The 70630-nt window shown below is 42.0% G+C and overlaps 6 protein-coding genes across 8 annotated transcripts in view; 3 read left to right on the top strand and 3 right to left on the bottom strand.

Annotated features, from left to right (window-relative positions):
- pax1b (paired box 1b) overlaps positions 1-3164 on the top strand; it is a 5552-nt gene extending 2388 nt beyond the window's left edge. Inside the window, exons 3-5 of the mRNA XM_068598706.1 lie at positions 1037-1164; positions 2072-2315; positions 3109-3164. Coding sequence (XP_068454807.1) covers positions 1037-1164; positions 2072-2315; positions 3109-3164 — 428 coding nt within the window. The remainder of the gene's footprint in view (positions 1-1036; positions 1165-2071; positions 2316-3108) is intronic.
- Positions 3165-28686: 25522 nt separating this feature from the next.
- LOC137801361 (hepatocyte nuclear factor 3-beta-like) lies at positions 28687-31430 on the bottom strand. The gene is made up of 2 exons (XM_068598755.1): positions 31220-31430; positions 28687-29936 (listed from the first exon to the last, which is right to left on the bottom strand). Exons 1-2 carry the CDS (start codon positions 31289-31291, stop codon positions 28767-28769), a joined length of 1242 nt encoding a protein of 413 aa, XP_068454856.1. The 5' UTR covers positions 31292-31430; the 3' UTR covers positions 28687-28766.
- A 2239-nt stretch (positions 31431-33669) lies between these two features.
- Positions 33670-36901, top strand: LOC137801362 (protein CEBPZOS-like). Of its 2 annotated transcripts, none has more exons than XM_068598757.1 (4): positions 33670-33801; positions 34772-34880; positions 34951-34995; positions 36511-36901. In XM_068598757.1, exons 2-4 carry the CDS (start codon positions 34772-34774, stop codon positions 36591-36593), a joined length of 237 nt encoding a protein of 78 aa, XP_068454858.1. In that variant the 5' UTR covers positions 33670-33801; the 3' UTR covers positions 36594-36901. The 2 variants fall into 2 exon arrangements, with proteins under 2 accessions (XP_068454858.1, XP_068454857.1); XM_068598756.1 differs by lacking the exon at positions 33670-33801 and adding an exon at positions 33972-34170.
- Positions 36358-43907, bottom strand: cebpz (CCAAT enhancer binding protein zeta). Its single transcript, XM_068598754.1, has 18 exons — positions 43682-43907; positions 42118-43272; positions 41069-41376; positions 40659-40887; positions 40226-40400; positions 40053-40141; positions 39636-39689; positions 39449-39551; positions 39025-39084; positions 38862-38928; positions 38595-38707; positions 38229-38286; positions 37906-38093; positions 37793-37822; positions 37455-37535; positions 37274-37335; positions 36993-37074; positions 36358-36754 (listed from the first exon to the last, which is right to left on the bottom strand). The coding sequence occupies exons 1-18, from the start codon at positions 43895-43897 to the stop codon at positions 36597-36599; spliced, it is 3228 nt and encodes a 1075-aa protein (XP_068454855.1). The 5' UTR covers positions 43898-43907; the 3' UTR covers positions 36358-36596.
- A 364-nt stretch (positions 43908-44271) lies between these two features.
- ndufaf7 (NADH:ubiquinone oxidoreductase complex assembly factor 7) lies at positions 44272-48679 on the top strand. The gene is made up of 10 exons (XM_068598790.1): positions 44272-44489; positions 45177-45334; positions 45602-45682; positions 45961-46071; positions 46250-46463; positions 47045-47103; positions 47398-47511; positions 47852-47995; positions 48084-48257; positions 48420-48679. Exons 1-10 carry the CDS (start codon positions 44456-44458, stop codon positions 48639-48641), a joined length of 1311 nt encoding a protein of 436 aa, XP_068454891.1. The 5' UTR covers positions 44272-44455; the 3' UTR covers positions 48642-48679.
- Positions 48680-49828: 1149 nt separating this feature from the next.
- On the bottom strand, positions 49829-68128 carry LOC137801351 (serine/threonine-protein kinase D3-like). 2 transcript variants are annotated; one of them, XM_068598744.1, is made up of 18 exons: positions 67745-68128; positions 64477-64615; positions 64253-64384; positions 63351-63508; positions 61471-61660; positions 61294-61371; positions 60982-61156; positions 59821-59944; positions 59652-59729; positions 57765-58053; positions 55487-55539; positions 54396-54468; positions 54158-54264; positions 53070-53231; positions 52822-52920; positions 51933-52206; positions 51654-51739; positions 49829-51147 (listed from the first exon to the last, which is right to left on the bottom strand). In XM_068598744.1, exons 1-18 carry the CDS (start codon positions 68054-68056, stop codon positions 50974-50976), a joined length of 2703 nt encoding a protein of 900 aa, XP_068454845.1. In that variant the 5' UTR covers positions 68057-68128; the 3' UTR covers positions 49829-50973. The 2 variants fall into 2 exon arrangements, with proteins under 2 accessions (XP_068454845.1, XP_068454846.1); XM_068598745.1 differs by having other exon boundaries at positions 51939-52206.
- Positions 68129-70630: the final 2502 nt, after the last annotated feature.

The following is a 70630-nucleotide window of genomic DNA, read 5'->3' as shown; positions in this document are numbered from 1 at the left end:
AAAGTTATATTTATTTTATGAGTGTTTGCTCAAAAGCTTTTTAATGTTATAATACAACTGAAATTATGTTTTAATAAAAAGAGACATTATTCTCTGAGTTTCGATTTTTTAAAATGTTTTATTTACACCGAAAATATTGTTTTTTAGTGAGTTAGAGAAATATGGATTAATTTATTGTTAATGTAATATTATTCAAACGTATTGAATTAGTCTTAAAAAACAAACCTGTTTCCATCTACAACTATTTATAGAATATTATTAAACCGACAAACAATTAATAAATATTTATCTAACTGACTAAAGGATTTTTTTTGCAATAAATCAAAGTTTTAATTTTTGTATTTGTGAAACTCAGAGAAATATCAAACTGTGAAATAATGACATGAAATATGAATAATGACATGAAATATAAATCAATTCTTTCTTCGATCTTTTGTTGGTGAAATATTATACAAACTTATTGAATTAGTTTTAAAAATATCTGTATTTGGTCATTTCTATCTATCTATCTAAAATATATTATACATAACACAATTTGTTAACTGTTTTTAATGTTTTATATGTTTAACTCTTTATTGCTACATTTGCATTTATTGTTACATTTGTTTTCATGTTCATGTCTGACATGTTTTTATTATTAAACTTATTGTCAAAATTATAAAGACGACAAAAAAAGAAATGGAGAAAGTTTTAATTAATTTACTTTTTTTTAAATTTAAACTAGTCTGAAAAACAACAAAAGAACAACAACAACAACAACAACAACAAGAAGAGTGTTGTGTCTGAGTGGTTGTTGTTTGTTGTGAAGGTCAAACATTCTGCATATTTATTATTGACTATTTATTCCATCAGTGTTTTCTTCAGTAAACAGAAACTTTAATAAATTAATGTGAAGAATGACCTGAATCTTTAGGACTCGTGTCGATGAGACATGAGACCAACATATAAACACACACACACACACACACACACACACACACACACACACACACACACACACATAAATACACGTTCAGTAACAATGTGTGTGTTGCAGCTCTGTGTGGCTCTGATGGACACGCAGCTAGAATGGAGGACTGGACCAGTTTGACCAGTTTGACCAGTTTGACCAGTTGGAGCAGCAGCGTGTTTCCCTCTGGAGGAGAGAAGAGCAGCGAGCAGCAGGTGAACGACATGAACTATGAATGAAACGTCATTATCACCTGTTGGACCGGAAGGAAACAGAACACTTAAAGAGAGATCCATGAATAAGTAGATGAATCATGTATTGTTACATTAAATATATGAATTATGTGGTAGAATGTAGTATTACATTAGTCAATAGTTATTAAAACAGTTTTATATTAAAGGGAAATCAAAGGTAAGATTATTTTTTCTGTTTTTATTTTGCGGCCTCTTTTACGTCCAGAGCGCTGATTGGTTTACTTCCTACTTCCTGTTTCCTACTTCGTGTTTCCTACTTCCTGTTTCCTACTTCCTGTTTCCCGCTGGTTGAGAATGAACTACAAACAGTTTTATTCATCACTCAGCGAATCAAAGCTTAACGTGTAATAACGACATAAAACCAGCCAATCAGAGGCCGTGTTGGTTCTCAGGACGGTTCGTGAGGACCAACATGAGGGCCGCGGACATTTGAGGACGTTTAAAAAAAACAACAACTTTTTGTGCAATTTTTTCAGGATATTTTTCGACAACGAAAATATTTTTCGGGCAATTTTGGAAATTCGGGGTTTGCCAATTTTTTTTTGGAACACAACATTTTTGGGGAGTCGACAATATTTTTAGAAACGAGGATTACTTTTTTTTTAATGTGGACTTCATGGATTTGAGAATGGAATTTTAGGGAAGTGAGTGATTATGGAAAGTGAAATTATCCTAATTTATGAAAAAATATATAGGTAGAAAATCAGGATATTTGTATCACTCGACATATTCAGTTTAGTAAAGTTCCGTAAAGTTTAGTAAAGTTAAGTGAAGTTTAGAAAAGTTTTGTAAAGTTGAATATTAAACATATTTTAATTCCTTCCTCATTCTCTCATGTCTCATAATTCTTTATCATTATTCCCATCAGGCCTCCGGTCTGCCTGGTTACTCGTGTGCGTATTCTCCTCCGCACCAGTACGGCGTCTACGGAGGACCAGCAGCCAACTACATGAACACTGGAGCCCACTGGCAGCCACAGCCTCCCAGTCTGCCTCCCAGTCTGCCTCCCAGTCTGCCTCCCAGTCTGCCTCCCAGTCTGCCTCCCAGTCTGCCTCCCAGTCTGCCTCCCAGTCAGAGTCCTGCAGAGTCATTTAAACCTCCACAAAGAGACGGTGAGGCGTCTCTGTTGATGTCCACCGTTGTATTTCAGTACTTTCATCCTGTATTTTAGGTTTTATTTGTTTAAGTTTATTTTCCTGCTCAACGCTGCGTTTCTCTGCTCGACCACGAACGTTTGTGTTTCTAAGGAGTTTAAAATGATCACAAATTACACAGAAGAGAAGCTGGTTTGGGAAAGAAAAGAAAAGTCTATTTTGGACGTCGCTCGAGCAGAAAATAAGATGTTATGATTCATATCTGCAGTGATTCAACTTTATTACCAATGATTTCCAGCAACAATAGAAAACAATACAAAGCAAATATACAACGATGAGCGTTAGTCCCTTTCATACTTCATGAGAACAAACACATGTTTCTTAACAATTCTACATTGTAGTCATTATTTTTTACTCAAAGTTAAAGTGAATGGATTAAATTTGGTAATTTTTTAACATTATCTTCCACCAAAATTATCTTTTTAATCTAAAAATTATGACTTTCTATGTAATAATTATGACTTCGATCTCATAAATATGACATTCTATCTCAGATTTATTACGTTCTATCTCATAATTATGACTTTCTATGTAATAATTATGACTTTCTATCTCATATTTATGACTTTCTATCTCATATTTATTACTTTCTATCTCATATTTTCTACTTTCTATCTCATAAGACTTACCGTGGGGATATTTTTACAGCTACATCTCCATCTTATGTATTCTTTTATCTTCTGTAATGGGCTTCCATATGTTCTTCACTCAGTCCGTCCGGTCTGATGCTGATGATGTGTTTTCTCTGCAGACGACCAGAAGCCTCAGAGTCTGTACAGACACGACCGCTTGTCTTCAACGTCCTGACGACTCGAACGCCAGAAGATGTTTCACGTGACGGCGAAAGACTCAAAGCCAGGTTTTGTTTCTGAGGAGAGTCAAAGGGATATTTATTTTTTTTGCTGCTGCAGAAGAACTGACTGTTAAAACTCGACTCTGCCTATTTGTTCAATAGGAAGCTAGCAGCCGCTTAGCTTAGCATCAAAAACCAAACTCCACATGGCTTGAACCTGTACCACCGGGTAATTGAGACGTGGAGGTGAGTTTCCTCTCGTCACGCCTCTCAAACAGCAACATGGTTGTTTTGTATACTTTGGTGTTGATTTCCCTTAATGGACCCTCCACTAAGCCCCGCCCCCATGGAGCCCACTGAGTCACTGCTATTTCTTCATGAAAACATAATGAATGAGTGAATAAAGACATAAATGACAAAAGCTTCTCAGTAACACAAACACGACGGGCTCGGCGTGCGGTGGGAGGCGGCTCCACAGATCTCACCTGGACGACCTCCTGACGGCCTTCACCCCCTGAGAGCATCTCTGACGGACGGCAGAGTGATGACAACAAAAAAAACGCTCTCAAAAAAAATTTGCTCCAAAAAAAATTTGCTCTAAAAAAAAAAAACGCTAAAAAAAACACTCAAAAAAAAAATTACAACATTTGCTCTCAAAAAACAAAATTGCTCCCAAAACTAAAATTTGCTAAAAAAAAAAAAAAAAGTCCACCAATAGGAACTCATTCAGCAGCGCAGGCCCCGCCCACTCCGCCCACAGCTCAACATGGAACTTTTTGGATTGAGAGCAAAGGTTTTTTAGACCTTTTTTAAAAGCGTTTCTTTTTTGAGAGCACAGGGTTGTATTTTTTTGAGAACAATTTTTTTGGGAGATTTTTTTTTAAGAGCAAATTTAATTTTTAGAATTTTTTTTTTTTAAAGCGTTTTTTTTAAAGAGTGTTTTCTTTTTGCAATTTCTTTTTTGAGAGCAATTTTTTTTTCGGAGATTTTTTTTTTGAGAGCAAATTTTAATTTGGAGAATTTTTTTTTTGAGACCGTTTTTTTTTCAGCAATTTCTTTTTTGAGAGCAAATTTCAGTTTTGAGAGATTTTTTTCAAGCTTTTTTTTTTGAGAGCGTTTTCTTTCAGAGCGTTTTTTTTTTGAGAGCAGATTTTAGTTTTGAGAGCGAAATATTTGGAGATAATTTACTTCCAAACAAGACATTTGCTGGGGTAAAAAAGACACAAATCTACCTTCATTATGTCCCCGATGCTATCTCGACTATTTGTCTTTCTTCCACGTTGACGCCCTGCTGACGCGACACATTCACAACAACACACCTTTGTGTTGTCGTGAATGTTTAGTTTGTTGGCGGGTGACTGTGAGTAGAGTTTGCTGCAGATCTGGTCGACATTAAGGGAGAAAGATGGATAATAACTCTGAAACACATCGGTGGTACCAGGAGAGCTGCATGGCATCGCTGCCAATTTATCTTAGTGGTCAACTGTGGAACTGCAGCAAAAAACAAAGGCGTTACTCCCTGGTGGTCAGGAGAGAGAATGCAGCTTTAACACATGAAGCATAGACTTCTATACAGCCAGAGGAGTCGCCCCCTGGTGGTCAGGAGAGAGAATGCAGCTTTAACACATGAAGCATGGACTTCTATACAACCAGAGGAGTCGCCCCCTCTCAGGCTTCAGGAGGTGATGGTACCTGAAGGCATCACAATGCTGCTCGTTAGAGACTTTCAGCACACGGTTCCTCACCCTGTTTACTGTCAGTGCGTCTGTTTTAAACTTTAATCCCAGACTTTCATTTCGTGCCATTAATGAAAACCTTTCTATTTTTAGGTCTCTGCTCGAAAATGTCATATCCAAACTAATAAAGTTATATCTCTGCAACCACTAGGGCTATTTGAATCATTTTGGTGTTTGAATAAAAGAGTAAAATGTGAGTGTTCAGGTGTGTAAATATCAGTCTACATGTTACTGGTTATGAGTGAATGAAGAAGTGAATCATACACTTTTCATAGCAATATCAGCCGTAGAGGTTTTAAACATAAAGACTTGAAACTTTCTCCTCCTGCGCAGAGTTTTCCTTCTTTTAAAGGAGCGCTGGAGCGTGCCCGGCCTCCGCCGCGCTTCGCTTCCCAGCCGGCATGCCGCGACGAGTCGGGACGAAGCGCAGAAGAAGAAGACAGGAAGCAACGAACGACACTCAGTCCTGTTGTTCACGGCCGCCGAGGAGCTTTGTGGCGGCTGTTTTTATTTAGAAGTATCAGTTAAAAGTCGTGAGTTTTAGTTTTACATCAGTGGTTATAACACAAGAGGAAGGTTAAAGTGTTACATTTAATGTTTGACATTCTCATTCATTTCATTGCTGCATCCAATAAAATGAATAAAGTTGCGTTCATCTTGTTTGGGGCTTTGGAATCAGGCGTAAGCTGATTGTCTGAACGCCACAATGAATCCACAGCTCATCTCGTCACTTCCTGTGTGCAGGTTCTGTTGTTGGAGTCGATGAAAACGTCACAAACTCAAAAGTTTCCTCTCAGACTTTGAAAGAACACGAACCGGTTTGTGTTCACACCAAAGTGAGAGTCGAGGTGACGGCTGCAGGAGACGACTCCTCTCCTCAGAGCTTCTGACGCTTTAAAAGCTCCCGGCGGAGGAAGACGGGGTCACTGAGCAGCTGATCGCTGTTTTCTGAAAGAGAAGAAGAAGAAAAAACTGAGGCGGACGTTTGTCAGGAGTGAAGAGGAGGAGTACAGATGAAGAGGAATAATAGCACAGGACATGGTGGATGCAGATGACTGACGCTCAGGTATTCACACTCAGTGGCTGAGCATTCAAGACTCCAGCAACCCGCCTGACATGAATGTGTTGAAGGCAGCAGAACTCAGGAGATCCTCTGGTTGTATAGAAGTATATGGGTTAAAGCTGTATTCTTTCTCCTGACCACCAGGGAGCGACTCATCTGGTTGTATAGAAGTCTATGCTTCATGTGTTAAAGCTGCATTCTCTCTCCTGACCACCAGGGGGCGACTCCTCTGGTTGTATAGAAGTCTATGCTTCATGTGTTAAAGCTGCATTCTTTCTCCTGACCACCAGGGGGCGACTCCTCTGGTTGTATAGAAGTCTATGCTTCATGTGTTAAAGCTGCATTCTCTCTCCTGACCACCAGTGGGCGACTCTTCATGTGTACAATGTTTACTGGGGGAATTAATCAAGAGAGAAATAGAATCATTTTCTGATAGACTTCTATACAACCAGAGGAGTCGACCCTGGTGGTCATTGTAGAGAATGCAGCTTTATTCCTGCCATATGCCTGTTTTTTCTTGACTTCTCCGTGTATGGAAGTTCTCTGTGACGTACTGAAGGCCTCTTGCTGGTCTCTCGGTGGTCTGTTTTGAGGTCTCCCCTCCGCGTGACCTCTGCTTGTGCCCCGTGACCTCTCCGTGACTTCCCAGGGGTCACCAGGGGAAGGAAACAGACGCCTTCCTCACGAGGCTCTTCATGTCTTTAGTCCCTCGGCTCCCGTTTAACTTCGGCTGCTTGTTTTCGGAAGCTTTTCTGTTACTTTGAGTGAAAACTGGCGTCTGATACAAGACGAACATTTCCTCCATTTTTATGAATATGAAGTAAAAATGTTTCTGATGATGTCGACACCTTTCACCCACAAGATATGTCATTTTTCTAATAGAAAGTATATATTTGTGTTAATTGTGAGCTAGATTATTGAAGCCTTCTGAGTTTTTATCTGTCGCCAACACATGAAGCATAGACTTCTATACAACCAGAGGAGTCGCCCCCTGGTGGTCAGGAGAGAGAATGCAGCTTTAACACATGAAGCATAGACTTCTATACAACCAGAGGAGTCGCCCCCTGGTGGTCAGGAGAGATAATGCAGCTTTAACACATGAAGCATAGACTTCTATACAACCAGAGGAGTCGCCCCCTGGTGGTCAGGAGAGAGAATGCAGCTTTAACACATGAAGCATAGACTTCTATACAACCAGAGGAGTCGCCCCCTGGTGGTCAGGAGAGAGAATGCAGCTTTAACACATGAAGCATAGACTTCTATACAACCAGAGGAGTCGCCCCCTGGTGGTCAGGAGAGAGAATGCAGCTTTAACACATGAAGCATAGACTTCTATACAACCACAGGAGTCGCCCCCTGGTGGTCAGGAGAGAGAATGCAGCTTTAACACATGAAGCATCGACTTCTATACAACCAGAGGATCACATTTACTATTCTTTTTGCACGTGTTTCCTGGTATTGTTCTGTACATGGGCCACATTTAAAAAAGTTTGGCCATCGTCGGCTCTAACATGAGCTGTGCTGGTTTATCTCTGGAGACAGAACCAGTAAAAGGACATTACCTTCAGTTATTAGAGTGAGAACATCAAGAGTCATCAGTGAATGTTAAACGCGTAAAAGCTGCCAATATGCAGACGACACCGCGTTGTGCGTTTAAGACAATTCATTTATTCTTCAACATTAAACTTTTACCCGAGACAGATCCGTGTGCAGATCCGTTTCTTCGGTTGTCAAAAACATTGTGGTCGTTGTGTAATGGAGGAATGAGGGACGGACCACCCACCCTGCCGGCGCTGAAACGGGATCCGCGGAGGGTAGTTAAACTGTTTCCACAGGTCACTCGTGACCCACTTGTTAAAGTTTTAAAGCAGGAGGACGACAGTGTGTGTGTTGAAACCGTGGCAGCTTGATGAAGACGTGTGCTGTCCAGGAGAGAGAAACTTCTTCTTCTTCCACTTCCAGCCCGTTTGGCCGGACTCTCAGATAGCATGAGGGTCATAAATCTGCTCCGAGATGAGTTACTGCAGCTCGGGGACGCCCAGGTGTTTTGGTTCGGGGTGGTATGTTGTAAAACAGCCAAGAAAATCACGACATTGCTCATGGAAAATATCCAACCGCGCAAAGAAATAATCCCACAGAGGATTTTCTGGCATTTCATCGCCACGAGACATGAGAGCGAAGAAAACAATGTTTGTGTTGCACCCAAATTCAGATTTGACGACATCCGAGTGATTCACATGTGATGTTTTCTGTGGATTTCTAAATAAACATGGATTTCAGTCAAAAACTAAACGTGGCTTGAATTTAAACAGTGAAAAGGAGATTTGTTGCAGCGTTAAAATAGTAACACTGTCACTAACGTCGGGTATATTTCACCCGATATAATGTACCTGATAAAATATACTTCTCATCAAAATATATTAAAATACAACAATACAAGGCAAGTTGAAGTACTCTTCCTTTATTTGACTGTGTAGAACTTCTCATAAAACAATACACAGGTTTCATTAGGGGACCCTGAAAAAAGACCAAAAATCAGATGAAAAATTAGGGAATTACAAGGAAGCCCATTTCCGCCACACACACACACACACACACAAACACACACACACACACACACGCACGCACGCACGCACGCACACACAAACACACACACACAAAATTAGGACCAAAAAATAAATAAAAAAATTCTGACCAAAAAAAAAATTCTGACCAAAAATATATAAATTTGGACCAAAAAAAAAAAGTCAATACATTTTTTTATCATCCTAATTTCCTTCTTTTTTTTTGGTCTTAATTTTTTTTTTTTTTTTGGTCCAAATTTTTTTTTTGGTAGTGTGGCGGAAATGGGCTTCCATAGGAATCATCAATAAAACATCAATAAAACTATAAATAAAGATGCTATGAACTGTTCTTCGGTCCACATGTTCCTGGGACATGTGAGTCTTTTCCTGTGAAGGAAAAGACTCCTTCAATGTTAAAACACATTCAAATGTTTTCACCCTCTACCACTGAAAAATCCCCTAAACATGTGAAGGTTGAAAAGAACAAGAGATATGAGCAGAGAGACACGCCCACTTTTAATAAGATGCGCCTACGTTCAATAAGACACGCATGTCTTTAAAAAGACACGGCGTGAGGCGTCACACGACCCGTTGTGAGTATATTTGATGGATTTACAACTGTTGTGTCTTTTCGGGGGGTAACATCCACACGCGTGCGTCAGCAGCTTCCACCAGATGGAGAAAGCTGTTAAAACAAGATGGCTGCCAAACTTATTGCATCGGTGGTTGTGGTGCTCTGGGTTCGCTGGGTCCAGGTCCAGAGGTGAGGGGGGTCAGAACCAGACGGTGACGTATCTGAAGGGTTGGAACTCGTCGGCCTCGTGTTTGGTCTGCGGTCGTCACGGCGGTCGAGCTTTGACGTCAGATTCAAGATCAAAGACGACCAATCGCTGAGCTGCTTCTCATAAACGCAACGTGCAGAAATTATAATAATAATAAAAATAATAACACATGTGGGTGGAGCTGACTTCATGACGTCATGGGGCTCTTCCTCTCTGATGTTTTGGCTTTAGAAAGAGTGACGTCTGAGTGTCTCAGAGGCAGAAAAACTCTAAACGTGTGAGAGACCTTCAGTCAAATCAGAGGTCAGATTTCTGTACGTATATAAAAATTTAAGGATAAAATTATAAAAAATTCACACTTTGTAATGTCAAAGTTATGTGTCGACACCTCAGAGACAATGTGAAGTCAATTAGATCGTTTTTGTTTGGATCTAAATTGTCTCCTGAATTAGACGCTTTCACAAAGCACTGTGAGGAAAAGAGAGGAAACAGAGTATTTATACACACAGTATTTAAAGTACTCAATGTGAAATGTATATTAAAGGCTGTGTAAACTCACAGGAGGATGAAACTGTAAATAGCACCATAGATTTCTGGTTTTCTTCTTTGTAGAGTCACACAGAAGATAATTACCTGCAGAGCGCTGACTCCTAGTGGCCGAACACGCAATTACACGTAAATAAGAGACATCTCTTATTGAAGAGCAACAAAGACTTAAAGTACTTTGTACCTCTACTCCACTACATCTCAGAGACAAGTATTGTCCTTTTTACTTCACTACATTTAATAGACGGACAAGTTTCTTCTCTTTTGGATATTGTTCATAATTGTAGTGTATTTTTATTTATAATGTTGAAGTTTGGACCAAACAAATATTGTGAAAGTGTCACTTTGGGCTTTGGCTGAATATGGAAAAAGACAAATGTAAGAATGTAAAAAAATATTGTCAGATTAATGACATTTTAGAGTCAAAGGATTTTACAGAGGGAGTTTCTTTCAACATTTTCTGTGTTGGTGTCTGTTTTTAAACCACCACTGGGGGGCGCCATTCTTTCACTCATTCATTTCTATGAATAGTGGCTTTAATCTAAAAGTGTTTCTGTCATTGAAAAAAACTCTTTAACTCCCAATTGTAGCCAGACATGATGTGTTTTCATAAGATGTTTATTTGATATATGGTTGCTATAATTATAGAAACGCTGCGGTTTTGAGTGGTATTTAAGAACACAGGTCCATTGGGTCCATTGGGTCCATTGGGTCCAACGGGTCCAACGGGTCCATTGGGTCCAACGGGTCCATTGGGTCCATTGGGTCCAACGGGTCCAACGGGTCCAACGGGTCCATTGGGTCCAATGGGAAATGATGGCTGACCCTCAGTGAGGATAAAGAAGGTGAAGAATCGATGATGAATACGAGCAGTAGAAACAATTCTGGGTTTGTACTCGACCAGAACCAGACCACCGCGCAGTCCAGTCAGCAACACAAACATCTTCCATTTCATTACAACACTAACATCTTCCCCTCAGACACATGGAGACGCCTCCACTCTGTGTTTTCATTGGCCGCATCACGTCCCTCTGGATCTATTTAATGTGTTGACTCAAAAAGCCTGCAAATGCAGCAACTGAGTGAAATGTTCCGAACATAAAACTGGACGACCGAACCGACTCGTTCGTCTTCTTGGTGGAGACTCTGAGGAGGGTTTTATGATTATTATCCCAGCCGGACGTGACATCAGCCTGTTCTGACACTCGGTTAGTGACGAGAAGGAAAACGAGCCAAGAAGAGATTTGGATGTGACAAGTGTGTCATAAATGGCTTTTTATGTGGGTTTTTTGTAATTTATTGGGGGGATTTTTGCATTTATATAAATATATATATATATATATATATATATATATATATATATATATATATATATGTATATATATATATATATACATATATATATATATATATATATATATATATATATATATATATATATATATATATATATATTAGAATTCCCACACGGCTTCATCTCTTGATTCTGTTTGTATGAGATTTCCGACCAACTAACTGCCAGAAAATATAAAAAAAAGAAAATGATATCCACCCCTCAGGGGAACGGAGACCTGGAGAGTCCAAAATGGAGAAAGCTATGAGCTAACTATCAGTGTTGCACCACCAACTTGTATCTAACCCTCTGTCAGAGTATGAACTGCTCTTCAAAAGAAACATTGGATTGCAGATTATATAAAGATTATTAATATTTAACGTGTGGCATGTCTAATTTTGCACCGACTTTGTTGCTGCACGCCATCGGATCTCCAGCAAAACATCCACCAAGTGTGATGTGGATCTGATAAAAGATTCACCAGATATACGAAGAACACGCAGACACACACAGAGAGTTGAAGCTGCGTCACAGCGCCATCTATTCGCCAAATGGCACCATATTTACCATGGTCATGCAAACATCATGTCTAAACATGTCCACCAAATGTGGGAGCAATAGCACCAAGCGTTTTAGATTAATACGCTGTCAACCACGTGTTATGAAACCATTTTAATCTGCACAGAAAACACGCGGTTCAGTTGCGCCAGAACGTTGTATTGAAGGCGAGGCGGCGGCTCAGTTGACGTCAACCTGAATTATATTTAGTTTTTTTTCTGGTTTTGCACATATGGTCACGGCGGCTTAGTGTGGCGAACTGAGCTTTGCAGAAGCTTTACTCTCTAAGATGACTCGCAGGCGTTCCAACATTAAGACTCCATTTTGGAAGTCTGACACAGCAGCTGGTCGCCGTAACGAGCCGCCTCACCCCGCGAGCACTTCTCAGGGTTTTCCGACTTAAAGGGATTTCTCTCCCAGATTCCCATTTGGAAGGAGGCAGACAGCAGCATCGTGCTGCTGAATGCAGAATGAGACCGAGGGAGTGATCTGTTTTCCTTCAAATGATTCCTTATCTCCTTTCCTTGGGGCTATTTGTGTTAACTTTAAGATGTCCTTGAGGAGGAAACCTGCAGGTATTCTATCAGCTGTTTACACCGAGTGTAGAGTTTGCAGGTCCTTTTAGGTAACATGTAATGTTTAGAAAGGTTCTGCGTTTAAATTGTTACGTAAGTGAAAGTACATGCCAGTATTATTAATATTAGTAGAAACATGTTTCCTGCTACTGTTAAGCTATTACTTATTATCTGTTTTTGATTAATATTACTCATGGATTAAATTGGATGTAAACAATAAAAATGTACATAAGAGATTTATTGAGGCTTCAAATTTAGAGGCAAAAAAACTACATTTTAATTAAACTCTAATCCTGTTTTTCTGTAGGACTTGCAGGCATCCTGTAAATACAAGTCATATTTTCTTCATTGAATTACTGACCCCAAATATACAGATACAATGAAATGAGAATTTGTGAAGCCTTGATTTTAAATAAAGTTTTCAAAAAGAAGAAACAGCATTTAAAAAACTCTTAATCTTCACTCATTCGGAGAAATATACATGAGAATAAATGATGTGGTCTCTTGTTATACTGGTGTGTAATTACAGGATTATTTGGGATTTTCTCGGTGCAGTGAAACTGTGTTATTGTGTGCCGGCCAGCAGGTGGCGCCACTCGTCTGCCTGTTGCTCCTTTAAGAACGAAGCTCTTCAATAACTGTTGAATATGTTATTAAAACTCTACTGTTTGATTTCATCTGAACGTGTATATTTTTATTATTATAAGAGCCCCTTACTCTCTCCGAAAAGATGTTTTGAACAATTTAAGAAAGACGGAAATAAACAAAAAAAAAGCCCCCAAAAAGTAAAGAGGCAAAAAAAAAAAAAAGTTTAAAGTACAAAATAGTAATTATTGAATGGTTAATGTAATACATTGCTTTATATTCATGAAGTGTGTGAATATGAACAGTATTTATAGCAGGAAGGAGGTCCAAAACAATAACAACCACAACAATAATAATAATAATAATAATAAAAACTTTATTATTCAGCACGACTATAAACAATGCTTTACATGGTTCACCGAGATGAAAAAGATTCAGCGGCCAACAAAGCAAATGAAACCTAAAATAACACATAAATAAAATGTAATAAATGATCTACCAATAACATCAAATAAAATGCTTCGAAATTTGCAACTCAGCAGTGTTAGCTAGCTTGCTGTTTGTTAGCTATCAGTCCCTGCTAGCATGCTGTTTATCTAGCGTGCTTTATTCGTTAGCATCCTGTTTTAACTGTATGTTGTAGCTATGATGCTATGCTCTATAGCTTGCTGTGTCCGTTAGCATGCTGTTTCGGTTAGCATTCTGTGTCAGAGTTAGTATGCTGTGATAGTTATCATGCTGACAGCTAGCTTTTTGTGTAAGTTAGCATGTTGTATTAGGTAACATGCTTTGTCAGCTAGATGCTGTGTCAGTGAGCATGCTGGGTCAGTTAGCATGCTGTGTCAGCTAGCCTGCTGTGTCAGTTAGCCTGCTGTGTCAGTTAGCATGCTGTGTCAGTTAGCATGCTGTGTCAGTTAGCATGCTGTGTCAGTTAGCATGCTGTGTGCACTGAAGCCTTCCTGCTGTTTGCTGCAGACACAAAATGTGAGAGATGAAGAAATGTGGATTTCCAGATGAGCGGCGGCTCACTGAGCCACAACAAACAGTCTGTTTATCTGCTGCTGATGCACACACACACACACACACACACACACACACACACACACACACACACACACACACACACACACACACACGCACATAGTCAAAATCTGAGCTTAGCTCATCCTGACATGTTCTGATTTTCGTGATGTGGACTTTCATTTTGTCCCAGAAGGACGACGAGTCCCCACAACGTGACCGCGTGAACACGTGTGTATGTCCCCACAACACTAGTAAAACACTACCAATAAACTTCAAAGTCCCAATTACCAAGTTTTTCTATTGAAATAATACATATTTTTGACTCCTAATAGAAAATAAAATACGAAAAAATATTTATCTAAGGATCATGTATTTATAAAATGTAAAAAAAAGAAAAAATCCAAGTACACATGAAACCTTATTGAAGTAAAAGTTTGTAAAATATACTTTAAAGGAGCACTTCATCCTTCAGTTCATCACTAACACGTACACGCTGCCGGCTGGAAAGATCTTCCTCTGAAGACGTGAAGATCTTGGAGGTTAAACAGGAGAAGATGCTCGTCCAGACTTTTCTGTGTGAGCTCCTTCGACCTGCCGTGAGCTGAACCACCGACTCCATCACGTTCCTCTCGCTTTGCATTTATTTATCATTGAAATGTAACTGAGTCAGTCAACCGGTATTTATTTAGACCTTAAAGAGCCCTAAGAAAGTGGAAATTGGGTGACTTTTTAAGATTTAAGTCGCTCCATGAGTTGGAATATTTTGTTCCAGATTTAAATCTTTTTAGAAATATTAAACAAACAGGTTTTGTTCAGACTTTACCGGCTGATATCTGGTTTATTTGTGATTTCGGCTGACTGAGTCTTGAATGAAGCTTTTCTAAGAGCCATGTTCTGCTCTTCCTTCATCTGAGTTGGTCTGCCGTTGTTTCTTTCCACCCTATTGGCTGTAAAACTGTGAGAATTAACTGGATTCTTTACATTTATTCAGCGGACAGTGGTTTTGTTTTTATTTGATTTATTCAGCTCCCTGTGAGACGACATGCTCTTGAATAATAACATCTCACTGCCAGACTGCAGCCACATTCTGCTCATTGTTCATGAACGTACAAGAGTTAAATCTACATTATGTCTTCAAACGTGTTGGCTGTCAAACTGAAGAAATGAGCTGATTTTAAAGATTAATTCTGTACACGTTTCAGCAATTAAACAATTAACCCATAATATATATATCTATATATACATATATAGATATATATATGTATATATATATATATATATATATATATATATATATATATATATATATATATATATATATATATATATATGTGTGTGTGTGTGTATATGTCTATATGAATGCATGCATGTATGTATGTGTATATGTATGTATATATATACATGTATATATACATACATACATGTATGTATATATATATATATATATATATATATATATATATATATATATATATATATATACAAACATGTATATATGTATTTGTGTTTCAATGTATGTATACATATATATGTGTGTATGTATGTATGTATGTATGTATATATATATATATATATACATACATACATACATGTGTATATATATACATACATACATGTGTGTATATATATATATATATATATATATATATATATATATATATATATATATATATATATATATATATACATGTTTATATGTATGTGTGTTTGTGTGTATTTATTTTATTACAGTCAGCATTTAGAGCGTTTACTTGGAGAACAGTTGTTTTGTGGTTTAGAACCAGAATGAAAAACTTCCACTAGACTCTATTGAAGAATTTATATTGTTTTTATTTCTGTCGTTGAAAAAGTGAATTCATAAATAATCTGTAATCTTCCTCTAAAGGAAAGCAACTCGCGGCTTCTTGTGAATTGCTGGCAGAAAGAGAAGTGTGTTCTCTTCTCTTCCAGAGACCGACTTCAATGCGTCTCTTTTAATATTTAACCCGGAGGACGCCGCTCCATCCGCCGCTCCCGCTCTTCTTTGTTGGGGGACTTGTGATAGCTCACTGTGTGTTTGCCGCCTCGTTAACAAAGAGCCGCTAATCTGCTGATAACACAGCGCACAGACGAGTTTATCAGCCGGCCGTGTGCTCTGCATCCAGCGACCTGCTCGCGGATGTGAAGTGGAGATCAGAAGGTTTCTTTCTAATGAGCCTCTTGTGTTGCCGTCCTCGTCCACCTGAGGGAGGACTGACTGCAGCTTCAGTGCTGGGCTGCGTTCACTGAAACATGTCTGACAGTCGCTGTTTCGCTTTGCATCATGGGAAGTGTAGGATCCACGCCGCTAACTGAACCTCGTGTGCTTCAAGTACAAGTCATATTCCTTTATTAACCTTTTGAAAAGGTACCTATTTTTAGGCCTCTGCTGGAAAATGTCATACCCAAACTGGAAAAAAGGTTTCTCTCTGCAACCACGAGGGCTATTTGAATCATTTTGGTATTTTAATAAAATAGTATAATGAGAGTTGCGTGTTCAGATGTGTAAATATCAGTCGATATGTTACTGGTTATGAGTAAATGAAGATGTGAAATATACAGTTTTTATTGCAGTATGTGCCATAGGAGCTCCACGGTTATCAAGGGGTTAACCTGCTTCTGCGCACCTGCAATAAGTCATCCTTTAACAGGTTGCTGTTGAAGCTGAAGCGCGTGTTATTCAGGGGTTTGGATGAAAATATATTTGATGCATGTGACTGAATGGAAACTAATGGCGGTCCTGCAGTTGAACGCTGTTACGTGAAGTAAATGCACGTTGATGTGTTCAGTGTATCGTGCACCGTGTCTCTCTCTGGAAGGAAGGACGCAACTCAAATAATCTTTCAGGCTTAAAAAAAAATCTGTCGACAAACAGAAAAAGCGACAAACATCCACGATTTCTCTCTCCGTGAAAATGATTCAGAATCAGTAAAATAAAAGGACCTCGGGACTCTTTTTTTTTTGCCGGCCGGCTGATATTTGTACACCTTGTGTAGCGGGAAAGCTTTAATAATCTCCATAAAACATTTCGGGCAGCGTTTTGGTGATGGGTGGCCCGCCCCTTTGGCTTAAAGCAATTAATTCAGCTTTTCTGACATCAAACTCTCGGCTCAGCTCGACAGCTTGGAGCTCAAATAAGAAAAATAAAAAAAAAGAAGGCAAGTTCTCCTGGGAACAGAGTAAAGATGGCAGGCTCCTTTTTTCTCCACACTGTTTGCTCAGTGGCTCTGAGAGCAATCTCCACCACCCCCCCACTCCTCCTCCACGGCTGAATGAAATGCGAGGGCACAAACAATGTGCCGGAGGAGAGAAAGGGCCGGCGGGGGAATGAACAGTTTGGAGTATTTGCTCAGTGGAGGAGCGGCCACAAAGGCAGAGCCGAGGCGTTCCCATGAATCAAGGCGCCGTCTGAGGCGTCCCTTTTTTGTGTGTGTGTGTGTGTTGTTGTTGCTGGCGGCGGGGTCTTTCGTCGCCAGCTATTAGACAACACACCGTATAACTGGTTTCATGTCATTCATGAGCTCCTTTTCTCTGCGAACTGTACCGTCAGGTGACCGGCTTCGGACTTTTTGTTTCATTTGGCCGGCCTCGACGTTGGAGGCGGTCGGGCCTTGAAGTTTAGCATCCCAGCGCGTGGCGCCGCGGCTACATGTTCAGCCCGATGGCCGTCGAAATTGAGGAAGGGGGGAAGAGGAAGAGGAGGAGGGGGAAGGTTCTCCAGCACTTCAAACGTGGGAGAGTGAAGATGACATTCGGGGGGCCAATAACGCTGACGTTTAGCAGTAGTTGACCGTTGCCCCGCCAAATTTTTATCCCCACTACAAAAAAAAAAAGCAGCCAGACCCCGGAGCTCTCTGGGTGGCCGGGCTGGAGGTCTGAAAGGCACAACCAGATTGACGCTTAAGCTCTTTTCACCTTAAGAAAGCGTCATTGTACATCTCCATGAATGGAAAACTGCTGTTTATCTAAGATGGACCCGATTTTTCTTCTTCTAGTTTAAAAAAGAAAAAAGTATCTGCAGTTTCAAAGACGCCCCACTGCCGCGAGACCACGAATCCAGACGTATGTTTACGCCCCGATCAAAGATGAAGATCTTTAACGTTGCACAAGTCCTCTGATTTAAGAGAGAAGAGGTTAGAAATGATCAAGATATCCTCGTTTGTTCAACTGTCAAGTGCTAGCATCAATACAAAGCTATCAAAGAAAGACTTAGCCGTTTATACTAATAATTTATTCTGTTTACAACATTGCAACTCAGCAGTGTTAGCTAACCTGCTGTTAGTTAGCTAGCTTGCTGTTAGTTAGCTATCAGTCTCTGCTAGCATGCTGTTTTTTTAGCGTGCTTTATTAGTTAGCATCCTGTTTGAACTAGCATGTTGTGTTTGTTAGCTATCATGCTATGTTCCATGTCTTGCTGTGTTACTTTAGCATGCTGGTTAGTTAGCATTGAATACATTTTTGAAGTCATCTTTGTCTTCTCAGCACCTTTTAGTTTCTCCATTTCGACAACCTTTGAAGCTGCACTAATCAATATGTTCATATCAATAATGGATCGAAGCAGAATGTCAGGAAACGTGGTCGCCAGACTCTTGTTCCCCGTCTGCTTTCAGCGTTTTAGCATCTCTCACCTCTTTGTTTTGGTTTCATATCTCCCAATTTTACCGTTTTGGTTCATCAACCTCTTTTCAAGCCACGACAGCGCGTGTTTTGTTTTGTTCACGACCTGAAAACAGACGGACGCCGTCAGAGACCAGCTGTGAACATCGTGCAGCTTTTAGCAGCTGAAGATATTTCACTCAGGAGGAGGAGACCAAACACGGAGCTACGAGAGAGAGAACGTTACGAACAGAAAGACTCCTGATGAATCCTCAAGCTGCTCAGCGTCTTCTTTCACTTCGACTCCCTCACGTCTCAGAGGGAAGCGTCGCACTTTATTTACTCTGCGACAATTAATGGAAAAGATTTAGTTAGTTTGAAACAAAGAAGACAAGTTGGAGATTTTGAAGTCTCAAAATAATGACTTAGTATCTCAAAAATAATGACTTAGTATCTCAAAATGTGCACTTTACATCTCAAAATACTGACTTAATATCTCAAAATAATGACTTCATATCTCAAAATACTGACTTAATATCTCAAAATAATGACTTCATATCTCAAAATAGTGACTTCATATCTCAAAATAATGACTTCATATCTCAAAATAATGACTTAATATCTAAATGATGACCTAGTCTTCTTAAAATAATGACTTAATATCTTAGAATATGACTATGTATCTCAAAATAATGACATAATATACTCAATTATAGCTTAATATTTAAAAACTCATGACATTCTGGATCTTTCCGTCACATTGCAGGAGCGGTGCTTCATAACTTGGAGTCAAATCCCACAATAATGGAAACCGCCGTCGTCATGAACGCTTCTGGTTCTCTGACTCGTGGCCTCGTGTCACTCGAGGAGCCGACACAAGACAATGCAGATCCTCGTCGTCCGCGTTGAGCCGCAGAACAAAGCAGAGCAGAGACGATGATTAACTGTATTCAAAAAAGGGAAAAACCCTGCTGCCTTTCTGCAGAGCGACGCAGCCTCGGTGTTATCTGGCTGCTGCCGCTCACTCTGCCCGGCCCGAGGGAAAGCTGCTGAGCAAACACAGGTGGCTGGAAGTCAGGGACAACACACACAGACACACACACACCCGCACACACACACACACACACACACGCACAAAACACACACTTCCCGGAGACTCGGGGACGATTGATGTTGGACTTTGAAGGGCAAGGCTGATATCAAACTTTAATTTGATGGGACTTGTAATTAACAGATAGACTGTCACTGTTATTACGGATTTAACACTTTTTATTTATTAATTTTCTGCCACATTTTGAAGATCTTCTTCCAAAAAAAATGATAGTTTTAATCCTCTTGTACAATAGTTGGAAATTTGCCATTTAGCATCACAGTCAATGTTTGGACAGCTCCTCAGTACCGAATATGACATTAAACCAGAGTGAAGCCGATGCTGTTATTCTCTCTTCTGACCACCAGGGGGCGACTCCTCTGGTTGTATAGAAGTCTATGCTTCATTTGTTAAAGCTGCATTCTCTCTCCTGACCACCAGGGGGCGACTCCTCTGGTTGTATAGAAGTCTATGCTTCACGTGTTAAAGCTGCATTCTCTCTCCTGACCACCAGGGGGCGACTCCTCTGGTTGTATAGAAGTCTATATAAGTGACTCTACTTCTCTCTTGATGTATTCCCTCAGTAAACATTGTAAACATGAGTTTATGTCTCAATCTCTAGTTTCACGTCTTCTTCTATACAGCCTGATGTTCATTTAGTACATTATGGTCTGTTAGAGTCAAACAGACCATAAAGCAGGGGACGCTTTAGGGGCGGGGCTACCAGGTGATTGACAGGTCGACACCAGAGACGTATACGGCGTCTCTACGTCGCTCCACCTCGGTCAATATATGGTCACTTCCTGTTTACTGGTTGCAAAAAAACAAGATGGCGACGGCCAAATCATCGAACTCAAGGCTTCAAAACATCAGACTACCAACCAACAGCTGACGCCACCATGACCTCGTCCACTTCCTGTACACTATCTGTGGGCTCCTGGTCATGCTAAGGGGAAATATAAGCTAATTATCAACTGCTTTTAAACAGCATAAACATCTTCTCTGTAGCGCAGTTTAAATCAATGATTTGTTGGTCTGAAGCCGCATTGTTTTTCATTGATCGAGTATCGGAAGATGGCCGTGTTCTTCACTCATTTCCTTTCTTCTGATTGCTCTCCAACCCACACCACCTCAGACTGACAAAATACTGAAATAAAACAAATGAAAACTGTCCCGACACGTCATGACTGATGGTGTTTTTGTATTTTTCTCCACCCAGTCAGTAGAGCAGGTTTCTATTTTTCCCTTTTTCTGCATGGATTGGAACGAGGGGGGAAACCAAATGGAGAGTCTGATAAAGCCGAGCGCAAATATGCGGAAGGCGGTCCGTCGGCATGTGGAGGTTTACTCAGCGTACACATGCTCTGACAGCAGCAGGAGAGGCTCTGCAGAGGAAGAGGAGGCGCGAGGAGGAAGAGGAGGCGCGAGGAGGAAGAGTCAAACAGAGACTCAGAGACACAACGCCGAGAGTTACAGCTCTTCAGGACGGCAAAACTTCATGTACCACAGCTCCCATATATATATATATATATATATATATATATATATATATATATATATATATATATATATATATATATATATATATATATATATGTATTATACGATGATACAAAGTGTTTATAAGGTGATTAAAAGAATATATATATACATATATATATAAATTATTTTTTAAATATATATACACATAAAATATGTTTTATATACGTATACAATTTTTCTTTAAAGTATAATAAAAGTGTGTGTATATATATGCTTTGTGTGTTTGTGTGTGTATGTATGTACGTTAGTATGTATATGTATACATGTATGTATGTATATATATATATATAAACATATATATATATATATATATATATATATATATATATATATATATATATATATATATGTATATTCTTTTAATCTTTTGAATTGTCTAATAGTTTTAATTGCCTGTTAATTTTCACACAACTTCTTTTCCTCTCAGTTGGACGACATGACACAACAAAACTTTGTATATGTTTGGCAAAACTTAGTATACTTAGTATACAAATACTTCACAACACGACGTTCCCGTGATTTTTTTAACGCGTTTTTTGACAAAACTTCAGCAACAAGCTTCAACTTCTCGCTCACTTCAGGATCACAGACTTCAGCTTCTCGATGAACTCGACCTGTAAGAATCATAAACGATTGTTTATGGAGCCGACGGAGGAATCTCATTGGCTGTTTGTGGAGGGAACCAGTGTGATGTCACAAATAGTCCTCTAATTAAAAAACACACTTTTTATAACATCTCTGAGGATTTTATTAACCTGCTTTAGAAACACGACGTCCAAAAGATCTACGAATGAAAATGTTCACAGAGCCTTTGTTCTTTTATGATGCGTTTAATAACCGGACTCCTTCCTCTCCACGGTGTGTTCAAAGACAGTAAAGTGGGTCGTGAATGAGAGATATGGGTTTACAGTTTGTTAGCTGCCTCCTCGGCGCTCTGGAGGTACAAACAGTGTCGTTACGCTTTAGCTTCTGTTGGGCGGCGCGTTTTGGATCTTTTCCCTAGCTTACTGAGAGCATGTTAGCTTATTGAGAGCATGTTAGCTTATTGAGAGCATGTTAGCTTACTGAGAGCATGTTAGCTTACTGAGAGCATGTTAGCTTACTGAGAGTGTGTTAGCTTATTGAGAGCATGTTAGCTTACTGAGAGTGTGTTAGCTTATTGAGAGCATGTTAGCTTACTGAGAGCATGTTAGCTTACTGAGAGCATGTTAGCTTACTGAGAGTGTGTTAGCTTACTGAGGGAATGTTAGCTTATTGAGAGCATGTTAGCTTGAGAGCATGTTAGCTTACTGAGAGCATGTTAGCTTACTGAGAGCATGTTAGCTTACTAAGAGCATGTTAGCTTATTATAGAGCATGTTAACTTATTGAGGGAATGTTAGCTTATTGAGAGCATGTTAGCTTATTGAGGGAATGTTAGCTTACTGAGAGCATGTTAGCTTACTGAGGGAATGTTAGCTTACTGAGAGCATGTTAGCTTACTGAGAGCATGTTAGCTTATTGAGAGCATGTTAGCTTATTGCAGAGCATGTTAGCTTATTGAGAGCATGTTAGCATTCATCTCAGAGTGCAGGACAGGATTTTGGCGTTATCCGAGTGACTGTTGGACGTCACCAAAGTCGACTGGATTCACCCAACGAGGACAATGAATGACTGTGCAACGTTTCAAAGGGACTTATTCAACATTTCCTGAGATATTTTCCACCTGAACCAAAGCTGGTGGGCAGACAAAATGGCCTCCTGGATCGTGTTTACCGAAAGAACAAAATAAAAGTGGGAACTACATTATTTAAAAGCATCTGTTACCTCTCTCTCTCTCTCTCTCTCTCTCTCTCTCTCTCTCTCTCTCTCTCTCTCTCTCTCTCTCTCTCTCTATATATATATATATATATATATATATATATATATATATATATATATATATATATAATATTCACATAACTGATGGAAAACACAAACCAATTTAAGGAAATTAGCTTAATATTTGACAATAGATGCAGATTTGAGCTATATTTGGGAAAAAGACCCCCAGATTTTTATCTCTTGGAGGGTTTTGAACTGCTGCAATAATCCTGCATGCAGAGCTGAAGTTGGGACATCCCTCATATGTATGCATGTGTGTGTGTATGTGTGGTAAACGCTGCTTGTCCAAACACGGCATCGCTGGCTAAGCTCTGACCTCGAGTCGCTCGGCATGCAGCCCTCCCTCAGAAAAACGCCATTATTATTCATAACGGGCTGATTGCTTTCGTGAGCAAACAGACTCGCTCAGCGAGGCGGCGAGTGAGCGAGGAGCCGCTCACACCTCCACGCCGAGCCCAGCCTTTTGTTCCTGGAAACCCGGCTTCATTTCATCTTTTTAACGTCGCCATGAGATACTTCTCTCTGAACGTTCCACATCTTTTCTTGTTGCCGCTGAAGCTACAAAGATGTCCACGTTGAGTGAAACATGTTTCCATCCAAACTATCCTCACATCTATCCATTTACTGTGAGGACCATTCACGGTCCTCAGAGGACGAACCCCTCAGACGTTACTGACTTTCCCTCTAGCGCCACCATGAGGTTGACATTCATAGTGTTGAGTGCAATGGTTTGGCAGCTATTGGTTGCGTTGCTGTGTTATTCAGTGCAAACATTCATGTTCCTCAGAAGATGAACCTCACAGACGTTGGTGATCCTCTAGTCATCTTTATTAAACATAACTATTATTTTATCATCTTTATTAAACATAACTAAGTATTTCCTCATCTTTATTAGACATAACTAAGTATTTCATCATCTTTATTTAACCTAATTTTCACATTTGTTTTCAGTAATGGTTTTGTACTTTTACTTAAACAAAAGATAACATGAATGCTTGAAATATTACAACTTCCTGCTAAACAAGTACTTATACTTTTGTACTTTGAGTATATTTTGTTGCTTTTGCTTTAATAACATGTTGACAGGAACAAAGTTTTCCTCCTCTGTGATATTTCTACTTCTACTGCAGTAAAACATCAGTTTCTCCTCCGGCGCGACTCTTCCTGCAAACATCCTGCAGCAGACATGTTTCATATTCAGCCTCAGCTGGTGACGGTGCGTTTGAAGCTGAGTGAAGTTAATGAACAACGCGCCGCGTCTGCAGACCTGGACCCTCTGGACCCTCTGGACCCTCTGGATCCTCTAGACCCTCTGGACCCTCTGGACCTTCTGGACCCTCTGGATCCTCTGGACCTTCTGGACCCTCTGGATTCTCTGGATCCTCTGGACCTTCTGGACCCTCTGGATCCTCTGGACCCTCTGGACCCTCTGGACGCTCCAGACGGCTTGTGAGGAACCGGCTCGCTGCCGTTTCTCCCTCTTCCAGAAGCACAGCTCGTTAAGAAGTGCCTCCAGCAGTGAAGTGCGTTGGAGGCGTGGCGTCTGAACACCAGCTGACCCGCAGCCTCAGGTCAGCTTCCTGTCGGGCTGTCAGCTGGTGATGACGTCACAACATCGCTCATATGATCATGTTTCCAACCTGTCACTCATCTCTCCACAACTCATGTTTACACGTGTCGCTCTCACGTCACACTTTCATTACATGCACTTTGTTTGAACTTTAAATTCTACTGTCGACTCACTTGTAAATATTCATGCTCCCAAATGTTGCACTCTCTCTGATTGTTAAATGTTAAATGTTATGGACATCACGCCAACATAACTTTCATGTATGTGAGAAGGTCAACGGCAGAGAAGAAGTTCTGGTTCTGTGAATGTAAGATGTCTCCTCTTCTCACGCTCTTTGTTGTGTTTAATTGTTTCTATTTTTACGTCTTTTCTTATTACGGGTTCTATTTATCTTCACTTATTTCTGTCCTCGTGCTGCGACAACAAACATGTCTTCCTCCTCAATAAAGGAATATTTTATCTCTCGTGCACAGGGACAGGAACGTGCTTCATGTCGTAATAAGAGAAGGTTTGAAGGTTTTACAGGATTTGAGGCCGAAAGCTGAACGTCACATTAATGGGTTAATTTAAATTTTGAAGTTGTATAACAGAAATTTAAATAAAATATATTGTAATATTATTTTAATTATTAACATAGACTCCCCAAACACCAGCAAGAGAAGTCGATTTTTATTCTGTAAAATGTTAAAGTCTTAATAATCAAATCATAAATATCTCCTTCTCTGTGTTATTGTTGAAGAGTTATTATAATATTAATCTAGAAAATCCAGTGCCAGTATCAAAATGGTATTAATTGGTTATTGGCACATAGAGGAGCACGGACAAAAAAAACATGCCAAAAAACTATTTTTATTGAATAATATTAAATATTATATTTTCCCACAGGACTGCAGGACAAAAACTAAAACAGCATAAATATTCCTAAATATGAAAATATGTTTTATTTCTTCTTACCTTGGCTGAATTATCAAACATATTTTCAAACTAAAAGTGCTTGTTCCACCAGCTCCCACTTTAATCATGCAACAAAGCCCGCTGCACTTGTTAAGGCTTTAGGATTCATCCTCTGGGGAACATGAACGTCTGTGCAAAAATGTTGTGCCAATCAATGAAGTAAATGTTGGGATATTTTCACATGACGAGGGGAAGGTTTGACTTGCTGGTGACGCGAGAAGGAAAGTCAGAGGATCACCAGAGTCAGTGGGGTTCATCCTCTGGGGAACAGGAACATCTGTGCGAAATGTTGTGCCAATTAATTATGTAAATTTGTAGATATTGTCCCATGATAGTAAAAGGTTTGACTCCTGGTGGCGCTGTAGGAGAGGTCAGGGATCACCAGAGTTAGTGAGGTTCATCCTCTGGGGAACATGAATGTACGCGCAGCATGCCATGTCGATCAATTAATTAAATGTTGAGATATTTTCAAATGAAGAAGGGAAGGTTTGACCAGCTGGTGGCGCTGTACGAGAGGTCAGGGATCACCAGAGTCAATGAGGTTCATCCTCTGGAGAACATGATTGATACCCAAAATGCTGTGCCGTAAATTTACGTAAATGTTGAGATATTTTCACATGATTAGTTAAAGGTTTAACCAGCTGGTTTGGTTTAACTACCAAAGTGAGTGTGGTTCATCCTCTGGGGAACATGAATGCATACGCAAAAATGATGTGCCGATTAATTACGTAAATATTGAGATATTTTCACATCATGACAGAAAGTTTTGACCAGATGGTGGCGCTGTAGGAGAAGTCAGGCCTCACCAGAGTTGGTGGGATTCATCTTCTGGGGAACATGAACATCTGTGCAAAAATGTTGAGCCGATCCATCAGAGACATGTTGAGACATCCTCACATGATGAGGGAAAGGTTTGGCCAGCTGGTGGCGCTGTAGAACTCTTGCGGTCACCAGAGTTGAAACGGTTCATCCTCTGGGGAACATGAACGTCTGAACACACTTTCATGGCAACATGTTGAGATATTTATAATTAAAATGCAGCTTTTTTAAATGTTTTCAGATAACAAAAACTTTCTTCATCAGAGTTTCAGGTTCGGTTTTGCTTGAAGGATTAAAGAAAAGTCCACAACTGTGAAATAATTATGTTTTGTTATCAATGAAAAAGATTCACTGCGACTTCAAAGAGAAACGCTGATTTATTTTATGAAACCCGGGGACACCGAGTTAAACCCTCACCATAAAAACCCTCAACACACAAATCTGAATCAGGAGAAACGTCTTGATGACTAATCTTCAGTGTTTGTGCTCATTGACGACTAATCTGCAGATTATTCTCCGGATTAATTGATTGATTGATTATTCAGCGTTTTGTTCACAAGAAGTCGAAGAGTTTTGAGGAATTCTCCTGATTCGATCAATCTGTTAATAACAATAATGGATCGACAGAAATCTGGAGTTATTTTAGTTTTCTAATCGATCAATCGCTTTAATCTCAAACATCCTCAAACGTGACCATTTTTCTATTTTGTTGATGTTATTATGAAATTATTAAATGTTTCTGATTGTTGGGAAACAAAAGGAATCAGTGGTGGGATGTGACTCAGTACATTTAACTACAACTAAGTACAATTAAGAGGTACTTAAGTGATTCTATTCTTACCTTACTTTCTTTCTTACTTTGTGTTTTACTTCACTGTAGTTTTAAAACATTTTAAGATGTGATGCAGTACGACACTTTTAAAGCCCAATAATATACAAATACTATAGAAATTGGCTTCACATGGATTATTCTGTTAAAATAAAACACTTTCTGAATCAGTACTTTGACTTTTTTAAGTATATTTTGTTGATAGTACTTGTTGGATGCAGTACTTCTTAATGGAGTATTTGACACTATTGTATTTCTACTTTTACAAAAGAGCACTTATTTCATCTCAAAGATTAAACGATAAGTCAAGATGATAACCTGCAGATTTGCATGCCGGACAGTTTTATTTATATTTGTGGGTTTAAATCTGAACTTTTTGACATGTTTTTTTATTTTAAAAATCTCTTTGATGATTCAACAACTGTGTAAATATTTGCTGTTTGTTTTCCGTCTCTTGATTAGTCAACAAAATGTATATTAAATATGAAAACAGACTATTGTAGTTTTTACTTGAATTAACTTGTATTTAACTATTTATGATTTATTGAGTTGCCATCAATGCATTTCATATTGGTAATAAATACTAAAACTACGAATATAATTATCCAGAAAATAGGTTCTGAGTGTTTTTTTTGTCATACTTTTGTACTTTTTGGATGCAGGACTTCTTAATGGAGTATTATTTTGACACTATTGTGATTACACTTATACATAAGATTGAGTACTTCTTGTATCTCAAAGACTAAACGATGAGTCAAGATGATAACCTGCAGAGTTTGTTTGTGTTGCCATCATTGCATTTTATCTTGGTAAGAAACACTAAAACTATATATATATATATATATATATATATATATATATATATATATATATATATATATATATATATATATGTATATATATATATATATATATATATATATATATATATATATATATATATATATATATATACACACACACACACGATAAGAAAGGCTCTGATGTGTTCTTTGTCACAGTGTGAAGATGCAGATGAAGTGAAGTGTGTTTTCCTGCAGAACATCAGGATCTGGTGTTGAAGTGGTTTCATGTGTCATGTCATGTGCATATACCTGACCTTACCTTATTTAAAATATATACTTTAAAGAAGAATAGATTAAGTTCAATAAAACTGTTTTCATATAAAGATTTTTTGTTGCTTTTTGACTGTTTTAATGTTTTCTTTACTGTTTTTAAATCTGCATTGTGTTTTAATGGTTTCATGTGAAGCACTTTAAATCTCCTTGTTGTTTAAATGTGCTCAACAAATAAACTTTAAAGACGTTTATGACGACTTTTAAGTTAAATAAAACGTTTTTTAAAAAAAAGACTGTTTTCTTATAAAGATTTTTTTAAAGTAGTTTTTATCTGTTGCACAAATACAAACACAGAAATCCTGCAGTTTGAAGGGCCTGTTCCCCTCATCACATTCACAAAATGTACAAATCCCCGGTGTGCGTGTGTGTGTGTGTGTGTGTGTGTGTGTGTGTGTGTGTGTGTGTGTGTGTGTGTGTGTGTGTGTGTGTGTGTGTGTGTGTGTGTGTGTGTCCTCATGAGTTCATGGCGGGCCTGCTGCTGTACACGCCGCGGTAGTAGCTGCTGTCGCTGTGCGCGGCGTCCAGGCCGCCTTTTGAGACCGCGGCCACCGGGCCACCGTAGCCCGCGTACTGGCCCGCGGGCTCGGACATGAGGTTGTTGATGGAGAACGGGTGGTTGAAGGAGTAGTGCGGGTGGTAGTGCTCCGGCTTCAGGTGCTGCGCGTGGGCGGCGGCGGCCTCGTGCAGCAGCAGCGGGTGGTGCGGGTGGTGCGGGTGGTGGTGCGGGTGTGAGAACAGGTGCTGGGTGTGATGCGCGAGCGGCGGAGAGGGCGCGCGCACGGGGCTCGGGGGCAACAACAGTTCACCCCGGTGTGCTTTGATATCGCCGCCGCCGCATTTCGCGTCTGAAGCCGGGGAGGAAGAGGAGGAGGAGGACCGCGGGGAGCTGGTGACCGAGCCGGACTTCTCCTTCTCCTCCTTCTTCTCGCCTCCTCCTCCTCCTCCGCCTCCTCCTCTCCCGGTCTTGAAGCGCTTCTGCCGCCGCAGGTAGCAGCCGTTCTCGAACATGTTCCCGGAGTCCGGGTGCAGCGCCCAGAAGGAGCCCTTCCCGGGCTTGTCCGGGAGGCGCGGCACCTTGATGAAGCAGTCGTTGAAGGAGAGGGAATGGCGGATGGAGTTCTGCCAGCGCTGCTGGTTCTGCCGGTAGAACGGGAACAGGTCGGTGATCCACTGGTACAGCTCGTTCAGCGTGAGCATCTTGCCGCCGGCCTGCTGGATGGCCATGGTGATGAGGGAGATGTACGAGTACGGCGGCTTGGCGTGCGTGTAGCTGCGCCGGTACGGCTTGGGCTCCCCCCGGGACCGGATGCCGCCGCCGCCGCCGCAGGCCTGCGCGTACACTGGGCTCATCCCGGCGGGCGCGCTCCCGTACGGCGGCGGCGGTGGCGGCAGCGCCGGCGGGCTCATGGAGCTCATGCCCGGCGTCAGCAGGCCCCCCATACCGACGACGCCGACACCCGGGCTCTGCGACACCCCGACGGGCATCGAGGAGTGGTGGTTGACCCCATGCACCGGGTTCACGTAGTGCGCGTTCATGTGGCCGCTGCCGGGCATGCCAGGCGCGCTCATGTAGCCGCCCATTGAGTTCATGGACAAACCGGAGTTCATGTTTCCGGTGTAACACTGAAAACACACAGAACACAGTTGTTAAGACAATATTCATGTATATTCATTTATTATATATATTGTTCAATTAGATTCAATTATATTATATGTATATTGGCTTCATTTCATCTAAATAAATCACACAAAAGTTTAAACAAAAGCTTTTTTTTGGTTCACTGTCGTAAACAATATTTCACATTTAATATTGATAATAATTCTATTTGTCATGGATTCATCTGGAGATTATTCGATTGTTTTGTTGTAAAACCTTCTGAAAGATGAAGGCCTGTCATGTTTATGTGATCTCAGATTGAGATTTATTTAAGATTATTATTTAAAATGACAAAGAAAAGCATTAAACTTGTCATTTAAAATCTGTAACTTTAATATTAATCAGAGTTCTTAGTTCATAAGCATTTATTAATTCATAAGGAAACTTCTACAGAGCTGTAATCTGTTTATCTCAACATGAAGGTCAAAACGCTCTTTAAGATAAGCTCATTAAATATGTGTTAAAACACTTAACTCACAGGAAGAGAGACTTGACCTGGAACAGAAGGGATTTATTATTATTATTGTTATTATTAGGAATTAATAAATGTTAAAGGTCCTCAATGCTCTCTGATTTAATTCATTTTTTGTTCATATTTTCTCCATCTTTTCTCCACAATGATGATGAACTACTTCTAGCCGGAGTCATTTAACTCCATTTAAAAACACTTTACATACTTTAATGAGACATATAATCTTTAATTTCAGCTTTTTTAATGTAATTTGACATATTTTACACATTTTGATGTTTCACCATTAAATACAACTAGAATCACCTCAAGAATAACTCATATTTATCCCAAAATACATTTAGATTCTTAGATTCAAGATATTTTTTAAACAGTAACATAATCAATACAGGCTAAACTTTATTTAATCTAACAAAAAAACAGGTTTGTTTTTTCCAGAAGTGATTTCTCATTTTGCTGCATCGAAAATACCTCAAAGCTCTAAATTATTAATATTAATGCACTGCAACCAATACTGGCAACTAATATGTATTTGACTTATATATAAATAAATATAAATATTCCCATGTATTTGTGTGGAGAACACTTTTTATGCATATATATATATATATATATATATATATATATATATATATATATATATATATATATATATATATATATATATATATACATTTCTCTCAAACCCATGTAATGTTAATTTAGATGTTTATCTGATTAATTACAGTTAAAAGTCTCTAATAATAATAATAATAATAATATAATAGTGAGTGCGTGCACCTCTGTCTCTCCGTAGTAGCCGCTGCTCCAGTCCGCGTGCTCGTGTCCCTCCATCTTAACGGCGCTCAGCATCGTGCACGCTCCTCACACTTTAACGCATCCAAACGGCTTCAGGCGAAGCGGCGGGAGGAAGAAAAATAAAAATACAAAAACAACAACAAACAAACAAACAAACGCACGGACGGAGGGACGGACGCCCCGTCCTCCTCTTCCTCTTCTTCCTCCTCCTCCTCCTCCTCCGGTGTCTCCTGGCTGCTCGGGACCGGGACTTGTCTCTCACCTGAGCGGCGACTGCGTCTTGTGAGCGCGGGGACAGCTCTGCGCGCGAGGAGGCTCCGGCACCTGCGCGCGCGCGCCGCCGCCGTGGAGCCAGCAGCCAATCAGCGGCCTCCCCCTCTTTCCCGCGGCCCCCAGTCTCGAGCGCGTGCACATTTTCCCGATTTGAATATTACATCTTTGGCACGAGACTTCACTATCAGTGAATGACGTCATTACCTGTCCTTACGTGACGTTACACAGGTAACGTCATCACGTTCAAGTAAAAGTACTTCAAAATTCCGCCTGAAACGTGATGACGTCACTTCATCACGTAACTCATTCTAAACTGAAGATGTTTCACAAGAGAAGCAGAGAGACTGTCTGTGGGCTCTTCCTCCTCCTCCTCCTCTTCTTCTTCTTCTTCTTCTTCTTCCTCCTCCTCCTCTTCCTCTACTGTTTGAGTCTGTCAGTGAGTATTTACCTGGTGATGAATCTGAAAGGAGGACAGGATGAACGGTACACATGACCGAGGTGAAGGAACAAGAGAGGCTGGACCACCATGCTCTCTGCACACACACACACACACACACACACACACACACACACACACACACACACACACACACACACACACACACACACACACACACACACACACACACACACACACACACACAACCTCCCTGTGTGGACGTCAAACAAACCCTCTTGGTCCGTGTGAGGCTGAAACATCTGTGAGCTCTGAGATCTGACTCATCATAAAAGTTCATGTTTATTTAGCTTTACTTTTCAAACCCCTTTTTAAAACGTGAAGCCATCCTTAACTCCCCCCTCCAGGCGGTCTTCTCCTCATGTTAACTCACAAATATACAAATCACCAAATACATTAAAGTACTAAATATAATGTGCTGCAAGTTAAAATCCTGCATTGAAAATGATACTTCAGTAAAAACAGGTAAATATCGTGAGTTACATTCCACAACTACCAAATATATCTAATATATATCTTAATATATATATATATATATATATATATATATATATATGTCTTATAATAATCTCACTTCAAGACATTTCAGTCTTAAACTAAATATTTAAATTAGAATGTGAGTCAAAGAAAAGCAACACATTCTCCTCAAAACAAATGACTTCATTGTTTTATTTCAGCTGAAAAACGCTGGTGACGTCTTTGTGTTGGTTTACGTTGCCTGGCTGCTGAGGCTCATGGGTAATGTAGTTTTTAGCCATTCAGCCTGACACTAAGGAAACTACTCTTCCGAATACGCACACATCGGTGGTTTTCTCTCGGAAAACACCAGAAACAGAACATTTTATTGTCGCATTATTCATTTATTTAATCGTGCATCTCACCAAAAACTATATTTTATACTATGAGAAATATTCAGATCCTGTACTGCAGTACAAAATACTACCACACTGTGAAAATACTCCACCAGCATTCAAAACCTTATGAAAGTATACAGTAAAATGTACATATTAGTTAATATCTGATTTTTCTGTATTAATTTGACTGCTGCATTAATGTGTATGTAGCATTATAACTCTTTTATATCCGGTTTGTTGGTTTAATCTATAGCAATGTATCATATTCCAACGTCATATTTTAATAATAGATTGTAGGTAAAGGTTGTAGTTTAATAAGTTTAAGGTGTTTTCTCTCACTGATCAACGCTTCTTCTCGTTTTTCTCAGGTGATAGTCTCTGAACCCTCATCAGAAAACACTGCCACCTCGTGGTGAGCTGCTGCAACTACAGTCGAAAGTCTTTTTCTATGGCTTTATCTTTTCACAGAGAGTGAGATTAAATATGTCTTCAATGGAAAGTGAAAATGGTAAAACATTATTTTATGATCATGTTAAAGCTCCATCGGTTATCTTTCACGCACACCTTGATTTAATTAAAATTACTGCACGAGTGGATTCTTCACTAGTGGGCTAAAAGTACCTATACTGCGCTATAAAAATGTACTTTAGTAAGTAAACGTGATGCATTCAAAGCCTGAGTTGATTGTCTGCAAAATAGGTAGAAGTAAAAATGATTCATTATGCATTAAATGTTCACTTCATCGCTGAGTTTATCGCAAACGTTTAAAATCACCACGGAAATACTGACAGGGAACGGGATCCGTCAAAGTCGCGGCTGGTTTTGTTTGTATCAACCGAGCTTCCGTACTCCGGAAGTAACAGCTGTTTCGCTTTTCACAAGGACGTCTGCGAACATTTAACGTTATTTTAACAACTTTTACCGCGTTAATTAATTCGTAAAGACACAACAAGTTGTTCCTCTCCCACGCGAATCCGAAGGTGAGTTAATTTAAGAGTAAGAGGACGTAAACATGACGTTAAAGAGATTATTCCGGTTTGTTTAGTGTTATTGGTTATTTAGCAAGAGTCACTGTTTATTTTATTGTTATTTATTATAATACATTTAACACACATTTCCAGAATAAGATGACACATGTCAGGCATTCCAGTTCCTAGAAGCAAGTTTGGAAAAATCACCAAAGCAACATTATTGATAAAGGAGCGATATTAGTTTTCTAGGGAGAGATTTCTACTGTCTCACAGACTGGATCACAGACTGGATCACAGACTAGATCACAGACTGGATCACAGACTACAGTGTCGGCGATGCTGTTCGTAACGTTTATTAAGCGCTTGAGGAACTTCTGGGTGTGTTGAAAGCACGCATCATCAGGTCTTTGTCAATCTGAGCTACTGAAACAGAAGGACGGCATCTTGCGTTACTTTGAGTTTGCGGGTCAGAATTCTATGGATCCCATTTCCGCAACACAAAAAAAAATTAGGAGCAATACAAATAAAAATTATGACAAAAAAAATTATGACTATATATATATATACTTTTTTTTCCCCGTTGACTTTTTTTTGTTGACTTAAAAAAAAGGCAAAGAAAAAAAAACGTTTCCCGTTTAATTCCAGGAAAGAAAAAAAATAAATGTAATTGTAGCTAATATTTGTACACACAAAGTACATTGTTGTTGTCATTGTTGTTCCATTGACCATTTTTAAGAACCGAGTAAAATGCAAAGTCCACACATATATTGAATGAAGTATTTACTTTAAAGTAACCCATCAACAGGCTTACGGGTGGTTGACATTGCCAAGTTATCTTTTAGTAAATAACAAGAGCACTTGAATATAAAACAGTGCTTGCAATGTTAAATACTATTTTTTTTTTTTTTTTTGTAGCGCTAATGGGCTTCCATAGGTCCTCATTGAAAGTGAACTAAAACTAAAGAGTGTTTCTCCTCAGATGTCTCTGGCGCCTCTGGCCAAGAAGCTGATGAAGGCCGTGATCGCTCTGGAGCTGCTGGGCGTCATCGGGGCGTACGGCCTGTTCCACAAGATGAACGACAGCCAAGGTAGCGGATCAATCACCTGAGAGTGACTTCATGTCTCTAGGACAATAAATAAATCCTCTTTTGTTTCCAGACTTCCGGAGCACCATGAACAGGAGGCTGCCATCAGTCCTCGAAGGTGAGAAATGATTTATTATTTATTAGAGTTGAATGTAGTTTGTGCTGTAACTTGTTGCCACATATTTCTGCGACATATTGTACAAAGACTGGAAAATACTATACTGTACTGTAGGGTTCATATGGTCATTGAAAACCTGGAAAGTCATGGAATTTTATTTTTTTAAATCCCAAAAGTCTAGTAAGTGGTGTAAATGTGTTATTTTCATGTGTTCATGACGTTCATTGAGTTATAAATAATGAATCTGCTTTTAAAAGAAAGAGGCTCAAAATATCAGCAGCATACATACAGGCATCTATATAAATGTTTATTCTTTTAATCAAACTATTGTCTCTCATTCATTTGAGTCATTTAAGGTTTACTGTATGCTTTGAATCCTCATTGTTAGTTTAAATACTACATTTTATCACTTTGTACTGTTTCATTGGTCACAGTGTGTATGAACCCTGTATGTTATATTGACTTCTTTTTATACTATATATTTTATACATACTATATTTTATGGAAGGCCATTCCCGCCACAAAAAAAATAAAATTAGGACAAAAAAAAAAAAAAAAATAGGGACAAAAAAAATATATTTCTTTTTGTTATTTCATCACTTTAGTTTTACAATACCTTAATTTAAATGTAAATATGTATTGTTCATACAACAAAACAAGTACAGGTAAAAAAAAAGTCCAATCTTGTTTCAATTCAAAATATCTTTTAGTAAATAACAAGAGCACTTGAATATAAAACAGTGCTTGCTAGGCAATGTCAACCACCTGTAAGCCCGTATTGATGGGTTACTTTAAAGTAAATAATTCATTCAATATATGTGTGGACTTTGCATTTTACTCAGGTCTTAAAAATGGTCAATGGAAGGTCAACAATGTACTTTGTCTGTACATATATTAGCTACAGTTATATTTAGGCTGTAACTGTAATTTTGCCATTTGTAGTCAGTAATGAAACTTTAAGTCCTGGAATGAAACTTTTTTTTGTTGCCTTTTTTCAAGTCAACGGAAAAAAAAGACAACGAAAAAAAAAAAGTTTTTTTTTTTGGGGTCTTAATTTTTTGTGTTTGTTTTTGGTCCTAATTTATTTTTATTTTTTTTTGGTCTTCATTTTTTTTTTTTTTTTTGGGTCCTAATTTTTTTTTTTTTTTTTTGTGGCGGGAATGGGCTTCCATAATATTTTCCAACAAACTATACTTTTTTATAAAATGTCTGGAAAATATGACATGCCATTTAAAAACCTAGACTTTTTTTATTATAAAGGTTTGCCATAGTATATAAATAACCTTTTTAAGTATGACTGACTTTTAAAAATAAAATTCAACATGTTTTTGTTGTGACAAGCAACAAAATGGAGAAAAGACAAACAATGTAATAAGTTTAATATAAAGCATAACTGATAATAAGAACTTCTGCTTGTAGTCTGAAAAAACTACATCCGATTCATTTGAACGTCGAGGGGAAATATCAAAGTCTTTGGTTTTGACGAAACCAGTTTCTTCTTGTGTTTCCTCCCAGTTTACTACCAGTCCAACGAGTGGGCGGGGCTCTACGGCGTCCGGGAGAGCGACCGCGCGGCGTGGGCGGCCAAACGGGAGTGAAGGCTACTTCCTCTTCTTCCTCCTGCTCACGAGCGTCTTCCCTCCGGCTCGAGCGAACGGCTTCTTCCTGTTGAACGCCGTCTTCTTCCTGCGCATCGTCTTGGCGTCGCGGTCCTGCATCCAGTCGTCTCGACGCGCCTCCCACTTCAACTGCTTCAGGCCTGAGAGGACAAACAACACCACTCTGGTTTCACGGGTCTGACGGAAACCACAGAAGAAGACGTCTGTAAACGGATTCGAGCGCCTTCTCTGGGCGGAGTCATGGCTGGTATCCAGCACGCCGAATAAAACGTCCCCTTGTTCTCAAACCTGAAGATTTATTCATGTTGTGACACAAATGTACTTTTAGGAGGCACACACACGGACACACACACACACACACACACACACTCTCCCTACCCGCTTTGTCGGTGTTGGCCATGGCGTTGAGTCCGATGTTGTCGAACTTGGATCCGGCGTTCTCGTCCAGCAGCGAGCCGAACTGAAGGAGTTAAAACAAAAGAAATCAAATAGTTCATTAAATATTTTTCTAGGAGTGAAAACAAGAAAGTCATGAAAATGAGTCTGAACATTGAAAAAAAGTCTTGTTGTATATAGAGTATGTAAAACGTGTATAGTGTTATATTATAAACTGTAGAAAAATGTAATAATGAAAGTTATGTTATAGAACGTTAACTCACCTCTTCAGCAGAAACAAACATGGCCGCCTCGTTCTTCTTCTTCTTCTTCCCCGGTTTAGAAGCTACGAGACGAAGCGACAAATAAACAAAGTTAGCATGAAAACCGTCCAATCAGACCGACAACTTAGATTAAAACAATTCAAATGAAAGAATAAAAACATTCTGAAAAAGTAAAATGAACCTAAAGATCCGAAGTCCAGCTCCTCTGAGGGTTTCTGTTTCCTCTTCTTGGCTCGAGGAGCTTCAGCCTCATCGTCTGAATCTGAAGCAAAAACATTCAGGAACGTTTCATTTGAACCAAGTTTAAACAAACAATAACATCTTATTTTAGTGATGACGTTGCACCGGTTTAAAAAATAACACAATACTCTGGACTTGGGAGTACTTTGACTGACGGTATAGTACTTTAGCTAACATTAAAGTACTTTAGCTAACGGTATAGTACTTTAGCTAACGGTATAGTACTTTAACGGTAGAGTACCGTAGCCTGTGATGTATACGTGTTAGTTTTGAACTCACCGCTGAACGCAGCGTCCTCCAGCTCCGGAACTGAGAGAAAAAGAAACAACAAATACATTCATCATCATCATCATCATCATCATCAGACAGACCAGGACGGACTCGGCCCCCACCTTCTTCGTCATCGTCGTCTCCGTTGGGGTCCATGAAGGCGCCTCCTTCCTCCTCCAGCTCGTCTCCGAAGTCTTCCTCGTCCATGCTGCCCAGAGACATCTCCTCGTCGTCCAGGTCGTCCATGTCCGAGTCGTCCGAGTCGTCCGAGTCCTCGCCGCCTTTCTTACTCTTTTTACTCTTCACGTTTCTGTCAAAACGGAGAAATCGATCGATCAATACGCGATATTGAACTGAACGCTTCTCGAGAGGCAGAATGCTGGAGGACTGCAGCGTTCAGTGGAAATAAACAATAAACAATCAATAAGCAATAATCACTGCTCACCCGGCAAAGTCCAGGTCGTCGACCGGCATCTCAGTGAAGTACGAGTCGCCCTCAGCGTCTGAAGAATATTCATATTGATTATTAGTTCAAACAGGATCAAATCATTCACACCAGAGGTTTGGAACTAAACCACAAGAAAACATATTAAAGCTCACGGTGAAGTACTTTAGCTAACGGTGAAGTACTTTAGCTAACGGTGAAGTACTTTAGCTAACAGTAAATACTTTGACTCTCCATAAAGTACTTTAGCTAACGGTAAAAAACAAACTTGTAGTTTGTTCCGTCATCATTTCAGGTGTTTAAGATGAAAGGAAAGCAGGTTATATTGATTAAATGACCCGGTGACCTTTGACCTCTGTAACTCACCGAGCATCTTCTCAAACTCGTCGTCGTCCACGTCCTCCACGCTCTCGTCGTCCCCGTCTCCTCGATGACGACGGCCCTGAAGCAGCTTCTCCTGCTGACGCTTCCTGAAGTATCTGGAACGAGAAAGAAATATATAAATACATTTATTTAAGATTACATACTAGATCCGGGCACGTTAACACGTTATAAATGTGTGAACTAAATGGTTCTTTTAACACTGATGCACTGTTTAAATGGAGATTTTCATTATAAATCACTACGACTCACCGGTGGAAGAAGACTTCGTCGACGGGGATCTGAGTTTCCTCTTTGGACAGAAACTCCTCACAGTTCACTGGAGGAGAGAAGTCCAGCGAGACGACGCAGAACGACAAAAACAGATTTAAAAAAACATCAACGGAGGAAATAAAAGATCCGGACACAAACTCACCAGGTAGAGACTTGAAGGGGAACCTCTGTTTGGGCGTCAGCGCCGCCGAGTCCGTGTTTTCTGAGAGAAGAAAAGAAAATTAACATCTGAGCAACTTTTAACCGGATTTCCACGACTTTTACCCAAATTACTTGACTTTTAACTAAATTTCCATCACGTTAAACCAAATTTTCAATGACTTTTCTATGATTTTCAACCAAATGTCAATGACTTAACCACATTTCCTTGACTTTTAACCAAATTTCCTTGACTTTCAACCACATTTCCAGGACTTTCATCCACATTTCCAGGACTTCCAACCACATTTCCAGGACTTTCATCCACATTTCCAGGACTTTTCCAGGTGTTCCATGACCGTAAGAGCCCTGAGGTTGTGCTCTTCCAGCGCTTGGTGAAGCGATACTCAGGACACGGCGTTCCTTACGTCTGCTCTTCAGCTGTTTGGGGTTCCTGAAGACGAAGCGGTCCAGGAAGCGGCTGAGGGTGAAGTCCTGCAGCGGGTCGCCGGCGTACAGCACGAAGTCGCCCTGAGGAAGAGGAGGAGACGACAACAGAGTCACGACCGCCACGCACAACAGCAGCGGGCGGAGCGCAGAGCGCCGCGGCGTTACCTGCAGGAGCGTTTTGGCAAACAGCGACACCGACGGGTGGAAATGCACCGAGAGCTGCAGGAGAGAGAGGTCAGAGGTCAAGAGGTCAGAGGTCAAGAGGTCGTTTATCTATTCACACCAGACACAAAGAGATGAAGGGCTGAAGGACACGGGAAAGTGACTAAAACACAATTTATATAAATATATATATCACTAAATATATATAAAGAATATTTATTTTCTTTTTTCATATATAAAAACACATATTTGTTTTTTATATATATAAAAAATATATATAAAAATAAATATATTTTTATGAATACAAATAATTAAGTCCCATTATCACTACGAGCTATTAGCTGTTATTTCAATAAAAGAATAAATGTTGTGTTTGTGTGTTTGACTGTGTGTTTGTGTGTTTGTTTGTTTGTTTCTCACCCTCTGCAGCTCCCATAAGGTCGTGTGGTCGGCGCCGCAGAACAACGGGTTTCTGTGCAGCGGGTCGTAGCTCTTGATGCTCTTTCCTCCTGAAACAAACAGGAACACAATCTGTCAACAACAACAACAACAACATGGCGACACACAGACTCTTCTGTTTATGAGTCGCACACCTTCCAGGTTCTGGTGGTGTACCCATGATGCATTGGGCTTCGGCTGCGTGGGCGCTGCTCCTTCCTCCAGTTTGTCAGCGTCCACGAAGCGCTCCTCCTCCTCCTCCTTCTTCTTCTTCTTCTCCTCCTCCTCCTCTTCCTCTGCGAGGTCTTTGAACTCCTCTTCCTCTCCGTCCTGAAGGAAACAAAAAGCTTCACTGGTTCAACATTTAAAATATCAGTTAAAAACAAAATGTACAAAAATATAAAAGTCAATTTAATGAATTCAGTTGATTAACTTTAACATGAACCATTACATTCGGAGAAATTTAAATAAATGTTACATTATTATATTTATGTTTAGCTCTCGCTGGACGGCTTACAATGTAAATATTATGATAACAGTAAATAATAAATAAATAGTAAATAGATGGTGCGTGGGCTCCGTGCTCACCCCGCCCTGCAGCAGCAGCCGGAGGCCGGGTTTGGCCTTCATGACCTCTGACACCAGCACCAGCGCCCCGCAGGCGAAGCTGGCGCTCTGCTCGGCGCTGACCTGCAGCAGACGCTTCACGAAGGCTTTCACGCGCCGCAGCACGATGTCGGCCTTCAGGGATTTATAGAGCAGGTTCAAGAACATGCTCTGACGGGACGAGGAGGACAGGCCGGGGTCCAGCAACTTCCTGAGGGGGGGGGGGATGAGGAGGAGGAGGAAGAGGAGAAAGAGGGAGGGAGGGGATGAAGAAGTAGAGGAGGAAGAATAATGCATGAATACTTTTGATATTCCACAATCAATCAAGATCCTCTTCATACATTAGCAGGACTTAAAAGTAACTGATGAAGATGAAGATGGTGAAGGTGTACCTGTACAGAGCCACGTAGTAGCGGTCGGAGACGCTCTGCTGGGAGTCCATCACCTGGAACAGCAGCATGAGCGCCTGCACGGCCGTGTTGAACCTCACCAGGTGCACCACCCTGAACAGCGTGTCCAGCTGCTCGCGCACCTTCTCGTCCCCGGCGCCGGCGTACGGGTACGCCCGGTTCACGCCCGACAGCAGCCCGCTCAGCATCTTCGACTCCACGTCCTTCTTCTTCACGCAGGCGCGGAAGAAGGAGAAGTAGATGCCGACGAGCTTGGCGGCGAGCTCGGCCTCATCGTGGCTCAGCATCACCTGCAGGGGCGAGCGGGAGGAATAAAAAGCGATAAGGCGTAACGTCGCGATAGTTCAGTTTGTCACTTTTTACTGCAATAAAAATGATTGAAGTGAGATGAACGGACTGAAAACTTTATCTTATGGGATGAAATATGTTGACAGTTTTCCTTTGGGGACAATTTACGGTTGAAAAAAGGAAATAAATCTCAATATATCACAATGCTAGATGTATCGAAGTATCACAATAATATCATATCAGGGCTTAAATATCGTATCGGGACATAAGTATCGTGATATCATAGCGTGATAATATCACATCGGGGCCCAAGTATAGTAACAATACCATATCATGACTGAAGTATTGTGATAATATTGTATTCAAATAACATCGTATTAGGACTAAAGTATCGCGATAATATCATATTTGGGACTTAAGTATTGTGATAATATCATATTGGGACACAAGTATAGTGATAATATCATAACATGGCTTAAGTATCGTGATAATATTGCATCAGGGTCTAAATATTGTGATAATATCGCATCATAATTTAAGTATCGTGATAATATCGCATCATAATTTAAGTATCGTGATAATATCGCATCATAATTTAAGTATAGTGATAATATCATAACATGGCTTAAGTATCGTGATAATATTGCATCAGGGTCTAAATATCGTGATAATATCGCATCATAATTTAAGTATCGTGATAATATCGCATCGTGGGACCTCTGGTGGTCCCCCCCCCTGATCACCTGGCTGAGGAAGCACACGGCGTAGTACTGCGCCTTGGCGGCGACGTTGGGCCGGAACATGAGGCGCTCCACCTCGCAGCACACCACGGCCTTCATGTTGGGGTGGCGGTGCAGCAGCGACTCCAGCAGGTAGGTGGCCTTGGCGGCCGTCTTGTACTCGGGGTCGCCCAGCTTGTTGACCACCTGGCCCAGCAGCGCCCGCTCCTGCTCGGGCCGGCTGCACAGCAGCTCGTGCGCGGTGGCCAGCGCCTTCGCTTTCGTGGCCGCCACCGTGTCGTGGCCCACGCCGTCCAGCACCGCCACGAACTCCGCCACGTGGTGCCGCAGGAGGTGCTCGAAGTACCAGATGACGAGCCGGCGGTCGCGCGAGTCCCGGTTGCCGCTGGCCCGCTCCTCCAGCAGGTCGAACGGGTGCTGGGCGAAGGGGCGGAGCTTGCGGTCCTCCGGCAGCAGGTTGGACAGCAGCAGCTCGCGCAGCGTGTCCAGCGCCATCAGGCCCATCCGCCGGCTGCCCTTCTTCTTCATCATGCCCACCAGGCTCTCCACGTGCTCCAGCGTGTGCACCGGCGCGTCCTGGATCAGCACCGTCATGGCCGCCATCCTGTCCGCCAGCACGCCGGAGGAGACGACCGTCTTCATCCAGTGGGAGTTGGCGCCCTTCTGCAGGTTCTTCTTGCTCTTGTAGAGCGCCACGTCGGCCTCGAACAGCTGCTGGGCCAGCGCCTTGTACCGGGACACCAGCGCGGCGTCCTGCGGGGCGGCCGTGCCCTCGGCGGCGTACTCCAGGTCGAACCACTTGCCCCCGGGTTTGATCAGCAGCACCAGCCGCTGCTGGAACTCGAACACGTTCGCGTTGGGTTTCTTCTTCGCCGCCGCGTCTTTCGCCTTCTTCGGCTTCTCCTCCTCGTTCGCTTTCTGCCGAGCTTTGCTTTCTCCCTCCGCCTTCTTCGGCTTCGCCGTCTTGCTTCCTTCCCCCTCGGCGGCGTCTCCCTCGGGCTCGTCCGGGACGGTCTGCAGTTTGGCGAACGCCCGGACGCCCAGCTTGGCGATGAACTTCTCCAGCTCGCCCTCCTCCAGGTCGTCGATCGCTCCCTTCTTTCCTCCGTCGACCATCTCGTTGTCGTCGTTCATGGCGGCGAGCATGACGTAGTCGGCCTGGACACAAAACCACAGAAGAAGAACAGAAATGTAATGTCGCTCGTCTTCAGCCATCAGAGACACAACAATACTTTGTTTTTTTAATCCTGACTTTAAGAAATATAAAACTAATGCGTTTTGTTTATTTACCAAGCTGTCAAGCGTTTAACTTAACAAAAACTCATCATGCGTATCATATTGTTGGATAATTATTATTAATATTGATGCATTAAAATGTATTAGTTGTGTTAATCTGAATATGCAAATAAGTGAATAAAAAGTGTAAAACACGTGTTCCGTAGCGAGACACAGAAAGGTATCTGGAGTCTGTGAGAAACACACTTTATTAAACGTGTTTCGTGACTTTGCACCGTGACTGTAACGCGGTGAACCGCCGCAGGTGTGAAGGTTTTATCCGGTAACTCGCCTGCGTTCCTCCGAGCCGCAACACCTCGTCCAGGTTGAACTCTTCATCTTCTTTCGTCCCTTTGTCTTCTTCTTCATCCGGTGCGGGGTCTTCATCTTCATCCCCGCCGACGCTTTCGGCCTCCATCTCGGCTTCTTCGGGCTGAAACGACGCTTTACTCGTCGCTTTGGACCTCTTACGGTGCTTGTTTTTGGCCGCCATGCTTGTTTTCAGCATGAGGAGAACGTGACCCGGATGCGGAAGTCGACGTCACGGCAGCGTTTCCGCTTTACTTAAAACGAGAAAGAAAAAAAAAGCGAAAGATTTTATTAATTTTCCTTACGTCATGTTTGTGATCATCATTATTGTTGTTTAATTAATTAAACAATAATATAAAAATATATACAAAAAATCGTTTTTACTATTCCTTTCAACTGTAATACATAATAGATTAACCCACAATTAACTGAAGCTAACATAAATATGTACATTTACTAAGATGTATAACGTATAATAAAAACACATTGTTGACATCGTGTACATCGTTTTATTTAGGTGTTTTATTGTGAAAGGTTACCCGGAAGTTATACATCATATCCCGGTTTGTTTAACTTCCGTTTCCCTGTTAGCGTTTCGCTCTTGCACAAGGACTTTGTAGCTTTTAGCGACTTTAAACGACCAAAAGAAACTTCATAACAAATACACATTTCTGTAAGTTGTAACCGGAAGTTAAAAGGTTAGTTTCCGGTTTCGGTTCCGTATGACGCACCTCGTGTAGTTGTTGAAACACAGCAGATGATCAGCAGAGTCTTCAGTCCATCAGCTGCAGGTGAGCAGCCATGAGACGAGATGATTTTATTAGTATTTTTTTTTTAACGATGAAACATAAATGTAATTTTGTATTTGCATTTTCTTCTGTGAAAATCGGTGCATTTATGACTCAATTTAAGGTTTTATTTGACCTGTTCTGTTGCTCTAATTCTGTAGTGCAACCCTTATGTATTGGTATGTATTATTACTGAGTAACAGATGTAATGTCATGCAAATGATTTAGGTTTTGTTTGCTATATTTTAGAAGAAGGTACTTTTTTGGTAATCAATTCAAATTATTAGGGCGAAGGCAACAACTCTGAGACCGATCAATCTGAAAAATAACTTTAAAGTTTGAAGGTTCGACATAAACAAGATATTTTTTCTGTGCACTTATATTTATAGTTTTGTGTCTCAGATCAATACATTCTGGCAAAACCTTTGACCTTTGCAGATTTATCTTTAAATATCAAATATTTGACATTGTTTCCGGGTGTGGCGTTTGGTTCCTTAAAAAAAAAACGCAATAAGACACTTAAAAAATATAAAAATAAAAATAAATTTGGCTATTTTGTTGACAAAAAAAATTGATGAAAAAAATGTGAAACTACTTTATAATTAAGCAAACTGATTAATAAAGTGTTTGTCTCTTCTGTTGTTGTTGTATTTGTTTACTGATTCTGTGTTATTTGTTTGTGTTGCACAGTGCGATGGCGAGCGGCTCACAGACTCACCTGCAGCGCTCCACCAGGTGAGGAGAAGCCCCGCCCCTCCATGCTGCGTCACCTGACCTCCAGAATAAAAGCCACCGGTCCGATCACGGTGTCGGAGTACATGAGAGAGGTGCTCACCAACCCGGTGGCGGTGAGCGACGTTACCTGGATCAGTTAGAGAGCTTTTATTGTGAAGGACTTTTATTTTGGAAAATAAATCCCCTTCACCTTGATGATTCAACTTTGAATGTGGTTTTGATTAATTACACAGTCAACAAAATGTATCAACAATAAAAGATAAATGTATTATTATATATTTATACATTTTTTTTGTTAATATAAAAGCTTAAGAAGTTACGGTAACTGTTTTGTAATTTTACAAGGTAAGACACTTAATAATTTGAATTTCCTCTCTCAGGGTTATTATGTGAGGAACAACATGCTGGGGCCCGAAGGAGACTTCATCACATCGCCCGAAATCAGCCAGATGTTTGGAGAGGTGAGGCTGGAAGAGTCCACCTTAACAGGAAGAGTCCACCTTAACAGGAAGAGTCCACCTTAACAGGACGAGTCCACCTTAACAGGAAGAGTCCACCTTAACAGGAAGAGTTAATTTAATACTAAATGTTATATTTTACATGGCGCATCATCTGCGGCTACTTCTTCCTCCAGCAATACGGTTTGTTTTTATTTTAGTTAGCTGAATATATGATGAGGCGGTTTGATATGTGCACATCTCCTCTCCTGTGACGTAAGAACACGCGTGTTTGATTCCAGCTGCTCGGCGTGTGGACCGTGAGCGAGTGGATGGCAGCCGGTCGACCCGAACGGCTGCAGCTGGTGGAGCTCGGACCAGGAAGAGGATCAATGGCCGCCGACGTCCTCAGAGTACCAGCTTTACTCAGACTTTATATATTGATACATATAGATGTATTCATATTCTAATAATTATATATATATATATATATATATATATATATATATATATATATATATATATATATATATATATATATATATATATATATATATATCTATCTATCTCCTTCCTGTGATCTCCTTCCAGGTGTTCCATCAGCTGCGCTCCGTTGTGGGCGGAGCCTCGGTGTCCCTCCACCTGGTGGAGGTGAGTCCGCTGCTGAGTCGTCTTCAGGCCGAGAATCTGACCGGCGGCCGCAGCCGGCAGGCGGACGCCGAGGACGTGCCGGTGTACCGGCGCGGGGAAACCACCACCGGGCTCCCGGTGTCCTGGTACCGGCGCCTGGAGGACGTCCCCTCAGGTACCGGACCACACCTGCTCTCCACCTGCTGTCTCCACCCGTCACACAGAGAGGAACGCGGGACTCTCACGTGTGTGGATTCTGGCGACCCCTGTGGACGAAAGTGGTAGTGTCTCTGAGCACCAAGGTCCCTTTAAAAAACCTCATTTAACAGTAGGACCAGGACTAAACTGAGACCAGAGAGGACCAGGACTACACTGAGACCAGAGAGGACCAGGACTACACTGAGACCAGAGAGGACCAGGACTACACTGAGACTACAGAGGACCAGGACTACACTGAGACCAGAGAGGACCAGGACTACACTGAGACCAGAGAGGACCAGGACTACACTGAGACTATAGAGGACCAGGACTACACTGAGACTATAGAGGACCAGGACTACACTGAGACTATAGAGGACCAGGACTACACTGAGACTAGAGAGGACCAGGACGACACTGAGACTATAAAGGACCAGGACTACACTGAGACTAGAGAGGACCAGGACTACACTGAGACTATAGAGGACCAGGACTACACTGAGACTATAGAGGACCAGTTAAAAGTTCTTCAGTAACTTTCTTCTCTCATCTTTTCAGGATTCAGCATCTTTCTCGCTCACGAGTTCTTTGACGCTCTGCCGATCCACAAATTCCAGGTTTGTTTTAAAGCCGCTTTGAATTTTTATTCCCATTAATTTTGACCTGATTGATTCATGTTGCTCCTTTGGCTTTTTTATTTGCTTATTTGTCTACTTTTGAGGTAAGATTCCTCCTATAAACTCTTGCTTCTTCTCCTTTACTATCTCATGTTTCTCCCGTTCGCTGCATCGGCATGTCATTACACCACACGGCCACCAGGTGGAGCCAAAGCAACAGAAACACAAAGCCGCTCTGGCGTTCGCTCCATAACGTTGTGTTTGTCTCGTTGTGTTTGTGTGTTTGTGTCGTAGCGGACGCAGCGGGGCTGGAGGGAGGTGATGGTGGACGTCGACCCGGGGAACGCGGACCAGCTGAGGTTCGTGCTGGCGCCGTCTCCCACGCCGGCCTCGGGCTCGCTGCTGCAGGTCAGACCCGAGCATCTACAGCGGGGTTCTTACCCTCATGGAAAACCTGGAAAAGTCCTGGAAATGTGTTCCATTGATGTGCTGTATGCTTTGAATCCTCATTGTTAGTTTAAATACTACATTGTATCACTTTTTACTGTTACACAAAGATTTATTCACGACCATTAAAATGATTATTTATGGGTTTGATTCTCCGGCCGACCTTTAAAAAGTGAGGAACCGTCTCTGTGGGTTCAAAGCGCACTGAAGGTCAACGACTCCGGCAGAGAGGAAGTGAGAGAAGCCATTGATTATTGACTGTGTGTGTGTGTGTGTGTGTGTGTGTGTGTGTCTCTCTCAGGCAGATGAAAGGCGGGGTCACGTGGAGGTGTGTGCAGAGGGAGGAGTCGTGGTCCAGCAGCTCGCTCAGAGGATCCAACAGGACGGCGGCGCGGCGCTGATCGCCGATTACGGCCACGACGGAACCAAGATGGACACGTTCAGGGTGAGGAAGACACGCCCACAACACCTGTAACACACCTGAACACACCTGTACAGCACCTGAACACCTCGTCTCTCGTGTTCCCCGTCAGGGCTTCAAAGGCCACCGGCTGCACGACGTCCTGTCGTCTCCCGGCTCGGCCGATCTCACCGCCGACGTGGACTTCAGCTTCCTGCGGCGGATGGCCGGAGGGGGCGTGGCCTGTCTGGGGCCCGTAACCCAGGCGACGTTCCTGAAGAACATGGGCATCGAATCCCGGCTGCAGGCGAGTGATGACGGCGGCCATTTTATTCATCACTGACCCTTTAAGGGGATTATTTATCGAGTGTCTTTGGGTATAAATGTGAGAATAAAGCTGTGTTTCTAAATGACCTCAAACAAACGTGAAGATTTAAAACTACGAGGCGTGGCTGTGGTTCTCCTGCAGGTTCTGCTGAAGAACTGCGGCGACGCGTCCACCCGGCAGCAGCTGCTCGCCAGCTACGACATGCTGACCAGCCGCTCCAAGATGGGCGAGCGCTTCCTCTTCTTGGGCCTGCTGCACCGCAGCCGGCTGGCCCGACCCGCCGGGCCCGCCGGCCTTAAGCTGGAGAAGAAGAGCGCGGCGCCGCTGCCCGTTGGCGGATTCACCGAGCTCAGCTTCTCCTGAAAGGATCGGTGTGGTCGGAGAGGTCGGGAAGCGAGCGCTAAAAGGACACTGTCTCTTTAAGTTAATCGTGAATACTTTTTCAAATAAAAGATATAAGAAAATAAAGAAGTTGTGCACTCATTTGTTGAAAAACACATTTTGAAGCCGAAAACCAGAGGAGTCGCCCCCTGGTGGTCAGAAGAAAGAATGCAGCATTAACACATGAAGCATAGACTTCTATACAACCAGAGGAGTCGCCCCCTGGTGGTCAGAAGAAAGAATGCAGGTTTAACACATGAAGCATAGACTTCTATACAACCAGAGGAGTCGCCCCCTGGTGGTCAGGAGAAAGAATGCAGCTTTAACACATGAAGCATAGACTTCTATACAACCAGAGGAGTCGCCCCCTGGTGGTCAGGAGAGAGAATGCAGCTTTAACACATGAAGCATAGACTTCTATACAACCAGAGGAGTCTCCCCCTGGTGGTCAGGAGAGAGAATGCAGCTTTAACACATGAAGCATAGACTTCTATACAACCAGAATATTTTGTTTTTCACAGCCTCCACACAGAGAGAGCGAGAGAGAGAGAGACTCGCCTGCTGAAGGTCAGAGGTCAACCCCGCCTGCAGGGGGATCTCCTCCCTCTCCTCCGCCTTCCATCCGTCCACATCTGGAGGCGGTTAGCTGAGCTCGCGGTCGCCCCTCGCCGCTCCTCCGGCGGCCATGACAGGATCCGGTTCCTCGCCGGCAGCCGACCCTCCAGACGAGCGATTAAATGATCTCTTCCAAAACATCCTGCCGGGGATCGCTATCAGCTTCTGTGTTTTTGTTTCTTGTCGCACATCTGGAATAAATTAGTGGATTTTGTGACTAAACCGCCTCCAACTGAAGATGTTTGAGAGGGCTGTGCCTTTTAAAATCAAACTTAAATTTGGGATTAGACACAATTAAAGCAAGTTTGATTGTCTTTCTGGCTCCGTTTATTGTGTAAAAAAGCATATTAATGATCTATAAATGTTATTTGTTCCTTGAACATTGCAGAATTTTCTGGTTATTAATGAGATTTCAGACTTCATAGAAAATGTACTGATTTCTGTTCACATCAGTGTTAATCTTTAATATTCCTGTGAATAAAAGACCATCAGTTGAATAACGACGACGTGAAATGAGATTTTTCCAAAGTAAACATTTAATATTTACCCTTCGATTTAAAAATCGTCCACATGACACAAACATTTCTTGCAAAAATATAAAACTTGTGAAATAAATCCTCAGGCTCCCTGACGCTCTGCGGGAAGACGAAGACGGACAACAGCGGCTCAACTCGTCTTTATCAAAACAGTTTCAGAGAGAATCACTGAAAATAACTTTTGTTTCTCTGCAAAATCATAATGTTTGTAGAATAAACTTGATCCTGTCAACTGAGCTTCATAAATACTGATTCCATCATAATAATAATAGACAGATACTAAAATGCTTAAAGTTAGCAAGTTAAAGGTTGTATTGTCGACATGCTAACAAGCTAAGATGCTAAATGTTGCGTCAGACTAATACACTGGATGGCAAACTATTAATCACATGCTATCATTTTAATGCTAGTTAGGTTAGCTGGCAAATTGTCCGTAAAAAGTCTGCGGTTAGCTCCAAAAGCTAATCTAAGAGGCTACTTCCTGTGTTGGAACGTTCTGTTGCGTAACTTGAGCTTAAAAAGTCCAACAAACAAACCATTTTTGTGAACAACACAACGTTTTCCTCCGAAGGCAGAATCCAGTTTCATGTCTCCAATAATTTAGTTTTCTGTTGCGTTTCACAGATCAGGAAGAACTTCACTTTTTACAGATGAACGAAGAAAAGTTATTATCAGTGAATTCTCCTTTTAAGAGTTTCCCAATAGTGCAAAAGACCTCCCAACAAAGAGCATCAAGAAGAATGAGCATTATATTCAGAACATAATCAAGACAAGATGTTTTCTTAAGTTAGCATCGCATAAAAAGTTTCTGCACGTCTTCATGAGATCTAAAACGTAACAAAGACGTCGTAAAAACATGCTATCTGAGCTGAAACAGTATGTAAACCCTGGCTTGTTTGTTTTAAGCTAGTAGCCCTTCTTCTTTCTCTTGATCATTTAATTCTGGGAAAACACTTTTTCCTTTGTTATGGCTTGTAGAACGACAAAAATATATATAATAACTGCAGTGAAATACTATAATAATGTTCCTTTTAATAAAAATTCTCTGGCCCTGAATTATCGTCACAGTGTCGTCACGCGGACCCTGAAGCCCCGCCTCCCGACGGCGTCCAGCAGGAAACGCCCTCCGCGTTAAAAGTGTCTCGTGGCACCCCGGGGTGCCACTAGGGGTCCTCACTCATGTCGTCCATGTTGGGCGACATGATGAAGTGTTGGGGGCAGTGCAGGCCTCTCTCGTCGGCGTGCTCCTCCCAGCGGGCGTCGTCGCTCTCGTGGGTGATGTAGCGCTCGCCGCGCCGCGTCTCGAACTCCCTGAGGTCCAACCAGGTCTGGTAGTCCTGAGGGGACGAGAACCAACAAGCCTTATTAAACCTTTATTAGGACTTCTAGACTTCTATACAACCAGAGGAGTCACCCCCTGGTGGTCAGGAGAGAGAATGCAGCTTTAACACATGAAGCATAGACTTCTATACAACCAGAGGAGTCGCCCCCTGGTGGTCAGGAGAGAGAATGCAGCTTTAACACATGAAGCATAGACTTCTATACAACCAGAGGAGTCTCCCCCTGGTGGTCAGGAGAGAGAATGCAGCTTCAACACATGAAGCATAGACTTCTATACAACCAGAGGAGTCGCCCCCTGGTGGTCAGGAGAGAGAATGCAGCTTTAACACATGAAGCATAGACTTCTATACAACCAGAGGAGTCGCCCCCTGGTGGTCAGGAGAGAGAATGCAGCTTTAACACATGAAGTGTAGACTTCTATACAACCGGAGGAGTCGCCCCCTGGTGGTCAGGAGAGAGAATGCAGCTTTAACACATGAAGCATAGGCTAAAGTTGGCTTACCTGCAGCCAGGGGTGACTCAGCGTCTTGTCCACGCTGTAGCGCTTCCTCATCTTCACCTGCAGCAGGTTGTTGATGAGGTCCGTCGCTGATGAAGAGCAAACACAGAAAAACTGCTTTGATTCCAAGTCTCAGCTTCATTTTCACACGGAAACATATTTAAATGCTCAAGTAAAGTATGAATAAACAAATTAAAACCTTTTACGCACTTTTTACGCAGGTGATTTAGTTGCATTTTAAAACTGTCACTTTCCAGGACTTTTAACCAAATGTCCGCTCACCCTCACCGTGCTCGGAGATCTCCCTCCAGGGGTTGGACGGGTACATGAAGGCGGCGTTCTGGATCTGGTCGTTGATGTCCTCGTCCTCGTTGAAGGGGAAGGTGCCGCTCAGGCTGACGTACACGATGACGCCGACCGACCACATGTCCAGGGAGCGGTTGTAGCCTTTGCTGCGCAGCACCTCGGGCGCCAGGTAGGCCGGCGTGCCGACCACGGAGCGGCGGAACGACTTCTCCCCGATGATGCGGGCGAAGCCGAAGTCGCAGAGCTTCACCTGCGAGACGAGAGACTTTAAACCCAATGACCATGACTTTAAACCACATGTCCATGACTTTAAACCCAATGTCCATGACTTTAAACCCAATGTCCATGACTTTAAACCAAATGTCCATGACTTTAAACCCAATGTCCATGACTTTAAACCACATGTCCATGACTTTAAACCCAATGTCCATGACTTTAAACCACATGTCCATGACTTTAAACCCAATGTCCATGACTTTAAACCCAATGTCCATGACTTTAAACCAAATGTCCATGACTTTAAACCAAATGTCCATGACTTTAAACCACATATTCATGACTTTAAACCACATATTCATGACTTTAAACCACATATTCATGACTTTAAACCACATATTCATGACTTTAAACCACATGTCCATGACTTTAAACCACATGTCCATGACTTTAAACCACATGTCCATGACTTTAAACCACATGTCCATGACTTTAAACCACATATTCATGACTTTAAACCACATGTCCATGACTTTAAACCACATGTCCATGACTTTAAACCACATGTCCATGACTTTAAACCCAATGTCCATGACTTTAAACCACATATTCATGACTTTAAACCCAATGTCCATGACTTTAAACCGACCTGAGGGAAGGGTTCTGCCGAGGCCAGCAGAACGTTCTCCGGCTTCAGGTCGCAGTGGACGACGTTCTTGAAGTGGAGATGTCTGAGGGCCACGAGGATCTGTGGACACGAGCTCATTGAACCCTCAGCCGTCACAGGACAGCTGCTTTAAACCATCTATACACACCCAGACCCCTTTTCCCTCTGCAAAATATATCTGCAAAATAAATTAAGGGTGAAATCCCTGGACTTCCTGGTCTGTGGCTGACCTGCGTGACCAGGAACTTGGTGAGGCGCTCGGGCAGCCGGCTCTTCTCGCTGGACAGGATCATCTCCAGCATGTCGCCGTGCAGCTTCTCCATCACCACGAACACCTGCTCGGGCGTCTCGAACATGCAGTCCAGGTTGACGATGCCGGGGTGGTGCAGGTTCTGTGGGTTGAAGACCGGACCGGTGAGCTCTGGGGTTCCCGGTGCCCTTCAAGGAGCTAATGAACCCCAAATGAGTTCTGATACTTGTGTTCATTCATATTGATTTCATCAGGCTTTTATTTTGAATAAAATGTATATTTCCAAAAATGAAACTCGTATACCATATTGTGATCATAACTATAAACATATAGCATGATCTGAGCATGATTTCATCAAGAGTTCCCAAAAAAGGTCTTCTCGAGCCCCTCAAGAGTTCCTTCAACTCCGTGCTTCAAGACCTAAACAACCTTCAGAGTTGAAGGTTCCTCTGTGTAAAGATAATGACCTAAACAGTCAGAAGATGTAATAAAAATCTCAATAAAACAAATCTTTGGGGCGTCACGAAGGAGTTTCAGCCAAATAAGGTTGGTCTGTTGCATGCTGGGTATTAAACTGTGCATAATATTCTGCTTAAGCCGGCTGAGGAAGCCGGCGCAGTCGAAAAACATCGAAGGAAGTAGGAAATTGTGATTTTTCAGGTACTAATACACTAGGCACACGGACCTGTCATACTTTACCAGACTCCTACGAGCTCGTCGGGTTTCAGAGACGTTTCTTTTATTGAAATACGACTTTGTGAAGTGTATTTATGAACGATCTAGTGAAACGTTACGGCCGATGTGCGCAGGTGACGAGGTTTATGTAATTACTTAAAGTTAATGGTGAGTTCAGATAGAACTCTTCCCACAATGCTTTGCTGTATTCCAGCAATTTAAATGAAGTGCATCAACGCCGTGGTGCCGGAGATCCTTTAGCTAACGTCGCTTGACTTATTCGTCTCTTTTCTTTGTCCAATGATGCCGCCGCGGGGCTCAGAGGGTTTTGGTGAAAGTGAAAGTGAAAGTGGACGAACACAGAAGGGAACGAGCGGTTCTGCGTTGTGGTACCTGCAGGATGGCCACCTCGTTCCTCAGCTGGCTCTCCTGCTTGGTGGGGAACCGCATCTTGTCGATGATTTTGATGGCCACGTCTCTGCCGGTCTTCCTGTGTTTACCTGCAGAGGACGACGCGTTCACGTCTATTCGTCTGTACAACAACAGCGGAACCAACGGGAGACAAATACACAACGACGTCGCACAAATGCGCCAAGCTTCCTTCTCGGCGGGTTCTCGGGACGCCCCTCACCTCCGTAGACGATCCCAAACTGTCCGGAGCCGAGGACTTCGTCTGCGAAGATCTGGTACACCGAACTGATATCCTGAAGAACGGAGAGATCACACGGGGTCAACTGCAGCGCCGGGAAGAGGAAGAGTCAGTGAATATACAGCCGAATATAAAAGGTTGTAGTTTGAGTACGGAGGCCCGGAAGGGCCAAACGTTTAATACATGTCATGTAGGGTTCTTACACATGTTGACCAATGACTTTAAACCACATTTCCATTTCTTTTAAACACATTTCTATGACTTTTAACCAAATGTCGAGGACCTTAAACCAAATTTCCAGGACCTTAAACCAAATTTCAAGGACCTTAAACCACATTTCAAGGAACTTAAAGCAAATGTCGAGGACCTTAAAACATATTTCCAGGACCTTAAAACACATTTCCAGGACCCTTAAACCAAATTTCAAGGACCTTAAACCAAATTTCAAGGACCTTAAAACATATTTCAAGGACCTTAAAACATATTTCAAGGACCTTAAAACATATTTCCAGGACCTTAAAACATATTTCCAGGACCCTTAAACTAAATTTCCAGGACCCTTAAACTAAATTTCCAAGACCCTTAAACCAAATTTCCAGGACCTTAAAACATATTTCCAGGGCCTTAAAACATATTTCCAGGACCCTTAAACTAAATTTCCAGGGCCTTAAAACATATTTCCAGGACCTTAAACCAAATGTCCATGATCAAACATTGTGTGAAATGTGTGTGTAAACAGTAAAAAGTGATAAAATGTAGTATTTAAACTAACAATGAGGATTCAAAGCATACAGTAAACCTTAAATGACTCAAATGAATGAGAGACAATAGTTTATTAAAAGAATAAACATTTGTATAGATGCCTGTATGTATGCTGCTGATATTTTGAGCCTCTTTCTTTTAAAAGCAGATTCATTATTTATAACTAAATGAATGAACACATGAATATAACACATTTACACCACTTTTAAACAACTGGGGATTTTTATTTTTCAAGGACTTTTCCAGGCCCGGGAATATAGTTTTACTATTTTATTTCGTGAGACTCTTCGGATCGTTTGAACGCAACTCACCACGTTCTCTTGGATCTGGGAGTTGGACACCGATATGCTGACGGAGACTTCCTCTGAGGAGACACAGGACAAACAACGCAGTGTGAGAATGTCCACGCGACCCTTGAACCTCACACACGCAGACGGGAGGGCTTTTATTTTCATAACCTTCGCTTCATTAAAGTCTCATTTCCTACGTTTTTTCTCGTGCCGCCGCCTGATGAAAGAACTCGGAGGACGCTTCCAGCTGCGAACGCGACCTCAATAAATAAATAAATAAATAAATAAGCGAATGTATTTCCTGCCTCTGTGTTTAAGTGACGGAGCGCCGGCCGGTGATTCAGCCGAGGGCGCGTTCTGTTCAGAGGAAAAGCCGCTGACTTTCCACTGATAAGCCGGCATTGATTTCAGATCGCTGATCGGGGGTCCGATCAGGTCACGCCGCAGAGTTTACGTAACTTAATCGACGGACAACGTTGACTGCGGGAAGACCAGATGTCTGAATGCATCGGCTTTAATGGGGAAAAAAGGCTTTTATTTTGAAATAATTTCGCATTTTATAAATGTAGAAGAAAAAAAAACGTTATGGATTTGCAGTTGGTGCTGTGTGTTGTTAACGCAACACTTCCTGTTCAGTGTTTCACATTAAAAGCCTTTAAGTGGTTTGAGGAGCAGAGTCCATTCCCAAACCGTGGAAGGCTTTTACTTTGAAGAATGCGCAGGAAGTGGTGAAGAGCTCAAAGGAACCAATTTTTAACATTATGGGAAGTACGCCGTCATTCCAAGAGTGTGAGGAAGAAGATGGAGGTTAATATCAGTCTCACGCCAGTGTGGGGTTGGAATGAGGTTAGCTTAGCTTAGCATAAAGAATGGAAATGGGTGGGAAAAGCTAGCCTGGATTATTTTGAAGATCAACACTGACACTTCAAAAAAATTCCCAACGCTGCATTTTATCTGATATTTTGCACAGAAACTGAGATGAAAATGCTTCCAGACTTTATGCTAAGCTAAGCTAACCGTGGCCCGACTCCAGACTGGCTCGTAAAGATTTCCAAAAAATGCTAAATTGTTTCCTTTACACTGTGTGTGTGTGTGTGTGTGTGTGTGTGTGTGTGTGTGTGTGTGTGTGTGTGTGTGTGTGTGTGTGTGTGTGTGTGTGTCTGTTCGATCACGGGTTTATATAACTTTATTGACACTATTATATCCTGTATTACAGCTTCAGTGTGTTTTATATCTGCTTCTTATATGTCATGACATTTCTGTCCTCTTATTTTTTTCTGTAATATTAGTTTATTAATATTAATAATAATAAAGTCCACACACTGTTTCTCATTGAGATGAGCTCTAAAATACCTGCACAGAAAGCCCGGTTACGTCAGGCGTCCATTACCTTATTGATGTCCGTCATTGCAAAACAAAACATCTATTTCAGGACAGAAACTGAAGCTCGACGTTCATTAATTACTCAACAGGTGAGAAACGCCGCTGACGGCTTCCGCTCCAGTTTTTTTAATTGTTTTTTTTTTTTAACAATGTCGGTCTTCTGTCACAGGTCTCGGCCCATTCGGGTATTTAACTGCAGGAGATCTCATGTTGGGATTAAACTTAAAACTCAGATTTTCGGACAAAAAGACACTTTAACCTGAAATGAATCAGAGCGGAAAATCCTCCTAAATCCCTTCAATCACGTTAAAATGTATGTGTGTGTGTGTGTGTGTGTGTGTGTGTGTGTGTGTGTGTGTGTGTGTGTGTGTGTTGCATAACAGTCGTCTCCTGAAACTATATTTGGAAGCTCTTCGCAGACAAATCCATTAAAATGTAAAAGACGGATCTCATTCTGATCTGACATGAACTGCGTAAACGGATAAAGAAGGTTGTGTGTTCGATTCCCCTCTGAAGCTCAATAACTTTATAATGACTCAATACGTTTCCTTTATGGCCTCGACAACCAGTGGAGCGCCTCAGGGATCAATTTCGGGCCCATGTCATTTTTCCGACGCTTCGCCGAGGTCACGCGGTACGGAAGCAAAACGTTCACTAACAGAACGGTAACACAAGAGATGCTAACAGAACGGTAACACAAGAGATGCTAACAGAACGGTAACACAAGAGATGCTAACAGAACGGTAACACAAGAGATGCTAACAGAACGGTAACACAAGAGATGCTAACAGAACGGTAACACAAGAGATGCTAACAGAACGGTAACACAAGAGATGCTAACAGAACGGTAACACAAGAGATGCTAACAGAAAGGTAACACAAGAGCCTGAGCCGGCGCCCCCTGGCGGTGACTCACTGTGGTCTTTGCCGCGGCCGGGCCCGGTGCCGGCGCTGGCCTTTGGCGTGACGGGCATCATGGCCTGCCGCACCGCCTTCTCCCAGCTCTTGCCGACGTCCCGGCCCACGCCGCTGGGCGCCAGGACGGGGTTGTTGTGGAGCGGAGCGCCGCCGCCGGCGTCCTCCCCGACGTAGTACACCATGTTGGCCGTGATCACCTCGAAGCAGTGCGGGTTGCGGCCCGCCGGCGCCGGGGGGCCCGAGTCCGGCGCCGCCTCCACCTGCAGGATCTCGGACAGCGGGATCTCCTGGAGGTGAAACAATGAAGAACAGAGGATTTGAATGTTCTCCTGCTCAACCCTCAGCTGGAGAACCCTGCTCTCTGGAGAACCCTGCTCTCTGGAGAACGTCTCCTCTCTGGAGAACGTCTCCTCTCGCCACGTTCTGGTACTTCGGACTTGTTGCGTTTCCACCAAAGTTCCCTCCATCCTCTCACCTTCCTCTTCTCTCTCGGCTCAACTAAGAGACTCTTTGAATTTCAGCGTTTTTGAAAACTTCCCTTTCCTTCCTTTTCTGGCAAGAAGAAGAAGAATCAGACAGCGGCAACCTTCCACCGCTCTGAAGAGCTCGAGCGCCGCCAGATCAAACACAAGAGGAGCCATCGTCTCCCTCGAGAGCCATCAGAACGTTTTGTGTTTTGCCAACTTCCTCCTCCCCCGAACCACAGAAACCCCGACGGCAGCCATTCACCTCGCCGCCGTTTAACAGAAGCTCAGACACTGTTTGACCAACGGATCTATGAATTATACCCACATTTACATGACTTTAAAGCACATTTACATGACTTTAAACCACATTTATATGACTTTAAACCACATTTACGTGACTTTAAACCACATTTACGTGACTTTAAACCACATTTATATGACTGTTAACCACTTTTTCAGGACTTTAAACCAAATTTTCGAGACTTCAAACCAAATGTCCATGACTTTAAACCAAATTTCAATTTATTTGAACAACATTTTCGTGACTTTTACCCAAATGTTCATGAGCAAACATTGTGTGAAATGTGTTTGAACAGTACAAAGTGATAAAATGTAGTATTTAAACTAACAATGAGGATTCAAAGCATACAGTAAACCTTAAATGACTCAAATGAATGAGAGACAATAGTTTGATTAAAAGAATAAACATTTATATAGATGCCTGTATGCTGCTGATATTTTGAGCCTCTTTCTTTTAAAAGCATTTAAAATTTTTTTTTTTTTTAACTTTCATGACTTTTCCTGGTTTTGACCGTAAGAACCCTGCAGAACGCAGGACCAGAGAGGTGTAACCCTCCTCTTCCTCCTCCTCCTCCTCCACCATCACCACCGCTCCCTCTCTTCAAAAGGAAGCGGCGCTTTGCGGTGAAGGTCAAAAGGTCGGCGGTGGACATGAGATGAAAGGAGGAGGAGAGAGAGAGGGATGTGACGGAGGAGGAAAAGAGCTGCAGCTGCTCTGGAGTCACACACAGACGTTTCATCCTTCTCGGAAAACCCCAAACAAGCTGGAACGTTTTGGGGGCGGAGTTTAGGGGCCGTCCCTCCAGAACAGCTACTGGATGGACTTTTATTGCCATTCAGGATCAATGTTTTCCTCTCAAGTCTTAAGATCATTTCTCCTCCGTGAGCTTCAGTTGAAACTAGAAGATGTGATTCAAGCGGTTCTTTCATTTCCTTCATGTGAGTGGAACCGACGACCCGACGGATCATCTCCAGTGACGGGCCCGGTTACAACGCGACGTGTGTTAATGTGTCATGAATGTTTAAATGTACAGTATGAACCCGACCCCCCCCCCCCCCCCCCTCGCCCCCCCACCGCTGCTTTGTTCGGTCGAGCCGGATGGAACCGGATCTCCTACCTTGTAAAACTTGGCTCCACTTTCATTCTGAAACAGAGTCAGACTCTTGCTGTCCAGCCGCCAGTAGTGCCGCTTCCTCTGGAGACACAGAGCACAGGACGAGACCTCAGGGATGTATTCATACATATGTATATATAGATTGTGTAGTTGGGTGACGTTGTGCGATCACCATGTCGTCGCTGCTGGTGTAGTGCACCATCCAGCCCTCCTTCACCATCGTGCAGCTTTTCCTCTTGGTGTGTTTGAAGGACTGGACCACTCGCATCAGAGGGATGTTGCTGCTGGTGCACGGGCTACACACACACACACACACACACACACACACACACACACACACACACACACACACACACACACACACACACACACACACACACACACACACACACACACACACCGTAGGAACCCCAAATTAGTTCCAATACTTGTGTTTATTGTATGTATTTGTTTCCGCAAAGTCTCGGGAAAAAAATGTATATCTGCAAAAAAAATCACTTTTATTTTGATCATAACTATAAACATCCAGCATGATATGAGCCAAATTCCCTAAAAGAGCCTCCTGCAGCGTCAGTAAGACACCTTTTTGGAAAGATTGGGACGTAAAGAATCAAAATGTGCAACAAGTATCCCAATAAAACAAAGTCTTGTCTGTTAGGAAGGAGTTTCAGTCAAGAAAGATTGCCAAAAGATTGTCTGAATGGGGCATGCTGGGTATTAAAATGGCCGCCAGAGGATTTTCACACAGTTTCCAAAAGTTTAACAGGTTTCATTGAGCTAAACTTTGTATTTGTCACATGAAGAACGTGTCAAACAACAGGACTATGAAGGTAGATTTGTGTCTTTTTTACCAAAGCAAATTTCTAGTTTGTAAGTCAAATTTCTCCAAATCTTTGCTCAAAAAAAAAAAAAAAAAAAAAAAACGCCCCAAAAAAAATGCTCTCAAAACGAAAATTTGTTGTCAAAAAAGACATTTTCAAAAAAAAAAAAAAAGCGATTTTTTTTTTTATTGAGAGCAAAATAAAAAAATGCTCTCAAAAAAAAAAATTGCTCTAAAAAGAGATAACGTTTTTTTGAGAGCAAATTTTAGTTTTGAGAGGATTTTTTTTAGAGTGTATTTTTTTTTTGAGCAAATTGTAGTTTTTTTTTTAGATTTTATTTTTTTTGGAGAGCTTTTTTTGGAGCAATTATTTTAATTGAGAACAAATATTTGGAGATAATTTACTTACAAACCACAAATTTGCTCGGGTAAAAAAAGATAAATATAAATCTGAAGTCATATCAGAGGATGAGGTCACAGATCGGAGTTCCTGATGGTTTCCCATCATCCCACCTGATGGCTCGCAGCGCCTCCTCGTCCCTCTCGGCCTCGGGGAAGAACAGCTTGTCGTCCTGCTCGTCCGTGCTGTGGCCGCCGTCGCTGCCGCCGTCGCAGCCGCCATCGCAGCCGCCGTCGCAGCCGTCCACCTCCATGGTGGACTCGGGGTCCAGACCGGGACCGGCCGGCTCTGAAGGGGGAGAACCGAGCGTGAAGAGCCCGAGGAACGCGACTTGGCACCGAGACGCCGCCGCGCCGCGGTCCCTCTATCGGCCACTAGGGGCTCTCACGACCGCCAGAGACAATAAACAGAGGACCTGAACTCACCGCCGTTGAAGTCGACCTCCCCGAGGCAGTCGCGAGGAACTCTGGCCGCACATCTCTTATGGCAGTTAAATCTACAATCTACACAGAAACACACATTCATCATGGATGCATATAAGACAGATGTGTGTGTGTGTGTGTGTGTGTGTGTGTGTGTGTGTGTGTGTGTGTGTTCCTGGCCTTTGCACTGCATGCCCTGGCGGAAGAGGCCCTTCAGCAGCCGCTTGCAGAACTGGCAGATGGTGGGTCGGGTGTAGCTGTGCACGGAGAAGGTGTGGGGCACCTTCACCCGGCCCAGCACCATCTTCTCCATCCAGATGGGGCGGCCGCTCAGCAGGGAGTTACGCTTCCCGGCGCCCAGCAGGGGGCGCTGCGTCCAAGCCGGGAGCGAAGGGAAAAACATCCAATCAGGGTTCACTGACACATTCTGACCAATGGATTTACATGACTTTAAACTACATTAACATGACTTTAAACTACATTTACATGACTTTAAACTACATTAACATGACTTTAAACTACATTTACATGACTTTAAACTACATTTACATGACTATAAATTACATTAACATGACTATAAATTACATTAACATGACTTTTAACTACATTAACATGACTTTAAACTACATTTACATGACTATAAACGACATTTATATGACTATAAATTACATTTCCATGACTTTAAACTACATGTATATGTCTTTAAACTTCATTTTCATAACTTTTAACTACATTTACATGACTTTTAACTACATTTACATGACTTTAAACTACATTTACATGACTATAAACTACATTTACATGACTATAAACTACATTTACATGACTTTTAACTACATTTACATGATTATAAACTACATTTACATGACTATAAACTACATTTACATGACTATAAACTACATTTACACGAGCAACCACTAAGTGAAATCTGTGTGTAAACAGGAAAGTGTATAAGTGTTAAAGTTTCAAGACTTTTCCAGGTTTTCCATGACCATAAGATCCCTGGTTAATGTTACGCCCTACTACCAGGTTTTATTAAATTAATATTAGTATATTTGAACTAACAATATAAGAAAAAATAATTCTGCTGGGTTCAAAGAATTCATTTTTAGATTTTTTTTAATATCACTTAGAATTAAATGTAAAATGTAATTTAATATTTTTTTCACGAGCATACGTGTCTGAGAATGAGGGACACATGGATTCATAATGATTATTTATATTATACTTGTATTGAGCGCAGTGGCAGAACTTTGATGGTTTAGTTCATTTGAGCCTAAAGTTCACGTAGAAAGACATTTGGTACCTGATGTCACGACCTTAATGTAAGACTTCTTAATCCCTTTAAGGCCGTTTTACTCTAAAGAAGCTCACTCTTCAGGAGCTGCGTTCTTTCCCCTGAGACTCAACGTTCTCTTCCATCCACCAGGACAATGAGCTCCTTGTGAAGCGTGCGGCTCACAGGCCGCCGGCCCGGTCGGAGCAGGAAGCCTGTAGCACGTAGCACGTAGCATGTAGCATGTAGCCTGAAGCATGTGACACAATGGACCTGGATCAGTGCGCAGCGCTTAAATCCAACTCCTGCACACGCTGCATCTAAATGGTCTGAACCTGTGACACCGGGTCACCTGAGCCTTTAAAATGCCTCAACGTGAGCTAAGAGCAGTGTGTGTGTGTGTGTGTGTGTGTGTGTGTGTGTGTGTGTGTGTATAATGCAGCAGATAAAACTGAACTGTGACTCGCTTTGTTTGCTGGTTTCAACGGAATGGAAAATCCAGTGGGTTGCCTCCAGCCATGAGGGTGTGTGTGTGTGTGTGTGTGTGTGTGTGTGTGTATGTGTGTGTGTGTGTACTGGAAATGGCTCACTGGTTGCACAACGTAGATCTGTTCACTCACGTCATCCGTTATTTGTCAATCTCTAAACCAACTTTCACTTCACTTACGACTCTGTTTCTGCAGCCAGGGCGTCTGAACACACACACACACACACACACACACACACACACACGCACACACACACACACACACACACACACACACAGGCTCTGAACACCACCCACCTCCTCCTGCGGCGTGGGGGTGAACTCGGCGGGCGGCGGCCGGGCGACAGACATGGCGGCGCCCGGCAGCGAGAGGTTGGACAGCCGCCTCTTCTTCACGCCGCTGCAGTTGTTGGGGATCTTGAAGGCGCAGCGCTTGTGGTAGTTCAGGCCGCATCCTGACACACAGGCAGACGTTAAGACGTTAGTTCTGTTGGATCCTCCTGTTGTTTGTGTTCTAATCCAACTTTGTTGTTCTCCAGCAGCCGGACAACAAGCTGTAAAATAACCTGCAGTAGTAATTTATCCTGTGTGTGTGTGTTTATATATATATATATATATTTATATAATGTATTTATATAAATATATATTACATATATATATTTTATATTTATATAAAATATATATATATATATATATTTTAATATGATATAATAATAATAATAATAATAATAATAATATATACATATATATATATATATATATATATATATATATATATATATATATATATATATATATATATATGACAGCACAATGTTGAATTTCTTTGATAATTAACTTTACAAAAATAAAAAACACTCGTAGCAATATATACTGTATTTGTATACATATATATGTATATATATATATATATGTGTATATGTATACATATATATATATATATGTATATATATTTAATATAAATATATATTTACTATGAATATATATATATATATATATATTTAATATAAAATAAATAAATATAAATAAATATATAAAAAATATAATATAGGTGTAAAATAATCAAAAAGAACTGATAAGAGTACCTATAATTATTATATATTATAATATCTATAAACTGCTCACATCCCTCCACTCCACGGCTTCATGGGTGCGTTCATGCACCCTGAGGTGACCTTGACCTTTGACCTCGTTCCTACCGTCACACTTCAGGCCCTGCCTCACGAGGCCCCACAGCATCTCGCCGCAGTCGTCGCAGAAGGCCGGCGCCTTGTAGGAGTGCACGTAGAGCGCATGAGGCCGGATCTGGAAGTCCTCGGCCGTGGCGAGAGCTGAAGGAAACAAGAATCAAAGCTCAGCTCCCTCTGACGTCACCGACACGCCGATGGGCACCGTGGTGCGTTCAGGGTCCGCTCGGGCTCACCGGACAGCACCACCTCCACCAGGTCTCCCTCGTGGATCTCCTGCGCGGACGTGAGGCGCTGCAGGACGTTCTCCGACTGCAGGTCGTGACGGAACAGCAGCATCTTCTCGTACATCCCGAAGAAGCCACATTCTGGGAACTGAGGAAGAGGAGGAGGAGGAAGAGGAGGTCATGTTGACTCAATCATGTTCCTATGTTTAACACAAATAAAGTTTCATGTATCATCTTAATCATAACAAATGTATTTCATGTCCTGATAAGAAGTAACGCTACGGTCACCGCTGGTTCCTGAAGGTGACCTTTGACCTCTGACCTCTGACCACATGCAGAGGAAAACCCTGTGAAGCTGCAGGAAGTGAACCTCTATTGCTCCAGACACAGATCCTCTATTCAAAGAATATTTGACAGAAAAATACCCATAAGAAAGAAACCAAAACAGAGAGAGAGAGAGACACACACACACACACACACACACACACACACACACACACACACACACACACACACACACACACACACACACACACACACAGGTGCAGCAGCTTCCTGCTCTGTGTTAGCAGGATGTTAGCAGCATGCAGGTAGCATGCAACACGGAGGGCAGGAAACCCAGAAGCTGCACGGATGCCGACACACACACACACACACACACACGCGCACACACGCACACACGCACACACACATACACACATAATCAGTTTCTGCTTCTTTCAGTTGTAAAACATCCGTTTTGTTGTCTGAGTAGAAGACAGGAGACGACACGACAACAACAGTTGTGTTGTTGTCGTGTCTCTGCAGCAGCTGTGAAACCAGGAAGCTGGAACATGAAAAGTCCTCTGGACGAGGGACCGAGGTCCCAACCAGAAGTGAAAACTGCTTCGGCTGCCATGACGACGCTCTTGTGCGGCGTCCAATCACGTGAGAGCCTGAGGTCAGCTGGTGCTGCTCTGAGGTGAGCAGAGCAACACACAAGAGGACCGCTAATGGACCAGAGTGTGTGTTTAATACACACTGATCCGCTCTGTGGTTAATCCTGCATTAACCACACACACACACACACACACACACACACACACACACACACACACACACACACACACACACACACACACACACACACACACACACACACACACACACACACACCTCTCTTAACTGAAGCCACATTTCTGACGACCCTGCAGTCTTCAGGGTGTCGGGGTCACAGAGGTCAAAACCTCGAGGGCCTGCCGTGACCTTTGACCCTGCTGCAGGAGCTGGAACAAGGGTCACCTGGGAGGGAGAGGGGGCGTCGGGGGGGGGGCTTTAGACTCTAACTTTATTTATAATGGAGCCGGGGGGAGACAGAGACCATCACCTCTTAATCTGTGCAGCACTCAGAGAGACTAAGTGTTCATGGAAACCCATAATCCTGCTTCTGAAAGAGAGCACAGCACTCTCAACACACACACACACACACGCACACACATACACACACGCACACACACGCACACACATGCACACGCACACACACACACACACGGTTTCATTTCTAGTTCTTCATGAACATATCTTTTTCGGTGGTAAACAGATTTGTGAAGAAAACTCTGGTTCTACTTCCTGCTGAAAGAAAAAGAACATTGTTCTGCTCTCGTTTCAGTCATTAGAAATGATAAATAATAAATGGTGTACTGTGCCTTTAAAAGGCCGGCAGCAGACACACCTGGTGACCTTTAAAGATGATGTCACCCCACCAGATCGATCCCGGTTTGACGGATGAAGTGAACTCACTTAATTATTCAGTGAGAAAACCCCAGAATGAATGAATGAATCTACTTTAATGTAGAGTCCAGGTGTTGCTGTCGCTGCCTCTGGTGGGCGTCAGAGGAACTGCACTCACAGGACTCAGCGTAACAGGATAAAACGAGCTTCCAGGACGAGGTTTACTTTCAGACAGCAGCTGTGTGTTGCGTTCAGGATCAGCTGGAAACTTTGGTGCTTTTTCTGAGAATCCTTTATATAATTATTTATTTGTTGTCTTAATGGAAAAGTTAAGCCGTGGCTTTAAAAGTGCAGAGAGAGACTGTTAATGGTGATAAATGAGTGGATGAAACCTCCTCACGCCACTTTGACACAAAGCTCGTCTCTTTGAAGAAGCTTTAAACACTGGTCTCTCATCAACACGTCTCCTTACACAACTTCAAGGACCATTTGTACATTTCTGACCATATTTGACATTATTTCATTAGATATTTATTGTATATGTTACATTATATATATATATATATATATATATATATATATATATATATATATATATAATTTGTATTATCTATACACACATGTTTATTTTATTATTATTATTACTAATAATAATAACATAATAATACAATGTTTTGAGTTTCCAAAACTAATTAATTAATTAATTAACTAATTAATCAAAAAGGTAAGAATAAATAAAAGAAGTTCTATGAAATAATAAACTTCAAAAGTGTGTGTATGTGTGTGTGTGTGTGTGTATGCATGCATGCCTGTGTGTGTGTCGACCTATAGGGGGAGGGGTGCTTCCCTACTTCCTTACCCCCCTTTTCCTAACACACAAACACACACACACACACAGCTGTGAAACAGGAAGTGGGCGAGCGTTGACGGAGCGACACCAACAGTCACAATAACATCCCCGTTGAAGAGCTTTTCCTCAGACAAGAGGCGACAAAAATATCTAAAGAACCACCAACTCACTGGATGACCGGCCCGACAACCAACCAACCAACCAGTCAACCAACCAACCAACCAGTCAACCAACCAACCAACCAACCAGTCAACCAACCAACCAACCAACCAACCAACCAACCAGTCAACCAACCAACCAACCAACCAGACAACCAACCAACCAACCAACCAGTCAACCAACCAACCAACCAGTCAACCAACCAACCAACCAGTCAACCAACCAACCAACCAGTCAACCAACCAACCAACCAGTCAACCAACCAACCAGTCAACCAACCAACCAACCAACCAACCAGTCAACCAACCAACCAACCAGTCAACCAACCAACCAGTCAACCAGTCAACCAACCAACCAACCAACCAACCAGTCAATCAACCAAACAATCTACACAAGGACTCACACAACTCAGACAAAAGCAACGCAATGAAAATAAGGAAACCACATGCATGCAGGAGTTTTGCTCTTTGATCTCTGGGCCTCGACTCAAAAGTAGCTGCGTCTCGCGGCGACGAGAACCTCAGCAAATTCCAGACCTTCAAAATAAAATAAACGCACCTTCAGGTCCACGACGGAGCAGACGAGCTCCCTGACGGCGGCCAGCGAGTGTTCTCCGGGGTCCAGGGTGACCGTCTCCCTGGTGAGTCCGATCTGGACCAGGAAGGCGACTCCGTGGACGGACCCCCGCGAGTCGGACCCCCGCGAGTCGGTGGGGCTGGGCGCCGTCCGGCTGCCGTTGGAGAGCCGGCCGCAGAGGGCGGCCGGCGGGCTCGGGGACGGGGACGGCGTGGGCGGGGCGGCGTGCTGGGGGAGGAGCGGGAAAGAGTGCGCCGAGGCCAGAGGGGGCGACGGGCTGCCGTCGCCCGACATCGGCTCTTCCTATCTGTGACGTCGTCCAGCCGGGAAAAACGACATCCACACACACACAAAGAGAAGAAGAAGAAGAAGCCAACGCACTCCGGTTCGTCAGCCGGTGGTTTTCTGGCCCCGTTCACATCTCTCACATCCGAAAAGGTGGAAACACTGGAGGGAAGTCCTGAGGAGTTCTCCTTTGAAAAGAGTTCCTGGCAGTTAGAGCCTCAGGGCTCCTGCTCGGGGCCCCTGAGGATCCAGAGCGGAGGCGCAGCTTCTCCTCACCGGCAGCATCTGGCAACCGAACGGCACAACGTCAAACAGTTATCCTTCCTTATGTGCAATGAGATGTATAAACAGGTTGAAACAGAAATGTTGTGATTATTAATTTTTTTGTGCTCGTTTTGGTTTGAATAAGATGATCAGAAGTTATTTGTTTAAATGCCACAACACGGAATTAATTCCTCCTGCACAAAATGTGGAAAAGAATAAATAATAAATACCACAAAAGGGCAGTAATGTCATGAAAAACACGTGGAAGTACCTGAAATACTGTCGGAATATTCTAAAGATTAATATCTAAATATCACACATATGATCCTCAAACATCAGATATCAGTCGAGCTCCAACGAGGCAAACACATGATCTCTGAGGGTAAAATCAACATCTTTCACCACTTCATCACTCAGAATCATCTGGAAGTCAAACTTTACGAGCAAGTTGTTGTTTTCACAAACAGTAACTTTGCTTTGGTGGTTTTGGTGCGGAACAATTAACATAGTAAAATAAAAATATCATAACATTTGCAATACAAACTATAATCAATCCATAAAAATGTGTGTTTTAATGTGAGAAGAGCTGTTCAGGTATACAAAATATGAGCAGAGATAATAATCCAAAACGTGGCTTCACACTAAAACTCTGCAAGACAACAAACTAAAAGATCAATTAAATTAACAATAAAAAAAGATGAATAAACATTTATTTTGGGTTCATCTGGATGATTCTGTCGTTTAAATGGACGGAAAGGAGCTCCACAATACATACAATATAATATTAAACAGATATGTTGTATTATTGTTATTATATATAATAATTCTAAATATGTTTGTTTTGTTTTTATGTATATGTTATCATAATAAGTATGTATTATGATTATTATTATATATAATAATAATTTATACATATATATTATAATAATTATATATTACAATAATTGTATATAATAGTTATAATTATTTCCCAGCACCTGGTGCTGAGCAGCAACAGGACTTGAGGAGTTACCGTAAAGGAGTTCGTTCCTCGGGCTTCTGAACGGCTCCAGTCCGCTGCACGGTGACGTAAAGCAGGACGTTTAAAACTTACTTTTCTCTTCTTTTCGTTTTTTCTTCTCGTTTCACCACAAAACTTGCGACACTCAAAACCCCTCAAAAGAACAGCAGGAAAAGAAAAAGCGAGCGGCCGCAGCTTCGTGCGGGTCTGATGATCAGCGGGACGCGACGCACCGAAAACAAACTGCCCTCACACCGGGGAGGGGGCGGAGCTACAGCGGCGGGGAGAGAGGGCTCACTCTGACGCGTTTATAGGAACCGGACGAGCGAGCGAGAGTGGGGAGAAAAATACAACAAAACGGCAACCAATGTAAAACTATGAAAGATTGTTTGGCAACATAATACATGAATACAATATTTAAATGTTAACTCGAGATCAAGCGTTGGATTTACGCTCACATGTTCCCTTTTAGCGACCTACCAGTTTGAGCCACAAGTAAACTGTATATTACATCATTGTTGTGTGTATGATCAATGTGAAAAATATTATTTAAGAACATAAGGATATCTACATTATATCTATTTAAACAAGTTGAAATTAATCTGTCAGATACTGATAAATCTTTCCCTCAAACTGCCGACTTATTTATTCCACCGAGTGATTCATCTGGTACCCAATAGGCGATCTTTGCCTGGGCCCTGAATTTGATCAAACAGCTCTGTGGCGCCATCTGCTGGCGACAATCCTCTATTACCCAAAGTGCAGCGAAAAAAGCCAGCTTCAATTGCTCTGCTTCATCGAGACACAGAGGTGGAATCTGATTGGATGAAAGTTCTCAGCAGAAGAGCAACAGAGGAAGACAGGAGCTGTGCAATGAGAAAATAAGCTAATCAGGAAAAATAATTATAATATATGTTGCGTTAAGTAATTCATTTATTTAGTCTGATCTAGCAATCTGATTTACTTCAAAGTGATTGCAATTGTCTTTATTCATAAAAGCACAGATGGAGTCACGAAATGATGTCATTTGCATAAAAAGCTTGAGAACCACTGCTTTAAGTGTTTGTGTCGGTGTTGTCGTCGTTCCATTGCACCACAGGTGAAGAAATCAAGTCGCTTTTGCTGCAAACATTTACCTGAAGCAACAATTTCCACACCCTCGGCTTCCTCAGCCTTCTTCTTCTTTCTGACCGCGGGACTGAACATGACGTCCTGTTGGTTTGCTTGTATGTCGACGTGAGTCTCAACACAGTTTGTGTGTTGCTGCACCAGATCGGATCATTGAAGACAGAAACGTTTGACTTTGAGAACCCCAAAAG

This window comes from Clinocottus analis, unplaced genomic scaffold (assembly GCF_023055335.1).
Source record: "Clinocottus analis isolate CAN_PGR_092001 unplaced genomic scaffold, fCliAna1.0.p SCAF_40, whole genome shotgun sequence".
NCBI lineage: Eukaryota > Metazoa > Chordata > Actinopteri > Perciformes > Cottidae > Clinocottus > Clinocottus analis.
This window is presented reverse-complemented; position numbering and strand designations above follow the sequence as displayed.

Bases quoted from the DNA above. Each gene is read 5' to 3' on its own strand.
- LOC137801361 (XM_068598755.1), bottom strand. From the start codon at position 31,291: ATGCTGAGCGCCGTTAAGATGGAGGGACACGAGCACGCGGACTGGAGC. The intron at 29,937-31,219 runs GTGCACGCACTC...GTGTGTTTTCAG, and splicing joins GCTACTACGGAGAGACAGAG to TGTTACACCGGAAACATGAA.
- ndufaf7 (XM_068598790.1), top strand. From the start codon at position 44,456: ATGATCAGCAGAGTCTTCAGTCCATCAGCTGCAG. The intron at 45,335-45,601 runs GTGAGCGACGTT...TTCCTCTCTCAG, and splicing joins TGCTCACCAACCCGGTGGCG to GGTTATTATGTGAGGAACAA. The intron at 46,464-47,044 runs GTACCGGACCAC...TCATCTTTTCAG, and splicing joins CCTGGAGGACGTCCCCTCAG to GATTCAGCATCTTTCTCGCT.
- LOC137801351 (XM_068598744.1), bottom strand. From the start codon at position 68,056: ATGTCGGGCGACGGCAGCCCGTCGCCCCCTCTGGCCTCGGCGCACTCT. The intron at 61,157-61,293 runs GTGAGTTCAGGT...CTCCCCCTTCAG, and splicing joins GGAGGTCGACTTCAACGGCG to AGCCGGCCGGTCCCGGTCTG. The intron at 51,740-51,932 runs GTGAGCGGACAT...GCTCTTCATCAG, and splicing joins GATCTCCGAGCACGGTGAGG to CGACGGACCTCATCAACAAC.
- LOC137801362 (XM_068598756.1), top strand. From the start codon at position 34,129: ATGCTGTTCGTAACGTTTATTAAGCGCTTGAGGAACTTCTGG. The intron at 34,171-34,771 runs GTGTGTTGAAAG...GTTTCTCCTCAG, and splicing joins AGCGCTTGAGGAACTTCTGG to ATGTCTCTGGCGCCTCTGGC. The intron at 34,881-34,950 runs GTAGCGGATCAA...TTTTGTTTCCAG, and splicing joins CAAGATGAACGACAGCCAAG to ACTTCCGGAGCACCATGAAC.
- cebpz (XM_068598754.1), bottom strand. From the start codon at position 43,897: ATGCTGAAAACAAGCATGGCGGCCAAAAACAAGCACCGTAAGAGGTCC. The intron at 40,401-40,658 runs GTGAGCACGGAG...TGTTTCCTTCAG, and splicing joins GGCTGCTGCTGCAGGGCGGG to GACGGAGAGGAAGAGGAGTT. The intron at 37,536-37,792 runs GTGAGTTCAAAA...TTTTTGCTTCAG, and splicing joins GGAGGACGCTGCGTTCAGCG to ATTCAGACGATGAGGCTGAA.